This window comes from Canis lupus, chromosome 14 (genome assembly GCF_003254725.2).
Source record: "Canis lupus dingo isolate Sandy chromosome 14, ASM325472v2, whole genome shotgun sequence".
Lineage (NCBI taxonomy): Eukaryota > Metazoa > Chordata > Mammalia > Carnivora > Canidae > Canis > Canis lupus.
The window spans coordinates 56788348-56860436 of record NC_064256.1 but is presented as its reverse complement, the minus strand read 5'-3'; the positions used below and the strand labels follow the sequence as shown (position 1 = coordinate 56860436).

Here is a 72089-nt window from a genome sequence, read left to right as displayed (position 1 = left end):
CATGCTTTCTGTTTTAAGCTTTTTGTTTACTTCTTCTTACTCCATAAGAGCAGATATTTTTGTCTATTTTGTTGCTGCTGTCTCCTCATCACCTAGAATCCTGCCTAGCCATCATAAATGCTTACTAGACACTTTTTTATGAATGCGTACACAGGTATTTTTTGACTCATTATAAACTTACTTTGAAGTGAAACCAGTTCAGCATTTGATCTTAAGGGCATTTGCATGGCCCTTTTAATACAGTAAGAAACAATTGTAATTAATATAACTTGTATATGAATATCAGTAAGCGCACGAAGCAAATATCTTAACAATATATGATCTGGCATGTTCTTGGGTATTGTAACTTCTCAAACTAAGACTTCTCTCTAACTCTGTGTTTTGTTATATTGATGTAGAACACCTTTGCACCTGGCCTGTGCTAATGGATATTCAAATATTGTCTCTCTCTTAATTGAGCAACTGCGCAAAATAAATGTCTGCGATAGTGAAAACCGATCTCCATTGACTAAGGTGTGTTAATTTTTCCTTTTCAGTTGGAATGCATCTGAGTTCTTCTAGTTAACTTTTGTTGGATTTCAGTTTAAAACATAGTATTAAACAGTTTTAATACGTCATATCCTGAGTAATGGGTTGGTTGCTCATCTGTTCTTGTTGTCTTGACAGGCAGTACAGTGTGCTAAGGAGGACTGTGCTACCATTCTTCTAGGACATGGTGCAGACCCGAATCTGGCAGATTTAGACGGCAATACTGCGCTCCATTGTGCCATCTGTGGCCAAAGTGTCTCCTTAGTTGAAAAATTGCTTGAACACAAAGCTAATCTTGAAGATCAAAATAAGTCTATTGAAAATAACATATTTTAGAGAAAGCAATGGAAGAAGGTATTTATTACAGATAATTCATATCTGATGAAACACATGTTGTATGAAGCATGAATTTTCCAAAATGAAATTGGGGAAAAGAAAAAGAAGAATGAGATTATCAAATACTGGTAAGGTTTTCCTTTTTTAAAAGTCTTGGTCCAGGGACTCCTGGGTGGCTCAGTGGTTGAGCGTCTGCCTTCTGCTCAGGCGTGATCCCACGTCCTGGGATCGAGTTCCCCATCGGGGTCCCCACAGGGAGCCTGCTTCTCCCTCTGCCTGTGTCCCTGTTTCTCTCTCTGTGTCTCTCATGAATAAATAAATAACGTCTTAAAAAAAAAAGTCTTGGTCCATTTCATTTCAGACTGTAACACTGAACCCCAAAACAATGCTATACTTAACAATGATAAGTGTTCAAAGGCCTATATCAAATGGGAAATATCTGATTTCCCTATAAGTTGATATCGGTTAAAAACCGTAAGTCTGCATTTTTTCCTGTCTTAACTTAAATACTCACAGATAATGATAATAGGGTTAAATTGGAAAATCACTGTCCTAAAAGGAATCCAACTCTCCTATTGAGATGAGTTGTTGTTATTTTCTTGTTTAAGCGTCCTAACACTTAAGGTCACTGAAATTTTCTCTCTATGACAGCCCAAAACAAATGCCAACCTTGGAGGTCTAAATGCAATTGATGGTTTGTAATACTTGCCTGAAGCGTGTGATGTGTGTTGCTTAAATACTCCAGGCTGCTCTTGTCCACAATTCGAGTTAGGCCTAAAGTAAAAACTTTAATTTTATTTTTGAATGACCCACCTCCAGTTTATTTTCTTAGTCTCTGAAATCATATTTTGTTATGTATCAAAACTTTTTAAAAATTAGAGTGTCTTTTAGATTGAACTTAAATCTAAAAGGCATATAATGTACGTACAGTATTTTAAGTAATCATTTTGAAATCTTTTTTTCAGGATGGGTATACTCCACTGTTACTTGCCATTACTGAAAATAATGCAAAAATGGTAGAGTATCTTCTGAAAAGAGGAGCAGATGTGAATGCTTCAGATAACAATCAAAGGTATAATACACGCCAAATAAGAGCATTTAACAATAGCAAGTTAAATTAAGCTATAACTATAGCTTCCTAACAAGACAATGTGTGTGTGTGTGTTTGTGTATATTTGTAAATATATTTTGTGATATTGATAAAAGATCTGGCCATATATTTCGGCCAAACTACCTAGATTCCCAGGATGTGTTTTTCTGTAAAATCAAACAGTTGGACCAAATTGGTAGGTCATTAATAGTAATAGTAGTATTTATAACCTTAGAATTTGAATCTTACACAGAAAATCTCTAAATCCTACTTGCTATAGTTAAATGGGGCTAGGGGACCCAGAGCCCCAGGTTGCCCCTCCCTAGTATTTTGAGACATCTTGAAAACACCAGGGTTCCAGGGAACAAGGATTGAAAACCATTGAGCGAGCAGCTTCCTAGAGACTCTTCTATTTTTAAACTCCATGATAACCTGTGATTGGTGCACCTTTTTTAGCAAATCTGCCCCACCTTTTAATCCTTGCCCTAACTCTTTCCCCGTTAGAGATTCCACATTTGAATAGTAAATTTAGAAGACTTTTTTTAAAAAGTATAATATATGTCTAAGATCCATAAATACACATTCATGTGTCTCTCTTGCTCCAGAACAGCCCTTATGATTGCTCTAAGTGATGAACCAACAAATTTAGTCGGTCTTCTTCAGCAAGAAGTGGATCTATCTTGCCAAGATATTTATGGATTCACAGCTGAGGAATATGCCTCTTTTAATGGTCTTACTGTGTAGGTGATACTGCATATCTTTTAACAATTGCATGGGATTTGATCATAAGGAAAGAACCATGAGCCTCAAAGTGCAACCACAGCTGAAATAGGCACCACAGTAGGGCGAGCCGTATTATGGATTCTGATCCCATGGGTCCAGGGATCCCTGATTTCACTTGTTTGTAGGGTCCAATCGATATGTACAGATGAATTCCCGGTGGCACTGGAATTTGAAGTATTTCAGGACAGTGATTTCAGCAAATAGTGACATAGTCAATAACAAAACATCCGGGTTAATAGCGTCGGGCTAAAGATGATTTATCTATACAAGACTCTTTCATTTTTATTTTTTACATATTAGTAATGTAAAAATTTTATTCAAATTTTGAATATTGTTATTGTTTTGTTAGCTGTTTTAGTCTGATAAGTTTTCAGAATTCTTAAGTATATTCTTATTAAACTAAATGGCAAAACTTTTCATGTATGAATATGCATTTCTAATTTTAATAGTCAATGAGTAAGTAAGATGCAATGAACAGAAATTTACATTACAGCTAATGAAGTCAAAACAACATAAAAGTATTTTCCTTATAATTTCATTTTAAGGCAAAATTTTAATTATACATAGGTACTTTTCTAGTTTTTTGTTTTCCTATTCTTCTTCCACCTACTTTATTCACATTTTAGTAATATATTTTGATCATTAATTCCATATGAATACTACGGGGTGAGGGAGAGAAAAGAGAAAAGAAGAGAGAGAAATAATTTTTATACATACATTCAGATGTTTATTTTTAAAGTCTAAATTGAACTTTATAAACTAAAGGATTCATAATCCATTAAATATATGAACCATAGTTGAATACAGTATTTTCTTTGCAATACTGGACATATGTACCTTGCTTTATCTTGGTTTAAGCAAACCATGTGTATAAAAATTTAAAGACATAAATTACTGATGAATATCTATGCTCTGAAAGGATCCTCCATTTTATAAAAAAAAGGTCCTGTTCCTTTAAATTTTCTTCATCATTTAAAAAATTTGGATACAGGGGCTCAGTTGGTTAAGCGGCCAATTCTTGATTTTAGCTCAGGTCACAATCTCAGGGTCCTGAGATGGAGCCTCATGCCAGGCTCTGTGCTCAGAGGGAGTCTACTTGAAGATTCTCTCTTTCTCCCTCTCCCTCTGCCCCTCCCCCGACTCTCTCTTTCTCAAATAAATTAATTAATTAAAAAAAAAAGTTTGGGTATATGCAACTAGGAGATACATATATATATGCTTAAAATATCCATTGGTCTAAAAACAACACTGTATATCTAAAATAACTTGTTTACATTTATAAATCTTGTGAAGCTACTTTTGGCTAGTTCGATGGGAAGGAAATCTCACCATCTTCTTTCATCTCCCCCAAATGACTTTTTAGAACATTCTTTTTTGTAGTTTGCTCCATCATTAATTTAAAAAGAAATAGAATCGTGTTGACCATGGACTATTTATCCTCTCAGTATTATTTTAATATTTTCAATATTGAAAATTCTAGGAGCATTACATTTATTTTTTTCAAAGAGGTAAAAGCGAAGAGAGGTAAGTAACTTCCTCACGACCAAGCAATAATACCTTTAGGATGTGGGAACTATGAACATTTAATAAAAATTGCAAATAACTCTAAGCTCAATCTAATTCTTCCTGTTCTCTTTTCTGTTTTTGTCTCTCTTTTGTGATGGGAATGAAGCTTTCTGTAATTGTGACTTTTGTGGCTTGAGTAGCTGTGGCCTATCTACCACATTGAGCACATAGCCTCTGCTTATCAGCACCACTTGTTAGCTCTCTTCTTTGGCGGATGGGTTCTATAGCTTAGTAAAAGTGGGTTTAGTAAATAAAAATATTTATTTACTATATTTTAGTAAATAAAAATGTTTATTTCCACTTATTTAAAAAAATAAGTGGAACTGTGTTAAATGAGAGAACTATATTTAGATATTTTACATTTAGCTTTAACTTGCATATTGCCTCATTCCTCTCACTGAAATTCTGAAACCATTTGTCTATTAATAAGTGATGGGCTCTTTCAGGCATGGGGAAAAGATTTATTCTTTACTGGATATGTTTCAGTCCCTGAGTTACTTGTCTTCACTTTGCCAATTTGCTGTTAGACCCAACTGTTATGAGCCGAATTGTCTCCTATTCCTACCTCCTCAAAACTATATGTCAACATTCTAACCCCCAGTACCTCAGAATTGGGATGATTGTATTTGGAGAGAGGGCTTTGAAAGAGATGTTAAATTAAAATATGCAGTAGAGTAGGTCCTAATCCAGGTTGACTAAGATTAGGACATAGAGACACCAAAGGTGCTTGTTGCCAGAGGGGCAACTTTTAGGTGAAGAGTCAGCAAAGCACTGTCATCTCCTAGCCAGGGAGAGAGCCCTGGAACAGATCCAACCCTTACGGGCCTCAGAGGAAACCAACCCTCTTGGCACCTTGATCTTGGACTTCCAGGTTCCATAACTGTGAGAAAAATAAATGTCTGTTGCTTAAGCCGTGCAGTCTGTGGTATTTTGTTACAGCAACCTTACCAAACTAATATACCAGCGATAACCTAAAGCAACTTTTTCTCCCTCGCTAGTTGTTTATTTGTGATGGCAGGAAGAAAAGCACTGAGAATGGGAGTATGTGAAATGAAAATGGGGTCTGTTAGTGGAATTGGCTTGAAAGGAGGCTTGAGGTCAGCAGCCAGTGTGTGGCAAACTTAGGAAGGTATTAGCTAATGTCTAAGGTTTTGACTTGATGATTATGTGTTGTGACTATAACTATTTGTAATGCTGGAACTTATATACATTTTCTCTTTTTCTCTTTATGGACAGATATCATCCATTAATTGCCACTTATGGAAGAGGGAAGAACGTTGAGCAGATATCTAACTCTGAAGATACAACCTCCAGCTCTACATTTGTTTTTTTTGTTTTTTTTTTTTTAAACGAAAAGTTCTTTTTTTTTTTTATTTTTTTATTTATTTATGATAATCACAGAGAGAGAGAGAGAGAGGCAGAGACACAGGCAGAGGGAGAAGCAGGCTCCATGCACCGGGAGCCTGACGTGGGATTCGATCCCGGGTCTCCAGGATCACGCCCTGGGCTAAAGGCAGGCGCCAAACCGCTGCGCCACCCAGGGATCCCCAGCTCTACATTTGATACAGAAGAACTGCAGGGACGGTAAGAAGATACAAAATTGAACAAGTAGTTTTAATGTTTTTTATTTGTTTGCTTTTTAGGAAGGGACACAGTTTTCTCAAATAATATTTAAATTTGAAATAGAAATTTTTCTCCTATTTGAAATGCTAACTAGTCTTAAGAACTGTTCTTAAGAAAATTTGTATTTAAAATATTCTGACACTGTGTTGACTGAAAATGTAGAGATACTGAATGATTAAGATAATTTTTATCCATAGTCTAGTTGTAAAAAAATGAAATGTGACTAGTTATAATAGTAATGACTCATTATAAAAACAAATTTTAACAATAAATATAAAGCTATTAGTAAATTTTTAATTTTAGTCTAAAAACATTTCAGATAAGTACATTTGATGATTATTAATATAATATATACTTAATCATTATATAAAACTTAAACTTAGTTGCAATTTGTTAATTAAAAATACCATGCACCTATTAGAATAATTTTTGGTATTTATTTTTTTAAAAATACCATATAGTTATTTAGGTCTGTAAAACATAGCTTTTTCTTTTTTGGGGGGGGGGCGGATATGTCTTACATTAACCTTTTTTCATTGGATGACATAAAAATTATTACAGTTATTCTCTGTGAATATACCAGCACCCACACTCCCCCCACACCCTTCAATTATAGTGTAAAAAAGAAGAGAAAGAAAACTTAAGGAAGAGAGGGAACCTGATGGCAATAGATCATATATGACTGTCACAACTATTCAAACACTCTCCATCCCCTCAAATCTATCGTTATGATCCTTAGAACAGTGCTTGGTTCTATGGCCTTTAGGTAAGTGAATTTAAGAGAGAATTTGCCTGAGTTTTCCTTTATAACTTAAGCTTACACACTCAAGAAATTTTGTTTTTTGCACTCTTGTTATTCGTCTTTATATGCTCCTCTCTCTATATGCTCTCATCTCTATAATGTTCATGTCCTATAAGCATAAAGAATTTCTGGGATTTATACTTCACTTCTTCGGGGAAAAAAAAGCAGTAGAAACTTAAAACTACCTCTTTCATATTTTGAGTATCTCCTGAGGCTAAACAAATCAAAAATACCCCCAATCCTTTCACCCATGGCCATACATGTTGCAGCTTCTAGTGAAATGTTTATTTTTGTATATTTTGAAGCATAATAGAAATATTAGGTCAAGAAAATTGTCAAAACACATTGCAAAAGATGGTCAATGTTAAAGGCTGTGTTTTTCTCAGATTCCAAGGGGATCATTTAATTATTCATTTTTTTTAAATGACCATAAAATGTAGAAATATCAATGCTAAATTATAATTGTTTTGTAGCTGAGGCATAGAATTTAAGAAATATACTTAGACATAAAAATATTTGAACATAAATGAAGACATTACAAATATTACTTGTTTTCTAGTCATGTAACCTCATTTCTACAAGTACTTTGCTGCTGCCTACATAGTAAGAAAAATTGAGTATTATAGAAAAGAAAAAAGGAACTAAGAAAATGTATCACTCAGAGTCTCATATCACCCAAGCAAAACATACATTAAATTCCTGGCATGTTTTTGTAATCTTTTAAAATCTGCTTAACTTTTTTCTTTTCCTCAAAGGGAATTTACAATTTTGCATTTTTCTTTTTAAAAACATAATACAGATAGTTTTCACTGTGCTCCTTGCCATACCTTGACCACGTCTAGCATGGTCTAGCTTCGGGACTATTCCCTGGAAGACTCTTCCTTTGGTTGTCTCCTGTCTCCCCTCATATGACACACCAGTGAAGCCTTCTCTGGCTGCCCTGCCATCCTGTCCCTTATGATGCTTTATTGTCTATTCCTCCCCTCCTTGCCTTTTGAATAAGAAGATCCATGAGATTGAACTTTTTGTTCATTGTTAAATCCTCATCGCTTGTAAAATGTCTGATGATACTAAATACTCAATTGCCAAATACGGACATAACTGATTTTACTGCACTTTGCTTCATTGTACTTTGAAGATATTGCTTTTTTCTTTTTTTCACAAATTGAAGGTTTGTGATAACTCTACGTCAAGCAAGCTTATTGGCACCATTTTCCCCACAGCATTTGCTCACTCCATGTCTCTGTATCACATTTTGGCAATTCTCTGAATATTTACAATTTTTTTCATTATTATATTTGTTATGGTGATGTGATCAATGATCTTCGATGTTGTATTATAATTATCTTGTGGGGCCAAGAACCATACCCATGTAGACAACAAGCTTAATCGATATAAGTGTATGTTCTGACTACTGACAACCTGCTGTTCCCCTTTTCTCTCCCTCTCCTCAGGCCTCTTTATTCCCTAAGACACAACAGTTGTGACATTAAGATGATTAATAACTGTACAAAGGACTCTAAATATTCAAGTAAAAGGAAGAGTCTTAAGTCTTTCACTTTAAGTCAAACACTAGAAATGATTATGCTTATGAGGAAGGCATGTTATCAGCTGAGGTAGGCCAAAAACTAGGTCTCTCGTGCTAAAAAGTTAATCAAGTTGTGAAGGCAAAGGAAAAGTTCTGGAAGAAAAATTAAATGTGCTACTCTGGTGAACATATGAATGATAAGGAGCAGAACAGCCTTATTGCTGATGTGGAGACAGTTTTGGTAGTCTGAATAGAAGATCACACACACCACATCCCTTTAAATCAAAGCCTAATCCAGAGCAAGTCTCTAACTCTCTTCAATTCTATAAAGGCTGAGAGAAGGGAGGAAGCCTCAGAAGGTAAGTTTGAAGCTAGCAGAGATTGGCATAAGGCTTAAAGAAAAAAACACAATCTTTATAACATAAAAGTGCAAAATGAAGCAGCGGGTGCTGATATAGGAGCTCCAGCAAGTTATCCAGAAGATCTAGCTAATGATAATAATAATTAAGATAATTAGAGGATCCCTGGTGGCTCAGCTGTTCAGCACCTGCCTTCAGCCCAGGGCATGACCCTGGAGTCCCAGGATCGAGTCCCACATCGGGCTCCCTGCATGAAGCCTGCTTCTCCCTCTGCCTGTGTCTCTGCTTCTCTCTCTCTCTCTCTCTCTCTCTTTCTCTCTCCGTGTCTCTCATGAATAAATAAATAAAATCTTTAAAAAAAAAGATAATTAATGAGGGTGGCTACACTAAACAATAGCTTCTCAATGTCGACAAAATAGTCTTATCCTGGAAGAAGATGGCCATCTGGGATTTCCATAGCTAGAGAGGAGAAGTCAATGTCTTAGCTTCAAAGCTTCAAAAGATAGGCTGACTCTCTTGTTAGGGCTAACGCTGGTAACTTTAGGAGGAAGCCATTGCTCATTTACCATTCCAAAAATTGTAGGGCCCCTAAGAATAATGCTATATCTACTCAGCCCGTGCTCGGAACATGGAACAACAAAGCCTAAATGACAGAACATCTCTTTGCAATGTGGTTCACAAGAAAATTTTAAGACCACTGTTGACACTGACTACTGAGGCAGAAAGATTCCTTTTAAGATAGATTGACTGCTCATTGACGATGCACCTGGTCACCCAAGAGCTCTGGTGGAAATGTGTAAGGAGATTAAGGCCTACTTTCTTTTTTTTTTTTAATTTTAGTTATTTATTCATGAGAGACACACAGAGAGAGGCAGAGACAGAGGCAGAGGAAGAAGCAGGCTCCATGCCAGGAGCCCGATGTGGGACTCGATCCCGGGTCTTCAGGATCACGCCCTGGGCCAAAGGCAGACACTCAACCTCTGAGCCACCCAGACTTCCCTAATGCCTACTTTCATGCTAACAACATCCACTCTGCAGCCCACGGATCAAGGAGTAATCTTGACTTTCAAGTCTTATTATTTAAGAAATATGATTGTTTTTGTACCATTTTGTAAGGCCCAAGCTGCCATTGATAGTGATTCATCTAATGGATCTGAGCAAAGTAAATTGAAACCCTTCCTGAAAAGATTCACCATTTTAGATGCCATTAAAAACGTTCACAATTCATGGGAAGAGGTCAAAATATCAACATTAACAGAAGTTTGATTCCAACCCTCGTGGATGACTTGGGGGAGAAGGAAGAAAGGAAGTAACTGCAGATATGGTGGAAATAGAACTAGAATGAGAAGTGGGGCCTGAAGATATGACTGGCAGCAATCTCATGATAATACTTTAATAGATGAGTTGTTGCTTCATATGGTTGAACCCCTCTATGTGGCAAATTTCATCGCTGTTGTCCTATTTTAAGAAATTGCCATGGTCACCCTATCCTTCAACAACCACTACCCTAGTCAGTCAGGAGCCTTCAACATTAAGGCAAGACCCTCCACCAGCCAAAAGAATGTACTTGCTGAAATCCCAGATGATGGTTTTCATTTTTTTAGCAAGAATGTATTTTTATTTATGTACATTATAATTTTAGATGCAATGCTATTGCACACTTAGTAGACTACAGTACAGTGTAAACCAAACTTTTATACTGAGAAACTAAAAAAATTCATTGAGTTTATTACCGAGTAGAGAATAAATTGCCCAGAAACTAAACATGAAGAGAGCAGAGTTCAGCTCGCTTCTTGCATGGACATTATTATTGACCATATGCCCAATCAATGAAGTGAAGAAAAAGCTCTAGATGCATTTCCATAAACTTCCAAGCCTCCTCTCTTCTGATGATGTCAACATGAGAATAGCTGCTGGTGAATCTTTGGGACTTATGTTTGAATTGGCCAGAGGGATGGAGAGTGACTTTTTTTTATGAAGACATGGAATCTTTGACTCAGATGCTTAGGGCTTTGGCTACAGATGGAAGTAAGCACCGTGCCAAAGTGGACAAGAGAAAGCAGCGGTCAGTGTTCAGAGACATCCTGAGGGCAGTGGAGGAACGGGATTTTCCAACAGAAACTGTTAAATTTGATCCTGAACGAATGTATATTGATTGCTGGGTCAAAAAACACACCTATGACACCTTTAAGGAAGTTCTTGGATCAGGGATGCAGTATCAATGAATTCCTTCGTAATGTATTTGAGCTTGGACCCCCCGTGATGCTTGATGCTGCAACACTTAAAACAATGAAGATCTCTTGTTTTGAAAGGCACCTGTATAACTCTGCAGCCTTCAAAGCTCGAACAAAAGCTCGAAGCAAATGTCGAGATAAGAGAGCAGATGTTGGAGAATTCTTCTAGATTTTCAGCACTTAACGACCACTTTCTAATATATATATATTTTAATTTCTAATGTATTTAAACTAGAGACAGTTTTTATCTTGGGTCAACATAGATAGCTTTTGTAGCAGGGGTTATATTATAATTTAATGTACAATATTGCAAATGGTGAGTTCTGATTATTAAATATTCTCTGTAAATCATAAAACATAAAGTGTAAAAAATTATTTTATAATGAGAAACTAAAAAAATTATTATACTGAGAAACTAAAAAAATTCATTGAGTTTATTACCAAGTAGAGATAAATTGCCCAGAAACTCAACATGAAGAGAGCAAGGTTCAGACCATCATAACTTTCTCTGTTAGCAAGGACTCAATAAGCCCCTGAAAGCAAAGGGGATTGTCTCCATGGAATTTGCACCCAGTTGAAATTGGGATCTGTAGTGGTAGGTGATGTAAATAAATCTTGTTGAGTGATCTAAGAAACCTGTGGAAATAAAGATAATCCAAATGGGGATAAATAGAAGCAGTTCAGAGATTGTTGCAAGGGAGTCAGCCATTATCACTTACATTCGACAGAGACTCCCAAGGAAAGCAGGAAAGTGGAAAAGCTCTAATATTCAAAAAGATGGAAGACTTCATCCTTGAAGTCCGCGGATAGTTGGCATGGGGAAGCTAGAGATTGGTTAATTAGAAGTGTTGCATCTTATGCGATTAATTTGAGGAGCATATTTGCCTTTCTCTGGCTTGTGCTGAGTTGGAAGTAGAAGAAGGGAGGAATGAAATATTGGGAAATTGACAGTCACTGACAAGGTTTTGGTCAAAACCTTCACTCACTGAATTCTGGGCTGATTGCAGAGATTATGAGTTAGAGTTCTTTTTTCATATATGATCTGGCTACTGTCCATTTGTGTATTCACTTTTTCACAAATATTCTAATGTCAATTTCTTTATCTCCTGACTTCTAAGTCTTGACAAAATGTTAGTACTTGATCAACAAGTTATTATTAAGATTTCAAAATAATTTTTCTGCCCTGTATAATCATTATAAGAGAAAAATTTGTCAACTTCTGCACTTCTTGTATATATTTAGGATTTCCACTGATGTTTTAAGTAGCAGAGTGGAAAATACATAGCAGACTCAAATTCCTACCTAGCCACTTAGAAGCAGAAGAATGCTCAAGCTTCTTAACTATAGCCTTGGCTCCTTTAATGTAATATAAAGATGATATGCTAATCGCTTCCCAAGATTGTTCTCATGAGGCAGATCTTTTCTCCTTTATGCCACATTTATACTACTGCAGCATCCTTGGAATCATGTATCTTTGATATAAATTGTATTGATTGGCTATATGACACTCTAATTCACTCAGACATTCCCTTACTGTGAGGTCTTACATTTTTTTTCTCATTTTCCCCCCACTATTAAAGACTGAAAAGCTTGTTTTGCTATCCATGTTTTCTTCTTTGGAATTAATGTCCTTTGGATACAGAGTTCTATGATTAAGATTACTAGTTCACAACATATGAAAGTATGTTTCATAAAATACACCGCCAATATTTCCCCCAGTGTCTTCTAGTGTTTTAAGATCCACTTGAATCAAAAGTTGACTGAAAAAAAAAAAAGATGACTCTATGAAAAAAATGAAAGACCAGAAACCATAAATGACCAAAACCTCTTTCTTATTTGACCATCTCATTATAATTTATAAGAGGGGGAAGAGAGAAACACACTAAATAGATTTATATGAATAAGATTTATTTTGAATAATAGAATTTAAAATGGAAGTCCTTAATGTGAAACCATTTTGCATGTAATTAAGCTAGGTACAAAAGTAGCAGGTTGATGATGTTAACAATTCTTTAAGGCTGTATGAGGAGGAATTTCTTTAAATCTTGTCAGTGTCATTTATTTTTTATTTTAAATTTACTCATGAGAGACACAGAGAGAGAGGCAGAGACACAGGCAGAGGGAGAAGGGGCTCCCTGTAGGGACCCGATGCAGGACTTGATCCCAGGACCCTGAGATCACAACCTGAGCCAAAGGCAGGTGCTCAACCGCTGAGCCACCCAGGCGTCCTTATTCAGATGCTTCTTATCCTCAGAATCGTATGCACTATAGGTTTGGACGAATATATAAGGAAATGCATCCACCACTACAGTATCCTACAGATGAGTTCCATTGCCATGAAAACCATCTGTGTTCTCCTATTCCTTCCACCCTCCCTCCAGTCCTTGACAACCTCTTTTTACTGTTTCCGCAGTTTTGCCTTTGCCAGAATGACATCTAGCTGGAATCGTACAGTATGTAGCCTTTTCACATTGGCTTCTTTCACTTAGTAATGTGCATTTCAGTTTCTTCCATGTCTTTTCATGGTTAATAGCGCATTTCTTTTTAGCACTGAACAATATTCTGTGTGGACGTACCACAGTATCCATTTACCTACTGAAGGACATCTTGGTTGCTCCCAAGTTTTGGCATTTACGGATAAAGCTGCTATAAATGTTCATGTGCAAGATTTTTCATGGACATAAGTTTTCAACTCCTTTACATAAATACCAAGGAGTGTGATTACCGGGTTATATGGTAAGAGTATGTTTAGTTTTGTAAGAAGCTGATAAACTGTCATCCGGAGTGGCTATGCTGCTCTGCCTTCCCACGGGCAATAAATGAGAATTTCTTTTGCTCCACATCCTCACCTGCGTTTGATCTTGTCAGTGTTCTGGGTTTGGTTCTAATAGGTGCTGATCTCTTTATTGTTTTCATCAACATACTTTAGATAGGTAGATAGATAGGTATAAACTATATGCTTTCCTAAGGCATCTAAGAAAAACTCTTGGAGTGGAGAGGTGCTCCATGTTGTCGAACCAAGACTTATTTATCTAAAATGCGTAAACTTTTCTCTTAGTATTTTAGCAATTTCCTGTAGACCAAATCAAAGTATCAGGGTTTAAAAAATTAGAAGTATTCTTGATGCTATTCTGGTAGACTTTTATGATGATATTAAGAAAAGTTTTGAAAAAAGATTAAGAGATCTATACATTTCCACTAATTTTTTTTTTAATGACAGCAGAGTAGATGGACAAATGAATGGAATAGAATAGGAAGTTTAGAAACACATCCAAATATATATGAGAATCAGTATTGAATCATGATGAAAATCCAAATTAGTAGGGAAAGCTCAATTGTCCGTAAGTGCTGGCCCCGATCTTTAGTAGTGAACCATGCCTGGACTCTTAGAGTATGGTTCTTTTAGGGTACAACGAAGTGTTCAGGTATTGTTTCCAAAGCATTCATTTATTTCAGTCAGAACTTTATGTGGAGCTCAGATCATCACCCAGACCTTCATGCTAGATTCCCTTTGGACACCTTTGTTCTTCTTGCTAAGAAATCAGGGCTGTGACTAGGATGAGGGAATTACAACACTTAGGGTGCAAATCCAAGGAGTGCTAATAGGGCCCAGCTGAAGTGATCAGATTCAGATAGTATTGCAAAAAGGCATCAGTCTCTTTCTTTTCTCCTAGATGGTCTCCCAAGACTGAAAATTCCTGTGTCATTTTCCTCCAGGGCAGCGGGGGACTACTACTTCCCTTAGGTCCCCACTACTAAGGTCAGCTACTCAAGTTCTGAGTTTGATAAGTATTAAAAAACCCCAGGTGGCTTCTTGTATCTGTACCTGTTTCAGGAGAGGCTGTCATAATTTTCAAGGTTCAACAGGATTCTCTGAATCTAGAGGACCTAAATCTCTTAGGGAAGGTTCATTCAAACCCACACATGTATCACAATCCAAGAATAAAAGGTGGTTTCCACCTTCCCAAACAATTGGGAGGATCGACCTGGAGATTGAGCATTATTCTCCCAAAGATCACCTGGTTTGGAATGTGAATGGACAGAGTGGGAATAGTTTTCCACATCAGTCTTGACTTCTGTTAGCTGTCTTCCATTAGCATGATGGCCACTGTTAACAGAGACCCTAAAGTTTCTTATATGCAATCACAAATCTATTATCTAATGGCTTATAATATATGTAATTCTAGTTACAAGCAATGTAGTAGTGGAGTGCAATTTGAGAAATGATAAACCAAAGCAATAAGCCATCTAATAAGTAATATTAGGATTTAAACCCTTGTGAAAATCTCACAAAAATATTTGTATATGTTATGTCATTAAATCCCTACGACAACACTTGGGAGTTAGGAAGGTCAGGCAAAAGTCACATCTTACAAAAGCCGAAGAGAAAATACTTGACCAAGAAAAAATAGCTATGTGCCTAGACTAATCTTCAGGACTTCAGGATCTTTCCACCATATCATGTCACCCTGGTTGATTTAATGAAATGTACTGCCCTCAATTCAGGACCACTTGATGACAATTTTTCACTTAAATGCTAATATAAAGCTAGTGTAGCTCAGAAATTTGAAGTCTATAGAAATTATATGCCAATTTTATATACTTATTATTAATAGTTATGAGCTTCTGTCCTGTTATGAGAAATATGAGTGTTATGTATTATGGTTGGTACATTATATCAGTATTAAAATAGCAATGTTATTTATGACATTTTTTCCTATGTGAAAATATCCCATGTGATATCCCAGAAAAAAATAATAAAGAAGACCCAAATATTTATTTCAAACATAGCTATCAGTGAAACTTCTGATTGTTGGTTCTGCCAAAGATCTAGAAAGTAAGATTATAAAAGTTTTCATAATAAAAGAGCTATTTAAAAATCAATATGTAAATTTCATTTGCTTAAAATTCTACAATTTATGATTATGTAAGATGTTCATTGTGAGATTCTGAAATAACAACGTCCGAAGAGAAATTTAGTTTCAGAAGTTCATTAAATCCATATGGTGTCTTTGTATGAATTAGCAAATAAGTAAGTGTTATTTGTTTCTATGTAATTACAAACAGTGGATTTGTTATAAAATGGGTTTGTTATTTTTAAAACAAATTCTTATAATAAATGATATCAATTTATTCATAATAAAAGCATCTGTCTATTTAAACTGAAACTGTAAACAAACACAAAGCAATATGAACTTCAATAAAAAAATGTCAGGATATGAGTATGTGTGTATATATATATATGAAATGCTTCACTTCACGAATTTGCGTGTCATCTTTGCACAGGGGCAAAGCTAATCTCTCCATATCATTCCAATTTTAGTATATGTGCTGCCAAAGCGAGCACTGTCAGGTTACATTTTTAATTTATCTTAAGTTGGAAAAGCAATTCCATATTGAGAATCACAAGTTCTTTTGTATATTGTTACATTAACAATCTATTAACCTTTCTCTTTCATAAATTGGAGAGAATGAGTTGTTTTCATTAGAACAAAATATATGTCTTCCATTTGTTGGCTAATTGTCTTTTTTTTTTTATTATTGGTGTTCAATTTACTAACATACAGAATAACACCCAGTGCCCGTCACCCATTCACTCCCACCCCCCGCCCTCCTCCCCTTCTACCACCCCTAGTTCGTTTCCCAGAGTTAGCAGTCTTTACGTTCTGTCTCCCTTTCTGATATTTCCCACACATTTCTTCTCCCTTCCCTTATTTTCCCTTTCACTATTATTTATATTCCCCAAATGAATGAGAACATATAATGTTTGTCCTTCTCCGACTGACTTACTTCACTCAGCATAATACCCTCCAGTTCCATCCACGTTGAAGCAAATGGTGGGTATTTGTCATTTCTAATAGCTGAGGAATATTCCATTGTATACATAAACCACATCTTCTTTATCCATTCATCTTTCGTTGGACACCGAGGCTCCTTCCACAGTTTGGCTATAGTGGCCATTGCTGCTAGAAACATCGGGGTGCAGGTGTCCCGGCGTTTCATTGCATTTGTATCTTTGGGGTAAATCCCCAACAGTGCAATTGCTGGGTCGTAGGGCAGGTATATTTTTAACTGTTTGAGGAACCTCCACACAGTTTTCCAGAGTGGCTGCACCAGTTCACATTCCCACCAACAGTGCAGGAGGGTTCCCTTTTCTCCGCATCCTCTCCAACATTTGTTGTTTCCTGCCTTGTTAATTTTCCCCATTCTCACTGGTGTGAGGTGGTATCTCATTGTAGTTTTGATTTGTATTTCCCTGATGGCAAGTGATGCAGAGCATTTTCTCATATGCATGTTGGCCATGTCTATGTCTTCCTCTGTGAGATTTCTGTTCATGTCTTTTGCCCATTTCATGATTGGATTGTTTGTTTCTTTGGTGTTGAGTTTAATAAGTTCTTTATAGATCTTGGAAACTAGCCCTTTATCTGATATGTCATTTGCAAATATCTTCTCCCATTCTGTAGGTTGTCTTTGAGTTTTGTTGACTGTATCCTTTGCTGTGCAAAAGCTTCTTATCTTGATGAAGTCCCAATAGTTCATTTTTGCTTTTGTTTCTTTTGCCTTTGTGGATGTATCTTGCAAGAAGTTACTATGGCCGAGTTCAAAAAGGGTGTTGCCTGTGTTCTTCTCTAGGATTTTGATGGAATCTTGTCTCACGTTTAGATCTTTCATCCATTTTGAGTTTATCTTTGTGTATGGTGAAAGAGAGTGGTCTAGTTTCATTCTTCTGCATGTGGATGTCCAATTTTCCCAGCACCATTTATTGAAGAGACTGTCTTTCTCCAATGTGATTCATCATATCAGCAAGAGAAAAACCAAGAACCATATGATCCTCTCATTGGATGCAGAGAAAGCATTTGACAAAATACAGCATCCATTCCTGATTAAAACTCTTCAGAGTGTAGGGATAGAGGGAACATTCCTCGACATCTTAAAAGCCATCTATGAAAAGCCCACAGCAAATATCATTCTCAATGGGGAAGCACTGGGAGCCTTTCCCCTAAGATCAGGAACAAGACAGGGATGTCCACTCTCACCACTGCTATTCAACATAGTACTGGAAGTCCTAGCCTCAGCAATCAGACAACAAAAAGACATTAAAGGCATTCAAATTGGCAAAGAAGAAGTCAAACTCTCTCTCTTCGCCGATGACATGATACTCTACATAGAAAACCCAAAAGTCTCCACCCCAAGATTGCTAGAACTCATACAGCAATTCGGTAGCGTGGCAGGATACAAAATCAATGCCCAGAAGTCAGTGGCATTTCTATACACTAACAATGAGACTGAAGAAAGAGAAATTAAGGAGTCAATCCCATTTACAATTGCACCCAAAAGCATAAGATACCTAGGAATAAACCTCACCAAAGATGTAAAGGATCTATACCCTCAAAACTATAGAATACTTCTGAAAGAAATTGAGGAAGACACAAAGAGATGGAAAAATATTCCATGCTCATGGATTGGCAGAATTAATATTGTGAAAATGTCAATGTTACCCAGGGCAATATACACGTTTAATGCAATCCCTATCAAAATACCATGGACTTTCTTCAGAGAGTTAGAACAAATTATTTTAAGATTTGTGTGGAATCAGAAAAGACCCCGAATAGCCAGGGGAATTTTAAAAAAGAAAACCATATCTGGGGGCATCACAATGCCAGATTTCAGGTTGTACTACAAAGCTGTGGTCATCAAGACAGTGTGGTACTGGCACAAAAACAGACACATAGATCAGTGGAACAGAACAGAGAATCCAGAAGTGGACCCTGAACTTTATGGGCAACTAATATTCGATAAAGGAGGAAAGACTATCCATTGGAAGAAAGACAGTCTCTTCAATAATTGTCTTAATCCTTGGTTTGGTTTCTGTGTCCTCAGATGGCTGAATGAGCTACTAGCTAGATCTCTGGTCTCTTATGGGGCCACTCACTATTCCCATTCATGAGGGTTTCTGTGACTTGATTACCCCCTAAGGGCCCTAACTCCAAATGCCATCACATTGGAATTAGGGACTCAACCTGTCAATTTTGGGGGAGGGGCATGAACATTTAGTTCACAACATTTATTAATGTTGTTAGAAAAAGATATTTTATTACCAGTAGTTAGATTTGTATTTGTTTTTTTTAATATTTATTTATTTATTTATTTATTTATTTATTTATTTATTTATTTTATTTATTTATTTATGATAGTCACAGAGAGAGAGAGAGAGAGAGAGGCAGAGACATAGGCAGAGGGAGAAGCAGGCTCCATGCACCGGGAGCCCAATGTAGGATTCGATCCCGGGTCTCCAGGATCGCGCCCTGGGCCAAAGGCAGGCGCCAAACCGCTGCGCCACCCAGGGATCCCCTAGATTTGTATTTGTAGAATAAATATACAAAACATCCCATCTCTGGACTTGAAGTTTTAACAGAAGTACGAAAATATGTCAAGGAACAAAATTACTGCAATGAAAATTGTACCCTTAGGTGTGGTGACTTGTTCAGTGCAGACCTAAACAACTGTATGAAGCCATCCTAGTTTAGTCTAAATTGGTAGGCATTCTATGAATCTATGACCTATGTCAGAAGGTCAAACATGAAACAGATGTAGTTCTAATCTTCCAGGTAGTCACTATAGAGCAGAATTAATTTCTATAGCTTTTTGAGAATCTTTTCTAAGGAAAACATTGTTTTCCTTCATTCACTTACTCAACAAATAATTGTCCTAAAGGTGTGGTAGTATGTCTCTAATATTGGGGAAGGAAAAGTATTTTTCCTACCTCAATATACATTAAAAATTACTGGCTTTGTGTGTTTCCATATGCTTTTGAGAGTAATATCTATATCGTCTTACTTTGATCTTTATATTCAATTTTCTCAGCTGCTAAGTCATGCAGCTGACCACCTGAATGGGTAAAAAATGAAAATGCCAAGTTAATGGAAAAGGTCTTTCTTGTCCTTTGGTGTAGGGCCTGTTGTAAGAAAATGACATCGCACAACACTAACTCTTTGGACCATCCTGTTATGCAAAAGTTGAGTCTCCAGCACTGAAGGACAGAATCTCAAGAGGTCACCTTAAAAAACTAGAATCACCGACTCTTCCACGACCATCTCTTTACTGGGAAAATATATGTGCAGAAGGGATCTTCTTGAGGGATGATCTGAAAACAGCCCGTACCACACCATATGGCTTGCTTTCTACTAGTTTCTCTGTCATGAAAAGTACTTTGTTTTAAATGACACAGTTTTGGCTTACATGGTATGAACAAGAATCCTCCCAGTAGAGACAGGGACACCTAATGTCACCCTCTGGCAGCTTGGCTGTGTTGATGAAATTGTTATTTACATATCTGGCAGGTTCCATTCTGGAAAAGTTCCACAACCTGCTCAATGGCTGATCGATCGATCTATCTATCATCTATCTATCTATCTATCTATCTATCTATCTATCTATCTATCTATATCTATTTTTTTTTTAAGAAGGCTCCACGTCCAGCATGGAACCCAGTGTGGGGCTCAACTCATGACTCTGAAATCAAGACCTGCCTGAGCTGAGGTAAAGAGTTGACTTAACCAACTGAGCCATCCAGGTGCCCCCAAATGGTTGATCTTAAACTTACTGAGTAGAACCTCCACGTAGTCTAGAGTAGGTAAGTTCTTAGCATTGGACTTTTCCATTTATTCTTCCAAGGAATAGCCCATGTTTGCAGGACTCTCTTCACAGGGTACATAAAATGCCTAGGACTAAATGAGTTTATTGCCATCTCTCTGAGAAGAGGGAGCAAATACACTTGTCTCTTTTGTACTCATCTCCCCTGGCCACTGGAACATTTTTGCAAGGATCATTGTCTCTTACCTGATTTTTAATGTGACAAATCAGTGCCTCTAGACCTTATGATGGGTTCCTCCTGCTGAACTGAACAGTCTCTACCGACGTTCCCTCCTTGAACTGAAGAATCAGCTAAGTAGGTATGCCGTCTCCTTACTGCCCCTAATGGAAGAGGTCTAGAGAAATCGTGCTATTCAAATCTGTTATTCTCTAGCTGTAATACCAATTCTGCTCATAATGCTATTTCTGTTGATTTTATTGGGGTAGGCTAGCATTGTAATTCACTTGTATCATATTTTGATAAATCATATCCTCCCTTGCATATGATTTGTGATGGTGGGGAAGATCGTAATGCATCACTTGCCTACCACGAGTATAATTAATACTTACTCTGGAATATTCTCCAGTTGTGTTCCTTAGGGATACTTTGCAGTGAAGCATAAGAGTATTGTACTCATAATATCATTGCATATTTTTTCTATTGCTGATTCAAATTCATTTTTACTTCTTAGCTATGGACGAGAGTTCTGAAGAAGACTCATTAGCAGGTAGGATTTTTATAGATTTTTATAGATCCACTTATTACCTCTTAAATAGGGGAAAGAAGAGAAATGGAATAGACATTTATTCGGTGTTTTATTCTGGGCTAGATAGGACATTATGTGCTTAACACGTGTTCTCTGTGTAACATCATATTAGCTCTGCAAAGTTGGCATGCTATCATTTTATTAATTACAAAATTGATTTAGAGGGCTTGGTTAATTGACCCATGATTCCATAGCTACTCTGTGCTGAACTATAATTCAACTCCAGTTTTGCCAGACTCCAACCCAATCTCCGCCCCCCACCCCCACCCCCTGGTACCTTTGTACCCACAGTATCAAGAGAAGGGATGCAGTTAAGATCCTGGATCTTCAAGAAATGAGATTTAACTGTGTTTCCTTTGGTTTAATATTTTTCTTTCTTTTTCTGAGAAGCCTGATTAGGCCTAGAGTTTATTTGCTCTAATATGTTTGATAGTTAATGTAGTAACCAAGTTTGTTTTCACCCATCAAGGGTTTGAGGGCAGATCTCAGCTGTGGTCTCAAGACTACAGATTATTAGATTGCTTTCCCTTTTCTCGGATTAAAATCAGCAAGGAACAAGACACTTAGGGTGAAATCCCAGAAAAAAAAAAAAAAAAAAAAAAAAACAGGTATACTCTTCCACTAGTCCTCTCCCAGTGGAGTTGCAGAGAGCACCTAATTTTCCCAGTGATATTTGATGACACAGGCTAAGTCTTGCCAATCAGAGAAGTTCATTCAAGTCTTAGTGCTCGAGGGTTTTTATCAGGGCTCTGTAAACAATGAATAGATATGTAGATGGGTATGTAGCTCCCACAGGACTAGCCTTCCTTACTGCATCTCCAACCCTCAGAAACTGAACAGAAACTGGCATGGCCCAGGGCTTCAGGCATACAAGAGCTCTCTTATCGGGAAGGATATACCAAAGGCTCAGAGGTTATCCTCCAGAAGATACAAGGTCAAGGCTCAGTCTTTTTTTTTTTGGTGGGGGGGGGGGGGGTGGAGGTGTGTGCAGGATCTGAGCCTTTACCGTAGAGATAAATCAGTCTACTACTCAAGGAATTCTTACACATCTTGCTCATTCTTGCCTTTGTTGTCTACCAACGTGGAAAGCCTTCTCAACCATTTGTGCAAAGCCTTACTCTCCTTAAGGACCCAGCACAAATCCGTCTCTGTGAATTCTCCTCCGTGCTCCCTAACATCTCTGCACGTAGAAGCATTGGCAAACTCTGCCGTACACTGGGCACATTTATAATATCGCCTTCAAATGTCACTTTACGGGTCATGTCATCTCTCAGTGAAGGTTCTCATATAGTAAATTCTCAGAAAATGAAGTATTATTGATAAATTGCTTAGATTTATTATTCATTCTTTAATGTAGAATTTTATTTGCCCTAAACTATCCTTCCACTCATTACTTATTTTAATATACAAAATAAAACATGCAAGTTCTTATTCATTCTCAATTTCAGACTTCTAGAATATTTTCATTTCTCATTGATCTTTTCACACTAAAGAGATCTAATCCTTTTAGGACTTCTAATCACTGACTTTAATTGCTTTTCTCTGTACTCTCTCTACCTCTGGCACTTAAAAAAAGTGGTAGTCAAAACTTCACATCACCTTTTGCACAAGGGAAAGATACTCATTTCCAATAAACTTACAGCTCTGTAGAGATTTTACTAATATTTTTCCATCAAAGGGTTTTATCAAGGAATGCTCTTAGTTACTTTTGAGGATTTTTCCTAGGTAACAACAGATAACGTGGAGTCTTTCATTCAGTATTAGAATATATGTTAGCTATTATTAACATTGACACATTACTTTACTCCAGTGTTCTAAGTGTTTATCTTAATCTTCCTAACAACTCACTGAGGGTTGTCTCCCATTTTTGTTGGAGCATCGCAGACATGGAAAGATTCATTTGCTAAAACTACAAGCTGAGTCTGATTCCCTTCATCGCCATGCTACACTGGCCTTGCCAGACTCTAATTTAAAAATTCCTAAAAATCATACCTCCTACTTTAGTATCTCTGGTCCTTTTCTACATAACTACGGTAAAGGTACCCAAATCAGGTTGAAAGATCTAAACACTTTTTTTTTAAGATTTTGTTTATTTATGAAAGACACAGAGAGTGGCAGAGACACAGGCAGAGGGAGAAGCAGAATCCATGCAGGGAGCCCGACTCAGGACTCGATCCCGTGACCCCGGGATCATGCCCTGAGCCACAGGCAGATACTCAACCACTGAGCCACGCATTATTTGATATTTATAAAGCCAGTATATAGGGAAAACAAAAACCAGAGGTTTACAGTATAACTGAAAATCATCCTAATGAGAAGAGAGAAGCTTTAGTTGAAAGAACACTAGGGTAGAAATAATAGGGTGGGATTTGGATTCTAGTGTTAGCAGTACTTGACCTGTGCCACTTTTGACAAGTAACACATCTATAAGATAAAAGGATGTTTGAAAAAAGAAACGTGTACAAAAAGGATGGAAGTAAAGGGTTATAACAAAAAATCAATAAAGATGTTTAAAATTTTTTAATGCTATACCTAGGATCTGAACGGTGTCTCGCAGAATAGTTCTCAACTCTCTATTCACCAGATAACGCCAGTGGGCAGCGGATGGTATTCTATAATCTAATGAGAGAAAACTGCTGGTGAATTCCTCTTTTGCCTTTATCCTTAGTGTTACACAACCTACACAGACTCTGCAATCTTAAAACAGGAAAAAGGTTGGGAAAATGATTAATGCAAATTATATCCACTTAAAAAGCAGTTCTAGTCCTTTAAATGAATCCAAGCCCTAGAAGTTACATCCCTGAGTACTTAAGGAAATTGACAAAATAACTCATGAGCTTGGACAGTAAGCCTTTGAGTCAAGATGATTTGGTTGAGGTGCTAAGGACAGATACATGCCTCACAAGGACAACCTGTTAGTGTCGTTCCCTGGAATATCCACAGTTGCAAGCGTGGTACGTAGTAGACCTTAATGGCTTTACAAACGTCTCTGACAAAATTCCAAAATATACTTTTTTCTTTTGTGGAAACAGAAAAGGAAGCAGTGATCACTAGGAGGCAGCATTGATTCATGAAGAATATGCCCACGTCACGTAATTTCCCTGCTAAACGAGGAATAAAGATCACAGCAAAACATCTGACCAAATTTCACACAAATAATCCCTGCAGACAAGATGGAGAAAAAGGACTATGGATCTTGTAACTAAGCAAATCTGTAGCTGGTTGAATGGGAATACTATCCTATTTAATGGATCACCATCAACCTTGCCTTGTCAACTTTGGTTTTTTCAGTCTTACATGTAAACAAATTTTTTTTACTAAATTTGCCAATGACTTAAAAGCTAAGAATAACAGCTCAAGCTAAAAGAAAAAAAAAAAGCTCCAAATTAGTAAAATAAAATATAAAAGTGAGTGAAAGTAAATTTATAAGGTGAGATCTAGAACATGTAAATTCAGAATGGAGAGATCATAGTTCACAAGTGAAATACCTGTTTTCATTTTTAAAACCCTTAAATCAAGAGTATAGGATTGCTGGAAGACAAATGTAATCATACTGCATGTTTGTTAAATAATGTATACTTCTTACACATTATCTTCCACTTAACCTTAATCCTCATAATTGACATGATCCATCCAGGTCTTTTACAGAGATGTACGGTAGCCAGAGGCACTCTGAAAAATGAAAGTGGCAAGACCCACATCTGCAACTTTTCCACTTTGGCCTTAGAATACCTAGAATAAACTATTTACTGTGAAATCCCATAAATCATCTCAAAATTTTTAAGTGTTGTCTAATTTAATTTGTCACAACATCTAAAATACATGTTGTTATTCATGTCTTGAAGGTAAGGATTCTGAAGCATAGCTAGGGGTCATCCAGCCATATGATCGGTCTTTTAATAATTGTACCACTTTCCTTACTTAGCTATTTGCTGCGTATTCCTTTGTGCCCCATTCCAGGTCTACTGAACCACATCAGCGAGAGAGGGCCCAAGAATGTCTAAAGCAGCTCAGGTAATTATGAAAATGACCCACAACCCAGCTTTGTGAACTGCCTTGGATCATGTAAATATTTCTTTCACTCAGGCTTCTAATAGATATTTGACAGCAGGAATTCGACACTATATTTTCTGATACGCAGTTTTATAAAAATACAAAGACTTGGTCTGATTAGAGCCCTGTTACTCGTGTGACCTCATTAAGGCACTAACCCTGCTGAGCCTCAATTTCCCACGTAAGATGGTCACTGTTGAAAGCATCGAGCATCATGCCTGGCACACGGTATCACTCAATCAATAAATGCTACCTGCTAACTTTCGAAGGTGAAGCCCCCGAACACACTACATTGCGGTTAAGGATTGCTTTAGAATTCCGGCTACTACCCAAGTAGGTTCACAGGAAGGTACTGTATCCTTTCTCATCCACATGGGGACTCCTTTGTTGCATGTCTGAGAAACACAGGGACACAGTCTATATTTACATTAAATGCTAAAGTTTTTATCCTATCTCGTATTAGGTTAAAAATTCTGAATGATTTTATAAAGGTGTTAAGCTGGATACTTAAGTGAAGCAGATTATGGAGATCCCTGGGTGGCTCAGTGGTTTAGCATCTGCCTTCAGCCCAGGGCATGATCATGGAGTCCTGGGATTGAGTCCCACGTCAGGCTTCTGCATGGAGCCTGCTTCTCCCTCTGCCTGTGTCTCTGCTTCTCCCTCTGTCTCTCATGAATAAATAAAATCTTTAAAAACATTTTTTTTAAAAACCGGAGTAAGCAGTAATAAAATTTTTTTTAAAATAAGCAAATATTAATAAGTTTATCTTTAGGTATCTTATTCTTCTGGCATCAAGATTTGTAATATTTAAGCCAAAACCATCAGCACGTAAGGCCACTTGACTTAGCAAAGTGCTTTAGCCTAAAAGCAATGCTTTCACCTCTTTAGAAATGTTTTCTATTTAAGAGAAACAATCGAAGTCCTTTTTGCAGTTAATTGCCCTTTACAAAAAAGTTTAGTGAAAATATCTTGCCCAGAAAAATTTGATTCATTATTAAGCTAGGCTTAGACAGTGCCTGAATCACAGAACATGGAGGTAATTACAGGTTAAAATTGATTTGAAGCTCTTTATAAATAAAAAGTGATTACAGTTAAGTCTCATTAAAGAACCTAAAAAACCTGACACTGTGTGTTAGTCAAGTTACCACTTATAGTTGTTCCTTTTTAATGCTCATGAAAAAAGAAATCCAATTTGAATTGGTTACAAACACAAAAAGCCTACCCTGTGAACCCAGGAATAAAGAACTACGTATACCATTCTGTGTGTTTTCATTCATTTTCCCCTTAGCAACCATTAATAATAAAAACATCCAATTCATATTCGGGGAATGATTTTCCTGACATCAGTCAGGTAAACGCATCATAAGATTTCAGAGGCTACATATTAGAAACTCATTACCACGTGTGGTTGGGGGAGTAGTTTGTCTACTGGTTCATGTGTTCTATCAAGTATGTTGGCAAAATATCTGAGCTGGACTTCATTTGTATTTGAAACATTTCACTTAGCAAATGAATGACCAGTATTCCTTATTTGATTTTCGGAAATAGTTCACCCATTTAAAATACCATTATTTACTTAAATACACTTGGTTTATAGTCCCTGACTAAATTGCCTGTTTGCTTTATTCACCTTGCATTATTTTCATTTTATTACTGATTATAAAACCTTATACTACAGAACCCAAATATTTATGGTCTCCAACACTAAGTAAACTTCGTCTAATCCAGGGGCAGGCCTGAACATCAGAACACTAACCAGGTTATACTAGGTGATGGTGCCTGGTGACCAGTGAAGAAAATTCTCTCAACAGTTCTCTCCTTACAAGTCTTGTTTCTATGAAGGAATTTTCCTCTGGAAAATGTTTTATTTGTGAACCAAAAAAACTATCATATCTAATAGAGTTTTAAATATTTAAAAATATGAATGAAATCTACCTCTAAACTCTGAAAGGGTCTACTCCAGAAGCCTTTTCCAAATTCCATACAAATTAGCCCTCATCTTTTCTTACTGAGCTTGTATTACTTTTAGGCCAAAGGTCAGCCAACCATGGCCTACAGGCCAAATCCAGCCCGCCACCTGTTATTATAAATGAAGTTTATTGGAACACCGCCACAACTATTCATTTATGTATTATCTATGCTTGTTTTCATAGCAGAACAACAGAGTTGAGTAGCTGTGACAGAGACCATATGGCCCTCAAAGCTTAAAATATATACTATCTGCATTTTTTACAAAAAAGCCTGCCAACCCCTATTGCCAAACACTTTCATAAAGAAAAAAAGAAAAAACTATTTAAATTTTGCTTGAATTACAAGATTGCAAAATATCCTTCTATTTTCTACTCACCACAAAGTTACACACTTTGGCCCCCACTGAGTTGATGAGAATTTCTGAGGACTAGTCTGGATATCTCAACATTATTTTTACCATGGTTTCTATGGATTCTTTAAAAAGTCCAAACAACTGTACAAGGGGTTTTAGAAAACAGCCTACTTGTAGATGAGGGACATTATCCACTTAATTGATTCACTCAAGTGATGAACCCATTCTTCTTGATTATTGCTCTGGGAAACCATGTTTATTTCTTTTGAGAACAGGTTTATGAAACTAAGGGGTCATGTGAAGTTGCTGACAATAACAGCAGGCACTGCCTTAATAAAAACAAGATTTACTTACTCATATTTATAAACAACAACAAAAAACTCCTTTAATACTAGAAATTCCCCATTTTTTGAGATTAAAAGCTAAGGTGGCTTTTAAGACTATATGGAATCCATTTTTTCAGATAATATTCAACTTTGTTAGCATTTTTCCTTTTCTCAACCAAACATATTTGTACTTACATTCCTAAGGTGCTGGATAGCAACCAACCACCAGGGCAGTGTGATTAATGGGGATGGTTCAATTTACAAGACTTACCTTCCTTAAGACTTTCTTAAAAATCAGAAAACACGTGTATCCTGCACTATTGACGGTATTTGAATGCTTGACTTACATAGCACACAAATTTCTCTTCTTAACTAGTTTTCCATAAATATTAAAATATGAAATATTTTTTCTAGAAGTTTTCAAAGTAAAAGAGTAGAGATTTTCATACTATTTAAGAGAAAAATAAAACCAAGCTACCAAACCTAGGGTTTAGGGGAAAAAAATGTTTTTCAAGGAAATGTAGAAATATTTTAATTTACATATCATATTACAATGAATCAATATGAAGTCAAAAGTCCAAAATTACATTCATAAAAATTCCATACATCATCCTCAGAATAATCAGTTTCTATACAAAGATTTACAGATGTCCAATGTATGTAATTCTTCCTCAGTGTGCTACAGAGTTTAGAGGTTCTGCTCGAATATTCCCCAAATCAAGCGCAGAATCTGTCTCTTCATCAATTTCTCCAATGACTGCACTGTAGTTATTTAAGGAGAAAAAAAATCAGTTAAAAAAATGCATTTCTAAATAAAACTGAAAGGACACAGTAAAAACTACTTAAGGCGAAAGCAAGTATCACTTTTATGAAGCAGTGAATGTGATTTAAGTCACAAATTACTTCAAGACGTAATTCGAAGGCAACATTCTAAGAGCTGATGTAAAGGACAGATTGCATACAGTGTGATTCTATCAGGAGTCTCTAAAGGAAAAACACACATATCAGATAGATAACCCCACAGCTTCCAATCCTGTAATTTCATCTCAATCCAGGAACTGTGTTACTGTGTTGGGGTTGATCACAAAAGCAAAAAAAAAAAACCACACAAAAGCAGTACTAGATACGAACATGGACTGTCCACTAGTTGAGTAACTTTATTTATATTTATATAGTATTTATATATAGCATCCATTATATATATTATATATTATATTATTATATATTTATATATAATAATTATATATATAATATAGTACAGTATTTATATATAACATCCATTAGTTTCCCTTTTAGGATTTCTCAGTTCATTCCATTTAAACCCAACACCAAAAAGTACAAGAAAATAATAACAATGAGTACTCAGGTGCCCTAACAGATGGTTTTTCAATGTGACTGGCTAGGTTTAAAGCCAGCAAATCTTTCCTTGATTCAACACTACCTAACATTAACCTCATTAAGACTATGTTAGGTACCAAGCCATGGCTCTCCAGCTGGATAGTCATTGTTATATCCAGATCATTATGAAACATTATTCCATAAGAAAGTGGTTGTTTAAATTAGTTTGGCTCTATAGATGAAAACTTGTAATAGAGAATTTGCCCAATTTTGCTTTAAACTATATAAAGCCTTCAGCTCTCTAATAGAAATACCAAGCGCTGGGAAAATATATGATCTTTTCTTAATATAAAGCACCCATCAAAGATCTCAATTCCACCTTAAAAAATTTAGTAACATTTAAAATCCTTATGGAAGACAGTAAGGTGCTGGTACACGTTTTAAAACTAGCTCTCCAAAGGAAAACGGGGAGGCAGCTCTGCAGTGTTTACTCCTATCTGTAGTGCAAATACTCCCACATGGTCAGTTTCAAGCTACACCAACAAGCATCAATTAATTGGCTTGCAAAATTCCTGAAAATATAACAATTAGCTTCCTTGAGCCAGTCAAGCTGGCTCCAGCACACCATTGAATTCATAACAAAGTTTACAATTTTTTAAATTGAAGCTCAAAAACAAAAAGGTTTCTTCTTTCTTCCTTTTCCTTTTCCTTTTCTTTTCTTTCTTTCTTTCTTATCAAAGCAGGAGAAGGCTTCTTAAAATCAATTAGTGTGTGGGGTGTGTGGGGGTGCCTGCGTGACTCAGTTAAGCACCTGCCTTCTGCCAGGTCATGATCCCAGAGGCCTGGGATGGAGTCCTACATCGGGCTCCCTGCTCAGCGGGGAGTCTGCTTCTCCCTCTCTGTGTGCTCTCAAGCTCTCTTAAATAAATAAATATTTTTAAAAAATCAATTATTAGGCAGAGCCCCAATATAATCATTATTATTCTGGTCAGGGGACCTGGTCCCCATTAAATGCTTTGCCTTTCTTGTGTGTGTGTGTGTGTGTGTGTGTGTGTTTCAGCTCACTTTTTAACACCTAAAATTCACCTTTTATAAACCCCCGATTTTTTGATTAATCATCAAATAATTTATCCATCTAAAGGTGATTTTAAGATAAATAATTTAAATGAATAAAATATTCTCTCATTTTCTATATCCTATTTGTCTTCCAAAATAATATGAGATGGGCAGCCCTGGTGGCTCAGCGGTTTAGCGCCGCCTTCGGCCCAGGGTGTGATCCTGGAGACCCGGGATCGAGTCCCACATCGGGCTCCCTGCATGGAGCCTGCTTCTCCCTCTGCCTGTGTCTCTGCCTCTCTCTGTCTCTGTGTCTCTCGTGAATAAATAAATAAAATCTTAAATAATAATAATAATAATAATACGAGATGTGTAATATATCTTTTGCTTCCTTCCAGCTATGTTTGAATTCTATGCTCCCTAGAAAATTGATTCAACAAGCTTCTAATCCAACTACACTAGCCACATGGGACTATTAAAAGTAATTAAATTAAATAAAATTTAATTTCTTAGTCATACCAGTTTAGTACTCAATAGCCACATGTGGCTAGTACCTTACCAGAGTGGACAACGCAGATAGACATTTCCATCATCACCACGAGTTCTAACGGACAGTAGTACTCTCTGCTGTTGCAGACTTCTCTTAAATTGCTACCACTTAAGTGTATCTTCTCAAACTGCCATAATTGGTATGTCACGTTCACTGAGGCTACACCATAAACATGGGGCATCTTAAGTGTTCCAATTACACTAAGAACTTAATAATGGATATTTATAAATTCAATGCACTGAACATGAATTATTTAGAATTGTTCACACAAGAGATTTTGAAGGCATCCTCAAACCCTAGCCTTGGACCCTAGAAGTGTCTTTGCGTTCTCTAAAATCAGGGGGTATTTTGGAAGAACATTTTAAGAAGCCTCTAAGTAGATAAAGACCTCTTTTCCATATAGTAAACAGTATATACCTCTAATATATTTAACCTGCCTTAAAAAAAAAAAAAAAGATATATTTTACTTACACATTGTCACCTCTTACGATGTATAACCCTAGCACCACTTGTTCTACTCCCTGTGAAGAGCTGAACACTCGTTCATGGCTTTCATCCAAAATCAAATTAATGGTCTGGTCAAACCCTTTCAGTGTTCCCTGTAAAGAAAACATTCAGGAGAAAAAGACAAACCTTCTGGTTTACCTCAATGTGTAAATTCAAGGACATAAAAATTTTGTAGTGCCCAGCTGTACCAACAGAGTATTTGTATTTTTAATTAATTTATTATTTTAGAAGTACTTCTTTTAAATATAAATCCACCGTAAAATAGAATACCTCTTTATAACCAACAGTATCCAGGGACACAAAACTTACCTCTTGGTTTTTTAAGACGGGGAAAAAAAGCCCACCACACATCTGACTAGTGGACAGAACTGTTCAGTTACAGAGGACACCTATATCCCAGTGTAAGGAAGTAGCATAGAAGTCCACATAGTCCAGGAGCTAACTTCAGACAAAGACTAAAACAGATGAGATTTAAGGAAAACCATGTAAATATGTGAAGGTGGGAGGCCTACATACCAGCCATAGCAACGTAACAGTATCCCTTCACGCTGCACACTAGCACTAGGACCGCGTGCTATTAAATGCACCGCACACATTATCTCAAATTTTTATCCTTTGAGGCACATACTAGTTACTCTCACTTCAGAGGAGAAAAATTAAGGCCCACAGGAGGTTACATAATCTTTCAAGATTTCAGGAGTATAAAGTAGCAAAGCCAGAAATGGCTAGCTTCAGGGCCAGACCACTGAACCACATTACACTCCTATGAACAAACAAACGAATTTCATCGTTCTTCAGAAATTCACATCAGTCCCATTAAGTATATGCAAACTTTCAGACTTCAACTGGTAGTAACAGCTCACACCTAATGAGGACTTACTAGCGGCCAGTGTTCTATGAGCCTCGCAACATGACCGTTTCTCCCTTGGTCCTACTACCCAGAATCGAGTCCAACCCAACATCATCCCTTGCTGGCATTTTTGCAGTAGCCTTCTAGCCAATATTCCTGGTTCTACTCAGGACTCCCCGCAGCCTACTCTCAACACAGAAACCATGTATTTACTTACTTAATTTTCCCCAAATCCAGTAAGGTAGATACAAATAGGATTGTAATTATTAGAACCAGAACTTGAAGGAAATATTCAGAGGAAATTTTATGGGAGATCTTTGTTCTGAATAAAGGAAGGTATGGGTCTAGCACAACACAGTAGCTCAGATTCTCTTCAAGTTTCTAAAGAAATATCAACCGTGTTAGTTTTGGTTGGTTAATTCTCTCAAGCTCACTTATTAAACGTTTCATGTTTTGAAAATCAAAATATGTAAAGTCAATATGATAAGTCGGTGTAGTTGTTAACACATCTGGTCGCAGCCTCTTGATGTCATTTTACTCGTAAGCCATGTGTCAATAACATACAGGACTACTGAACTTTGGTACTCAAAATGCTCTTTTAAAATATTTTTCTTTCTATAAAATTAAAGTAATTCTCAAAGTTATGATCTATTCTGTTAAAAATAGGAAAATTTAAATTTGAGATTTTCACCAAGTAAAAAACTATTTCTATTTGCAAATGTTTATTAGTATAATAGATGCCTTGAAGAGTTGAGATAAAAACGTTTCAAACTGTCCTTATTTGACAAAACACACTAAGGTGCCTTAAGGGAAAAGACTGTTCTCTTGATTAAGAAGGGAGCAAGGCAACTAGCCTCAGCCTTGGAGTCAAGCTGGATTTAAATCCCAGTTTGGTCCTGCCAGTTATTATCCAGGTGGCTCTAGGAAAGGGACTCACTTTTTCTAAACCTGGTTCCTAACCTCGAATTCAAGGATAATTCTTCAGAGTTGTATCATAGATATTAATACCTGTAAAGTGCCTGGTACATGACTTATATTTATTTTTTTTAAAGATTTTATTTATTCATGAGAAACACAGAGAGAGAGGGAGAGAGAGAGAGACACAGGCAGAGAGAGAAGCAGGCTCCACGCAGGGAGCCCGACCGGGGACTCGATCCGGGGTCTCCAGGATCAGGCCCTGGGCGAAGGGGGCGCTAAACCACGGAGACACCCGGGCTGCCCCATGACTTATTTAAATAAATGGTTAAGGCTAACACTTTAATAATCGTCATGGACCCACTAATAAAAATCACAAGGATTAAAAAAAAAACTGCAGAAAAGGAAAGTAAGAGATTAAAACATATGAATTAGATGCAGTTAGAAAACAGAGAAAATATAACAGCTTTAACTTTTTTGAGGGCAGCCCGGGGGGCTCAGCAGTTTAGCGCCGCCTTCAGCCCAGGGCATGACCCCGGGGTGCCGGGATCAAGTCCCACGTCGGGCTCCCTGCATGGAGCCTGCTTCTCCCTCTGTGTCTCTGCCTCTCTCTCTCTCTCTCTCTCTCTGTGCCTCTTATGAGTAAACAAATAAAATCTTTAAAAAAAGCGGACCATAATTTGTCCTGCAGAAAACAGGTCATACAACCTGCAGGTACTGAAAGTACGTTAACACCATACAAGTCTTAACTGTCCCTTACTGCATACACGTCGTATCGAAATCATAAAGAAGTTTCTAAGAGGCAGACTCAAAATCTAAAAAAAAAAAAAAATCTCTATGATTCCTGTAGTGAATGTCAGCCTGGTTGGGGAAGGAAACAAGACAACGGGAGGGGAAGAGGAGCATGAAACACGGGCAGATGCCGGAACACCAGGCCGGCAGCGGTGAGGGTAGGATCTCCAATTCATCCCGGCTCCCGGAGGCTGCGCAGGTGCCTCGGCTCCTGGAGGCCGCACAGATGCCTCGGCTTCTGGAGGCCGTGCAGATGCCTCGGCTCCTGAAGGCCGTGCAGGTGCCTCGGCTCCTGGAAGCCGTGCAGATGCCTCAACTCCTGGAGGCCGTGCAGGTGCAGCAGGCTCCTGGAGGCCGTACAGGTGCAGCGGGCTCCTGGAGGCCGTACAGGTGCAGCGGGCTCCTGGAGGCCGTGCAGGTGCATTGGGCTCCTGGAGGCCGTGCAGATGCCTCGGCTCCTGAAGGCCGTGCAGGTGCCTCGGGTCCTGGAGGCCGTGCAGGTGCAGCAGGCTCCTGGAGGCCGCGCAGGTGCATTGGGCTCCTGGAGACCGCACAGATGCCTCGACTCCTGGAGGCCGTGCAGATGCCTCGGCTCCTGAAGGCTGTGCAGGTGCCTCGGCTCCTGGAAGCCGTGCAGATGCCTCGGCTCCTGGAGGCCGTGCAGGTGCAGCAGGCTCCTGGAGGCCGTACAGGTGCAGCGGGCTCCTGGAGGCCTTGCAGATGCCTCGGCTCCTGAAGGCCGTGCAGGTGCCTCGGGTCCTGGAGGCCGTGCAGGTGCAGCAGGCTCCTGGAGGCCGCGCAGGTGCATTGGGCTCCTGGAGACCGCACAGATGCCTCGACTCCTGGAGGCCATGCAGATGCCTCGGCTCCTGGAGGCCGCGCAGGTGCATTAGGCTCCTGGAGGCCGCGCATGTGCATTGATTGGCTCCTGGGGGCCGCGCAGCTGCACTGATTGGCTCCTGGAAGCCGCGCAGGTGCAGCAGGTGCAGCAGGCGCCTCGCAGCCCACGTTTCTGGGTGGAAAGCGCGGGTCGGCGGGCGGGCTCCTGTCTACGGGCTGGATGGGAACAGGGCCGCGGCGGAGACCCCGCGGTGCCGGGCCGCGGCGGCCAGGAGCCTGCCCTGCGGACGTACGACCCGAGAGCTTGCGGGGACAGACAGAGCGCCTCGGGACTTACCACGATCATCCTTCCATCGGAAGTGATCACTGCCACGGTTCCTGGGAAACCGAGTCAAGGAAAGCGCGCTCGGAGGACGGAGACCAACACCGGGCAGCCGCCGGCCGGGGGGCTGCGGGGGGCTGCGGGGCCCAGACCCGGGAGCGGCGGGAGGAGGGGGCCGGCCCCGCCCTCGCCCCGGGGACCGCCGCCTGGGGCCGCCCCGCCGCCTCCGGAAGCAAAACCCAAACCGCGGGCAGCGCCGCACGGGTCCCCCCCGGGCGCATCGGGCGTGCTCGCGCCGCAGCCCCCCCCGGCCGAGCGCAGGCCTCCCGCGGCCCCGGGGCCCGCGCGCATCACGGCTGTTGGCGGGGAGGGGGGGGGGGTCAGGTTACTATGAAAAGGCGCCGCGCGGCAGGTCCCAGGCCCGAGCGCCCCGCCCGCCGCCCCCCGCCCCCGCCCGCGGCAGCCGGGCCCCAGGATACGGTTGATGTAGTTCTCCAGGGCGGACGTCATGATGCTCGGGCCGCCGCGCCGCGCCGCACAGCCACCCGGGCGACGCCGCAGCGGGAAAGGCCCGCCAGGCCCCGGCCGCGCCTCCCGCCCACCAGCTATCGCGAGACTGACCGCGCCGGGGCCTGCGCGCGCCGGAACCGGAAGGAGCGCGGCCGACCACGCGGGAGGGGGGGGGCTTAGTGCGCGTGCGCAGCGGGCCTCCGCCGCGTTTCCGGCCGGCGACCAAAGCGAGCGGCGGGCGGAAGGAAGGAAGGAGGCGGCTTCCCGAAGGCGGGGTAGGGAGGAGTCGGTGGGAGAGCGAGGGTCCTAGGGCAGCAACGAGGGAGAAGTCCCTGGCGGAGGACGCGAAGCCGGCTGTTTTCACGCCAAGGAGGGGGAGAGATGCGTGTTGCTGTGAAGCGCGGGTGCGGGGAGGCGGAACGACCCTTGGGGGTCGCCCCCACGGGCCGGGAGGTGATGCTGCGGAAGTGAAGCGGTGGCGAGGGCGCAGCCGCGGGGCCGCCTCCAGCGCACGGGGCCCAGCACGCATGCGCGGCTGCTCCCGGGAGAGGCTCGGGGCCCCAGCACGCATGCGCGGCTGCTCCCGGGAGAGGCCGCGGGGCCGCCTCCAGCGCCCGGGGCCCCAGCACGCATGCGCGGCTGCTCCCGGGAGAGGCCGCGGGGCCGCCTCCAGAGCCCGGGGCCCCAGCACGCATGCGCGGCTGCTCGGGGGAGCCGCTGGGCCGGGTCACGTGGGTGTCCTTGCAGGGGTAGCCTTGGCCCACCTGGGTTCGCCCGCGTGCCCCGGGGAGACCTCGCCCGTCCCACTTGGCCCGCCCTCGGGTGACTTAGAAGAGGGTCCCCGTGCAGAATAGCGGCGGGAGCCTTGGGGTTTACAGGATCCTTTTTATGGTTATTAGTTCGGCTTCTGGTCTCTTAGGTGAGGAACGGTAGGTTTGAAGTAGCCTGCAGGGTCGGCCGTTTCTTTCTTTTCTTTTCTTTTTTTTTTTTTTTAAGATTTTAGTTATTTATTCATGATAGAGACCCAGAGAGAGAGAGAGAGAGGCAGAGACACAGGCAGAGGGAGAAGCAGGCTCCATGCAGGGAGCCTGATGCATGACTCGATCCCGGGACCTCGGTTACGACCTGGGCCAGAGGCAGGCAGACATCTGCTGAGCCCCCCGGGCATCCCAGTAAGGAGTCTTAAAGAAATAATGTGCAATGTTTTTATTTTTTTTTAAGACTTTATTCATTCATTCATGAGAGAGAGAGCGAGGAAGAGACACAGGCAGAGGGAGAAGCAGGCTCCATCCCAGGAGCCGGAGGTGGGACTCGATCCCGGGACTGCGGGTCACACCCTGGGCTGCAGGCGGCACTAAACCCTGAGCCACTCGGGGATCCCCTGTGCAATGTTTTTAAGATGAATAATAGTCCGTGTAGTTTTTCATCCCTTAGACTGCTTTATGTTTCAAAGCGTCTATTGACGTTATATATGTAAACTTAAGGAACTAATTTTATCAGGAATACATCCCAAGTGTATGACCTTGTGTAGTTTCCATTAAACTAACCTGCCAGATAAATAGCAGATGTGTAGTGTTTATGGAGCATCACAAAATCTCTGGTTTGAAATTTTTTTTACGCAAGTCTTAAAGCTGCTATGTTTCCTGCAGTCCCAAAGGATCACAGATGCTGAGAGAAAGTCTCTAGATAAAAGTCCAGTTAGACAAAAAAAATGAGTCCCATACACATAACCTTGGGGGTGCGTGGACATGGAGAGTTCAACACCTCACATAGGAAAATTAAGTTGTAACAGAGGGAGAGGACGTAAGCATCTGACAACTAAAAAACTAGGGGGCACAGTGAGGCCTTTAGTTTCAGTCCAAACCTCTCAAAGTGCTACTCATTTACACGGTCCTCTATTACTGTGAAAGAGTCACCCAGCGGATGCTAGAATAGATACTGCTTTGATCCCATTAGTTCTGAATCTAAACCCTAAGGAGAAAAGTTTTGCTTTCATATTGAGTTCATTAAAGACTAGCCTCATATGGTATCTGTCTCCCAGCCCGATTGCAAGCCTCCCCCTCATTAGTCATCCAGTTGCCAGTATCTAGAAAGACAGTCAAGATTTATCAAGAACAGGACAGAAAAGCTAGAAAGGAGAATCCCTAGACCTTTAACATTCTGGGAATTCCTCTCAGTAGAAATCAGTGTACATAATATGGCCTCTGGATGTACTGCTTAGGAGGATCTTAATGTCCTGAGAAGCAGGACCTACTTGATCCCTTTGTATCCTGTGTTCTTTGGTTAAGCTGAAGAATCAGACTCCTACTAGGGTCTGGAGAGACTGAATTTGTGCTTTCCTATGAATGGCCCATGGAAAATACTACTTTTAGCCCTAATATAATACGGACTTTCATTTTTTTTTTTTTTATTGATTTCCATTCCTACGAGTTCCAAAAGTGTCAACCAGTTGTGTCAACCAGTTAGCAATATGTACTGAATAGCTTTTTCTAGGGTTTTCCAAGTCAGAAAAGGACACATAAATCATGGTCTCTCCTTCCAAGGAAATTCCTGAATAAGTACAGAACTTTAATTATAAATGTGAAACAGTTATTAATGGAAAAACAATAGGCCAAATTATAGGGAAAGATAGTTGATGTGGGAATATTAGCTCATTTAACAGTATAAATTCCAAAATGTTTTTCATTATTTTGATTTTTGTCTTTTAAGGTATTAAGGTAGTCATTTTAAACTCCCATTTGTTAAGGGATGGAAAGAAGAAATACAACTGACTTGGTAATTGAAAAGCAGGATAGAGGGCAGCCCTGGTGGCTCAGTGGTTTAGCGCCACCTTCAGCCCAGGGTATGATCCTGGAGACCTGGGATCCAGTCCCACGTCGGGCTCCCTGCATGGAGCCTGCTTCTCCCTCTGCTTGTGTCTCTGCCTCTCTCTCTGTCTCTCTCATGAATAAATAAATAAAATCTTAAAAAGAAAAAAGAAAGAAAGAAAGAAAGAAAGAAAGAAAGAAAGAAAGAAAGAAAGAAAGAAAGAAAGAAAGAAAGAAAAGAAAGAAAGGAAAGAAGAAAGAAAGAAGAAAGAAGAAGGATAGAGTCATGAATAAGAACACTAACTCCGGAACTAGCAAGCCTGTCTAGATTTGGATTCTGAGGGATTACTTAACCCTCTTGCCTCAGTTTCCCCAACTGTAAAATGAAAATATTGATACCTCATCAAATTGTTGAGGGACCAATAGTAATTTTGCTTAAAGTTTGGCATATAATAAGCACTTAGTAAATGTTAGTTAGGATTACCAAAGGACATTACAGCCCAGGTAATAACCTTTCTCCCAGTCCCAGAGCTTATTCCCCTACAATACTCTGTTCACGGCTTTTTTCCTAATTGGTCAAATTGGATGTTTACACATTTTAAGTGCTAAAGGAAGGGCAAGAGGCATATGTGTTAGAATCTTGGATGGTTTTAGGAGTGGCATAAGCATAAGGACTTGAGGAACCCCTCGGGGGGCTCCATGGTTGAGCGTCTGCCTTCAGCTCAAGTAATAATCCTGGGGTCCTGGGATTGAGTCCCGCATCGGGCTCCCCACAGGGAGCCTGCTTCTCCCTCTGCCTGTGTCTCTGCCTTTTTCTGTGTGTCTCGTGAATGAATAAATAAAATCTTTAAAAAAAAAATTTTGAGGCTTGAGAAAGTACAAATGCACTTCAGGAAAATTAATCTGACATTAAATATTTAGTGGTAGTAGGAACTGGGGATAAGAGGGCTAGCAAGAATGCAGGTGTGAGTTTCTGGTTCACAGCAGTAGGAATGGAAAGCACAAGAAATATGATTCAGAGATCGTGGTTAAGAAAGGCAGTGGGGCAGACAGCACATCATGGGCTGCATAGTGATAGTGGTTGGCCAATTAGGATGGCAAGAGGAGGGAGACCCAGGAGAAGGAAGACCAGACTGCTTGTTGATAAAAGTAGATGGGAGGACGCCTGGGTGGCTCAGCAGTTGAGCATCTGCCTTCAGCCCAGGGCATGATCCTGGAGTCCCGGGATCGAGTCCCACATCGGGCTCCCTGCGTGGAGCCTGCCTCTCCCTCTACGTATGTCTCTGCCTCTCTCGGTCTCTCATAAATAAATAAAATCTTAGGAAAAAAAAAAAAAGTAGATGGGGCCAATGTGTAGAACTGTGCATGTGACACATGTAGCTCACCAGCTCGTGGGGAGGCCATAGAACATACTGGTTACACTTAAAATGGTATTGACTTGGGACACCTGGGTGGCTTAGCAGTTGAGCTTCTGCATTTGGTCCGGTCGTGACCCCAAGTCCTGGGATGGAGCCCTGCATCGGGTTTCCCACATGGAGCCTGCTTCTCCCTCTGCCTGTGCCTCTGCCTCTCTCTGTATCTTCTGTGAATAAGTAAATAAATCTTAAAAAAAAAAAATGACCTTCATTTTACCTTAAAGGTCTGAAAAGCCAGTCTATCTCAGGAGGTCCAGTGGTTCACTTTATAAAGGTAATGCATATTATTATAAATTATCAATAAAATACTTTTATAAGTATTTTATAAAATACTTGGATTGCAGTACACATAAAATATATATACTTCCATTCATCTTTTACATTATTTTTATTTTGGAAACCCTCACAGTGATACAAACATTTTAGCTACAGGTGCTGTGTACATTCCTGTAAATACTACATTTAAAAAAATAGCTCAGTTAAAATAACAGCTGAAGGGAAAAAATAGATCTGGAAGGGACCACTCAAAGCCTGAACTGACCTAGAGTAGTTCTCTGACTTTTCTCTCTTTGAAATCTCTTGGAGGTCTTAGAAAACTGATGCTCTGGTCCCCACCCCCAGATGTTCTGAATTAAATGGTATCAGGAGAGAGGCTGGACATCTCAGAAGCTCCCCAGGGGACTAATGGGAAGCTCAGTGTGGGAACCACTGAACTGCATCCTTAACAGGGACAATCCCAAAGAAACAGAAAAGTTATCGTTACTTAGTCACCTTTAGTAAGAGTCGAAGGTAGCCTGAAAAATGAGTTCACGGGAAAGTTGATACTGCCGAGTGACGGAAGCAAGAGCGGGACATTTCATCAGCCATTGCAGGAGGAGAGAAGCAGTTGCAGACCTTGCACCGAATGTAGAGATGCCGGAGATGGCTCTCTGCTTGATTGTCTGCTACGGCTCTTGCACAAAGATTTAAGAGACCTGCACACTACTCCCTATCAAAGTGGAGCACGGGGCTGAGCTGGGCCAAAGGAAGAATGGGGTGCCTGCCACGCGACGGAAGATGTCATCTGGGGACTGTCTTCCCCCAGGCCTAGTGCAGTCATGTGCTCAGCTGCTTGCCTTACATTCAACTGTTGTTTCTTGGTAGCACAAGACCGGAAGAACTAGAAAAATTAAACCAGCTCGCCTTCCATGTTATTCTAACATCACTCTCCTATTAATTATCACCTGAGCTGATTTGTATTCTACAGAACAGTGCTGTAGGGCAACAGGCTGTCACTATTCCACAGAGAATCTAGGCCTTCTATACAGTTAATCTGCCCCTGTCTACTTCTCTCCTCCTGTGGTCATCCTCAGCACCAGGTTGGTTTTTTGGTTTTGGTTTTGGTTTTGGTTTTTGGCAGGCAGGTCTTCAGTCTCTGTGTCTGCCCTAAGAGGATGCTTGATTTCGTACGGAATGGGGTGGCTTTATTCAAATAACAAGAGGACGTCTAATCCAGATGGAGCACTCAGGCCTGAGCCTTTCGATCTCTTCTAAATAAAAATTATCATGAATGTGTTTCACTATTACAAAGCAAATTAAGAAACATCATTTTAAGCTGAGTGCATTTACTTGTATTTTGTTATTTTTGCTGGCATTTAAAGCTTAGTGTCTAGTGGCTTGGATTATTACACAGGTAAAATTATATTGTCCTTTTCATGGTGATTTTGGCACAACAAAGTGGGAAAATAATCCTGAAGACAAATTACTTTTAAAGAAAAAAGTATATATATATACACACACAAACACACAATGGGATATTACTCAGCTATCAGAAAAGATGAATAGCTACCGTTTATATCGACGTGAATGGAACTGGAAGGTATTATGCTGGGTGAAATGAGTCAGAGATAGACAATTACATGGTTTTACTCATATGTGGAATATAAGAAATACTGAAAGGGACCATAAGGGAAAGTGGGGGAAAATAAGAGACAAATCATGAGAGACTCCTAACTCTGGGAAACAAAGGATTGCAAAAGGGGAGGGAGGTGGGGGGATGGGATGACTGGGTGACGGGCACTTGATAGGTTGAGCACTGGATGTTGTACTGTGTGTTGGCAAATTGAATTTAAATTTAAAAAATAAAGATACTTTTCCTATTAAAAAATTTACTTTGACTAGATCTCTGGACTTCAGCCTAAACTCATTGCTGAATAGTGTAGTCCACACCGAAGAAATAGATTGATTTAGACTTGTGACATTATATTGCAAGAGGGATCAATTTAGAAGTGCCTACCTGACTGTCTGTAGAGCATGTGACGCTTGATCTCAGAGTTGTGAGTTTGAGTCCCACGTTGGATATAAAGATTACTTAAAAATTAAATCTTAAAAAAGAAGAGAGAAAATGTATTGATATCCTTGGGGGAAAATACTGAAGTTAGGCTATGAAGGATGAATAATGTAAGAATGTACAGAAAGATAAATGGAGTGGTAGAGTGAAATATATGAGTTACATTGACAAAAGCTAACCATGAATAACCTTCAGCCACTAATGGAAAGCAAGTGCTGCAATTACATTAAAATATGTTTTGGGTAGGAAAAAATAAAATCAGAGCTTTCTTATTATTTCTGAATAGTTCTTAAAGGTTTGTTGTTCTTTTGTTTCTATACCTAAAATATAATTACTCTCCCACCTCTAGACTCCCTCCTTTTTTTTCAGACCATGGAGCTAGATTTTTGAGATGGAAAGAAGTTTCAGAGTTTCCAAGTCCACATTTCTCATCTTGTGGGTACGGAAACTGAATCCCACAGAAGCTCAGTGACTCTCTTACCAGGTCAGAACACATAGCAGAGCCTTATGGATTCTAAATCAGTAATGTTGACAATAGTAATAAATTGTTTTACTTACAAGATTTGAGTCTATGTATAAATGAGCACATGTCCATAAATATGTCTTTTTATGTAGACCTTTAATTTTTTAAAAAAGATTTTGTTTATTCATGAAAGACACAGAGAGAAGCAGAGACATAGGCAGAGGGAGAAGTAGGCTCCCTGCAGGAAGCCCAATGCGGGACTTGATCCAAGGACCCCGGGATCATGCCCTGAGTCTAAGGCAGAAGCTCAACCACTGAGCCACCCGGGCATCCCTTTACGTGGACTTCCGTTAAAGATCAGAAGGAACTGCTATCCAAGAATACACTCAGGCAGACTGACATTTTTGAGGTATCAGTACCACTGGGAAGACTAGAAGAAGCAAAGATGGTATTGTGTTAGAAAAAATCATCCCCCATCCCACCTCAAAGATGTCCACATCCTAATTTCTGGAACCTATGAGAATGTTACTTTGTATGACAAATGTCTCTTCAGATGTGATTAAGGTTAAGGATCTTGAGATGGGGTGAATCGCCTGGATTATCCAGGTTGGTCCACTCTATTCACTTGAGTCCTTAAAAGTGAAAGAACGAGGTGAAGGGGTGGGTCTGAGAGATGTATGTGAGAAGGACTGGTTCCACTGTTCATGGTTATGAAGTTGGAGAAAGGGGCCCATGATCCAAGGAATGAGGTCGTCTTTAGCTGGGAACAGCCCTTAGTTAAGCCAGCAGGAAAGCAGGGACCTGGTCCCACAGAGGCTAGGGACTGCGATCTGCCAGGAGGCCTGGTGGGAAGGACAGGGATTGTCCCTCAGAGCCTCCAGAAAGGAGCACCTTCCTGCCAACACCTTGATTTTAGTCCAGTCCGCTCCATGCCAGACTTCTGGCCTATAGAACGGTGAATAGCTTTGTTGTTTAAGCCTTTAGGTTTGTGGTAATTATTATATCAGCAGTAGAAACTAATGGAGATAGTCAATGTCTTAATTTATTATCTTCCTGGATGTTGACTAAAGAAAGTCATTTGGAAAATCAACTGTACTGTACCTGAGAAATTGGAGCGTATTTGATTTTGGAGCACGTATACGCAACTTAAGTACTATTGCTCATGGCCTCTGCCTCTGGTACAGAGCCCCCCTAAGTTCTGAGCTTGCCCCCAGAATTTCCTCCACAGTGGAATTAAGTAAAACATGGGTTTTTTCAGCCCAAATTACTGTTTACTTCATGTGTGTGTTTCTGACTCGTCATCCTGTCCTCACGATAAGGTGGAGGGCAAGGAGTGGTACGTGCTCAGCCTTTACTGAAACGTTCAGTGTTCTTGATCAAGCACCCAGTCTTCTCAGGCTCCATGTCTCCTGTGAACATGTTCCATGGTTCCAGTGTCTTTGGGTTTTGTCTCGATCACAGAGCCAGTTTTTGAACCTGGGACGTCAGTCTCCGCTGTACTACACTGCAGTTTTCTTGTTGTCCAAGGAAAATGCCCAAGAGAGTGAAGGAATAAAACTATGGTATAAACAAAAGGTCATTTAAGGTTAATGGCCCAGATGTGGGCACTTGTAACTCTTCAGATTTCTGGTTAGGACACTTTAAAAAAAACTTACTCAATAACAAGTTCCTCTGCTGCATTAATTCTGGTTTTTCTTCTATATTAGGCATCATCTGTATTATTAATATTCAACTTTTCTCACAGTGGTTGGCAAACTGTAGCTCTCAGACCAAATGTTTTTGTAGATAAAGTTTTATAGGAACACAGCCACACCTACTAATTTATATATTGTCTGTGGCTGCTCTTGGGGGACAGTGGCAGAGTTGTGACAGAGGCCGTATGGCCCACAAAGCCCTAAAATATTTACTGTCCGGCTGTTTGCAGAAAGTTTGCAGACCTTTGTTTTCCAGTGTGAACAACTGAGATTCTAAAGTTGTTGGTTGTTTTTTTTTTTTTAAGATTTTATTCTTTATTCATGAGAGACACACAGAGAGAGAGAGAGAGGGGAGAAGCAGGCAGAGAGAGAGAGAGAGAGAGAGAGGCAGACACAGAGGGAGAAGCAGGCTCATGCAGGGAGCCCGATGCAGGTCCTTGATCCCAGGACTCAATCCCGGGACTTCCAGGATCACGCCCTGGGCTGAAGGCAGGCACTAAACTGCTGAGCCACCCAGGGATCCCCTAAAGTTTTTATATCAATATGAACAAATTGTCCTTTATAAAGTTTGCACAACTTCCACCAGGAAAATGGGATAATTCATCATCCTGATAAGCCTTAGGTATTACCATAATGCCCATTTTGACCAGCTTTGGGATATGAGTCTTCCATTTTTCTGAATTTAATAATTTGTACCATGAATAACAAAACACAAAAGATTAGACTTCAGAAGTATGTGTGTTGTCTGCCTGCCTGCCTTCTTTTCTTCCTTCTTTCCAATTGTTGGCATTTTAGTCCAGAATGGCAGAAACGTTTTCCAAGTCATTACCCCCTATGAGCATGACTCACGTAATGGGATTTTTCATGCATAAAAATAATAGAAAATAAATAATTGTCTGCCTTTTAACATACACATCAGAAACTAAAACCCACAGACGTGTCATGATGCAGTAGAATAAAGGAAATCAGCGGAGAGTTTTTTTGGAAACAAAAAGTGGTAATTTGAATTAAACACACTTTGTCAGGGATGTTAATCATTGCTTTCGGCTATTCAACGTCAGAAGGTCTGAGGTAGAGCTCAGTATATCAGGTACTCTTGTTTCCTGGTCTTTCAGGAGGAGAGCACCAGGCTCTGCTTCTAACTGTCAGACTTTGAACTGGGACCTACAGCGAATGCAGTCTTGTCACAGCAAGAGCGAGTCCACAAAGGAGCCACACTACTGATGCTCCTGGTGGCCTCAGCTTGAGGCTCGGTCGGCACCGGGGTCCACAGCATCCTAACTGACCCAGCTTCAGCTTCGCTGTGTGTTCCGGACATGCTGCAGGGCTACGTAACTTCTGACTCCTATTCTCCAGCCTGTCTCACAATTACGGAGCTACTGAATATCCTTTAATAACCCTTTCCCGGTTAAATCAGCTCAAGTGCATTTCTGGTTTCAAACTGACAACTGAGAATGCTAACTGTAGAAATGCTCTAACAGTGAGCTACAGTGATCTTCAGCCTTTTTTTTTTTTTTTTTTTTTTGCTTATTTCTTCTACATTTTTATACATTTTTTTTTTTTTAGTAATGTCTATACCCAAAATAGGGCTTGAACCCATGACCCCGAGTTCAAGAGTCCCATACTCCACCGACTTCGCCAGCTAGGCATCCATCTTCTACATTTTTTCAAACTTAAAAAAAAAAAAAAAAAGTAACAAGCTACCTTATCCAAGCTTACTTTAAAACTCTACATTTTAACATCGTAGATTTATGAATTACAAATAATGTTATTTCTACCATATAGTATTTTGTGTATGTGTTTTAAATATGTTTTCATTAAAAGCTTGACGCTGCAGATTTGACTTGTAAGTTTATGGCAAAGCCATTATCAGACCCATGAGCTGACATTCTTTTCAGTTTAAGGTGTTAGGAATTCTGTGAGAACTGAATTTCCCTGCCCATCCTTTCTAGGTACGTTGTGGATATAAGGCCCCCATCAATCTCATGTCCCTTCTAACTTAATTTCTAGATACATAGGTTCCTTGACAGCCATTTTCCGGTTCTCTCAAAACTATTTCAAGGTGGGCAGCCCAGGTGGCTCAGCGGTTTAGCACTGCCTTTGGCCCAGGGCATGATCCTGGAGAGCCGAGATCCAGTCCCACGTCGGGGTCCCTGCATGGAGCCTGCTTCTCCCTCTGCCTCTGTCTCTGCCTCTCTCTCTCTCTCTCTCTCTCTCTCTCTGCCTCTCATGAATAAAGAAACAAAATCTTAAAAAAAAAAAAAAATTTCAGGGTGCTCCAGTGACTTTCACTTGTTGACATGGGCCTCTCTGGGTTTGAGGGCTTTTTCTGGAACCCTGTCTGTGTAGTGATAGGTTGGAAATGCTAGGAACTTAGCACCCTCAGAGAGCGGTCTTCAGTCAGTGACTGACAAGGTGGGTTTACAAATACCCCCTCATCCAGGTGGGATAATTCAGTTGGGGTCTCTCCAGTTATTCAGTCCTGTGGCCGCATTAATAGTGCACCTTTCATTGGCTGCCTTCCTTTTCTTGTGACACTTCTCTCCCCCTTTAATGGTTTCCCCTAAATAAACTACTTGCACTTGAATTCCTGCCTCAGGATCTGTATCTGGAAAAACCCCAACTGAGAGATCATAAATACTTGGGTCTGCATCTCACTTGAGTTTGAGGATAGCTGCAGCCTAACCACAGCCCTTGTCATCTGATTTCTCCTGATCATCTTGTACATGATGCAAAGGACAGGATGGGGCTTCTAGGCAGGCCCCCTAGGTAAACGACCCCTGCTGCCACCCAAGTTGCTCTGAAGTGGGATATTCACTCAAAAATGAGAGACCTGTGTATGGTACCTTAATGAGGCTGCTGCACTGAAATTTCAGTTAGGCTCAATGACGTAGCAAGAAATGAGTGCAGAAACTACTCCATTGTCTGACTAGGACATAGAAAACTTTATAGAATAGACTCTTGACTTCAGGATGTTCCTTCAAAAGTGAAATGGTAGAAAAGGTGAGAGTGAGCCCACAGTTCAGCGCTGCTCTGACCTGCTGACTCCTTCCTCTGGGAGGGTGAGATCCCCAGACTCCAGATGAGCCTCCTGGTGGCCACAGTGACTGATCTGTGTCCTACCTCCTGTATAGCCTTTGCCCCATTTGCTTACTGCTTCAAAGGCCAAGTGAAAGCACCATTGGATCAATCAGAGTGGCCGTTCTGGCCCATCGGCCTGTGGTCCGGCCTCAGGTAGGTGCCAACAGTAAGCCTGTGCATCTCCCAAACGTCGGGCTCTTCGGGTAGACATTTGGCCAAGTCTGAGCTCACCTTCCTCCTCAATACCACAGCGAAGTAGTTAGGACATCCAGAAGCCCGAGCCAAACTCAGTGCGGTGATCTGGTGGTGGTGGGAATGAAGGTCTGAGCCACCCCGTGCCTCTTTCCCGGAGTAACTGGGTGTAGGGCGTTGAGTTTGCAAAGGCTTCTTCGGTTTTCCTCAAATCATTCTGGTAGGCTCAGGCGGTTAGGCGTCTGACTCTTGATTTTGGCTCAGGTCATGATCTCACGGTCATGAGATCGAGCCCCACGTCTGGTTCTGCACTCACCGTGGAGTCTGCTTGTCTCTCTCCCGCTATTCCTTTCCCTGCTTATGCTCTTTCTCTGTGTGTGTCTCTCTCTCAAATAAATACATAAAATCTGTAAAAATAAATAAAAATCATACTGAGATGGTGACCGTGCACTCCACCTTTCCGTGAGACTGACCTTGTTATATTCCCCCCCTGAGTCCTGGGGTCTCTGCAGACCTTTCTATATAGAAGAATGTCTTCTGCAGTTCTTAGGAAGGGGCTGCCTGGGTTGGGGGCAGCAGGCTCCCAGCTCAGTGTAAGTGAGGGCAAAACCCAGCCAACCCACGGGTAGACAGTATTCTGGAAAAGAGTGCAGGTCTAGCCTCTGGAAGTAAACGCATGTGAAGCCAGGAGAGCGGCCCCCAAAACTATTAAAGCAGTCTTAGGGGACCTGAGTGGAGCCCGGAGTGTCCACTCTAGTAGGTGATTCAAGTTTTTGTTGTCTGTTTAAGTTTTGGGACTATTTGAAGTGGGAAAATATTAGGAGGATCAGAAGATAATTACAGTTTGGCAAAAGAGATTTTAAAAGTACGTTTCTACTTGTTAACGAGTTATACAGCCCCGGAGCACGTTCATTTGCGATCAAGGCGATCTTCTGTTACACCAGGATCCTAAAGAAGAAGAACTTGTAGAGAAAATTATGCACTACATAGAATACATTTTTTCGTGACGTCATTAACAAAGGCTTACATCGTCTGAAACATTTGTTGGCAAACTTGACCATTGGATTGCTCTTTAAAATAATATGTATCCGGGTTTGCCGGGGGTTCTCCTAGCTTGAGGACACAGAGGGACGTCATACCAAGAAGAACTCCGATTTCTCTAGTTCATGCCTAACGTGTCTCATGCAGGATTTGCATCTCCCATTCACAGTCTTCCGGTCATTCTGGGAGTCCGTCTCGGGTGTTTTGCAATAATTCACCAGGGGTCTTGTCTTGTCTTTCAGATTTCTTACTGATCATGGAGGCTGGAGAATTTTCTTCAAGGTGACCCTTTCCACCCGCGACTCATGCCTTCAGTGACAAGTGACAGTGAATGCCTCTGGGAGACTGGGGAAAAGGGGGACTTTTCCCTCAAAACTTCTAGAGCTTCGGAAGAATTGTCACGGTTGCCGAAACGGTAGTCTGTTCTCAATGTCTTTATTGAGCTAAAACTGTATCATATTCAGATTGTAAGCGTTTCTATAGCGTGGCCTGTTACTGGTTTCTGAAGGAGGGCCGCATGGGTACCGAGTCTCAGAGAATCTTTGTGAAAACAGCTGTTTCTAGCTTCCGTTTGTTCCTGCCTCCATGCTCCCAGGGTTTAGACATTACCGTGGGGAAGGGTGAAAAAAAAAAAAAAGATTGTTTTCTTTTTTTCCTCCCATCACACAAAGGAACTTAGGCAAATAGATGATGGCAAATACTTGAGAAATTCTCAGCCTGACCTGATTTCTAGCAGTTGATACAACTTAATCTTAAATGTGTCTTTCCCTGACACCTCTCCAAAGAAACACACACACAACTGAAAACTGTAAAAAGTAATTTTGCAGTGGGATTTAACTCACTTATCTAAAAATCTTTAGTTTGACGTGCCCCCCCCCCCAAAAAAAGAAGAAAAAGTTATTTGATACAGAGTATCGAATGAGTAAGACAGTTTTTTTTTTTTTTTTTAAGAATTTCACCATTCTGGAGGATACGGATGGATGTATAGATATATACACACCTACATACATATCTACAAATGAGGATTAAAGGTTTTTGGTTAAAGAGCCCACTTAAGATCACACAAACACGTGTGATGTTGAACTAAACCAGAACTCCGACCCCTGAGCACAGTACTTTCCTCCAGGGTTCCAAATTAGCTCCTACATTGGCTGAGAGTCTTTTGGTTGCAAATAATGGAAAGTGTGAACCAAAGCGGAGCAGCAAAGGGAAAAAAAAAAAAAGGTAAGGTATTTATAGATTCATGCAACCAAATTGTCCACAGACTGTACTGATTTGAGGCCTTCAGGGGAGTCTTGATTCATGGGTTCGTGATGCTGTCAAGATACCAACTCCCCTCTGATCCCTACAGCTGTCTTACTCCAGGTGCTAGACTGTTTTAGGCTAGCACCCCTTCTGGTAGCATTAATGGGCCTCCCCTTGTTTGAGAGCAGATCCTTGCTCTCCCAGGAGAGCAAGGAAACTTCATAGGAGGAGTCTTTATTAAGTCACATATCATTGGTCGAAATCTGATACATGCCCATCCCTGAGCCAGTCAGTGCAGGATGCTCTGCTGGACTCACCTGGGGGTGGGATCAGTACGCAGACCACACAGCTGCTTTGTGCTGGAATAGGGTGAGTCCTGTGATAGAAAATGTTTGGACAAAAGAGGAAGTGAATCCTGAGGAAGCAGCCAACAGATACCCACTTTTCCCTAAGAGCTGTTTGAAACCAATGCAACAAAGCTCCAAAGCTCTGAGTAGCTCATAAATTCAGTTCTATTGAGCTGAGTCATGTTCCCTATAAGTATGTAATACCTGTAGTATCTAAAATGTTATTAAAATGTCTATTTTTTTCCTTTTGCATTTGCTTGAGGTTTTTAATATAACCAGGAATCTAAGTTTGGAAATAAAGATTTAAACATATATGGCATTTACAATTGCTGTCCTTAGTGAGAAATCCTAAGAATCTTACAGCTTAGTATACAGTTTTTTCCTAGGGACTCATGGTCACAAACTTTCTGGACAGTGAACATAACCTAAGGCTGCTGCTAACTCAGGCTTTTCTTTCTGCGTTGCCTGCACCTAATCAGCTCCCCTATATATTTTCAAGCAACCTCTGAAAATACACTCTCTGTATCTTTCCCAACAAACCCCATAATTCCTTATTCTGTTTTCCTGAATAATTTTCAAACGTTTTTCCATGTCTTAAGAGTGCACAGTGAATGAACCGAGCTGTGCGAAATAAACATTTTGTTGTTAAGTCCAAAAGAACTATACCTAAAAAAAAAAAAAAAAAAAAAAAAAACCAACAAAAAAAAAGAACTATACCTTTATGTCTAAGAAAACACTTCAAAACTTGCCACCTACACAGCAGTAAATCATTTAACGATACAGCCCTTTATTGCACCATTAGAACTCTACTAGAATTCCACGAAAGACTTGCCAGATTATTTCCATGGAAATTAGTCTCATTTTAGAGAGGTTATCCTAAGGAACATTCCACATTGTTAAAAAACAAAAAACAAAAGAAGTTGAACTGAGTAAGCTGTATTGGCTTTATTCCATGATTCATGAATCAGGCCACCGTCCCATCTAGGAATTGCACAAAATGGAAAGTTTTTATAGGTGGGAAGGTGAGACAAGAAAGTCAAAAGAGTGTTTTATTTCAGGAAAAATTACCTTCCCTTTGGGGAAGGCCAGGGGGTCTTATCAGGCTGATTACCTCACTAGTGCTGACCAGGAAATTCCAGACTGCTCTAAAATCCCACTCCTGGAGGAGGCTGAAGCAGCAGTTAGGTTAGATAGTAATGTAAGTTGGTGGGGCTTATTAGCAAGTGACTCTGGGGCTTATTGTTCCTTTTAACAACATAAGCAATTTGTGTTTTCTACAACTTTTTTAAAGTTTTTTAAGAACGTGGAACCAGCATTCACATCAGGGTCTGATGAATCTGAGTAGTGCTGGTGTCCTGTGTGGGCCGACCAGAATGTCCTATTTTAGCAGCTGTGATAACCAGTGGTGGCATATACAGATGGACAGTAGTCGTGAAACAAACTATTGAAGCCTATTATTTCTATTATTCTCTTATTATTTTTCCTTCTGCCAAGGATAGCCTGGGTCGCTAAGTAATGGTAGTTAATATAAAAATATCTTTTACAAATAAATTTAGGTCACAAGGTGAGTTTATTTGAATAAAAATGACCTAACGAAATTCTATGTCCTGTATTATATATTGAGATGTCCTCAGGTTAAGTCACAATCATGAAGATGGTGTAGGCATAACTGGGATTCAGGGAGCGCGGACTTTGCCCTTCAGCATGTGCTAATGGACTCGTAACCGCAAATGAAGTGTTACCTTCTATGGGGAGGTGATCCTAGGCCCCTCCAAGAACTCTGAAAGCTAACCAGTAACAAGTGCAGTGCATGCAGCGCAAAGAAAAGCAGAATAAGCTTACGGAGGTGGTTTTCTATCCCTACATCTCTGCAAGCTGATTTCTCCCGGGCAGAAAGGCATTAACACTGTAAGGAATGGTTGTATGTACCTTAGAAGAAGGGTGTTTAGAAATAAAGGTGCAGAAAAAGGAAATTTGCCAGAAGAGCAGCCTTCACCTAGAGCAAGCAAGGATGTTCCGTGAGGCTGGATTAAGAAGCCACTTGACAGGGATATTGCTATCGTCACATGGAAGCCAAATTTCATTACACATTCCAGTAAACCTAAATCCTCCTTCTTCCTCGTTTCCCAAACTCCCTCGTGATACTTGGGCTCGGTGGTCAGACTGCTATATCTAGACTGCTTGGCACTTACACTCCTTATAAATAAGTAAAGCGGCTCAAACAGCAGTCTGTGATGAGCTTTGTCAGCGTGGATCTGCTTCTTGAGAAGCTAATTGTGTGATGGGATCAAGTCTCTACATCTGAAAGCCTGAAGGCCGCCTCCTGGACTGGGTGATTGCATGAACATAGGTGCTTGCTTTGTGGGAATCTGGGTGAGCTGCACACCTGGAAAACCCCGATGTCTCAAGGCTCCCCTTTTCTTTTCCAACTCTCCTGTTCACGTTATTTGTGGTTTGAACCAAGTTCTTAATGTCCTTTTATGCCACATTAACATGTGAGATGGTTTGCAGGTATTCTCTTAAGGAAAAAAAAAAGATACTTATTTCTGTCTTTTATTTTTGAAAATGTAAGGACTCAATGTTTTGCAAAAAAATGTTGAGTTATTTGAGTACCCACCTGCCTGAAATTGAAGCACCAGACACGTTAAATATTTCTCATTCAAACTGCTGTATTATATCTTTCTCTTTCCTTCCTTGCCAACTTTTTTTGAATGAGCCATTTGCTCTCACTGCCTCCACTTCTTTGGTGCCAAGTCTCCCCTCTCCACCCCCCACCATCTGGCTCCCACCTCCATTATTCTGCTGAAACTCGGGCTTCTGACTGATAATAGAGTTTCTTAATCCTCATTTCACTTGACTTGTCTCTAGAGTTGGATGGCCTGTCTTACGTGGTTCTTTTGAAAACATATCTCCTTCCTTTTCTGATGTCCAGGACCTACTGTCTCCTCTTAATTTTTCTCCTGGCAATGCACACACGCCTTTCTCTGTTTTGGTGTATTTTACTGCAAGCTTTCTTCGAAAAAGAAATATAACATAGCAAATAAAGCTAATCTCCTATTCTTTCCCTCCAATTGATTCTCCTGTTCTGAAGTTGTATTATCATTGATCTACTTTTCCGCATTTTATATCCATATACAGTGTGTTATTCTATGTTTTAAAATTTCACATTTATGGAATCATAGCATTCTTTGTAGCTTGCCTTTACTGTACATTATTTGAGATTTACCTGTTTTGATATATCTAGATTCAGCTAATCGATGTTAACTTCTCTCTAATCTTTTGTGTATAATGACAGTTTTAACTACCTTTTAAATACAGACTCTTAGAATTAAAACTTGATTGTTTAGCACCGTTTTAGGTTCACAGCAAAGCTAAGGGGAGCGTACAGAGATCTCCCATATACTCTCCACTCCCACACTTGTATAACCTCCCTCATTCTCAACGTCCCCACCAGAGCATACATTTGTTACAATTGATGAACCTAATTGACACATCATAATCACCCCAAATCCATAGCTTACATTACAAGTTCATTTCTGATGCTGTTTGTGCTGTGAGTTCGGACAGACGTATACAGACTTGTATCTACCACACGGTATCATATAGAATATTTCCACAGCCCTAAAAGCCCTCTGTGTTCTGTTTATTCCTTCCTCTCCCACCACCCCCTACCAACCATGAACCTTTTTATTGCCTCCATAGATTTGTCCTTGCTGGGATGTTATAGTTGGAGTCATATGGTGGTGTAGCCTTTCCAGACTGGCTTCTTTCACTCAGTAATGTATATTTAAGGTTCCTCCATGTCTCTGTTGGTTTAACATCTCATTCTGATTTAGTGCTGAATAATATTCACCATTTTCATGGTGTACCACTAGTTTATCATTTTCACTTACTGAAGGGCATACTGCTCACAAGTGTTGGCAGTTATAAATAAACCTGCTATAAACATCTGTGTGCAAGTTTTTGTGTGGACCTAAGTTTTCAGTTCCTGAATACAAGCTTTTAAGAGACTTTTGTTGTTATTTTTTTTCCAAAGTGATTTCATCAATTGCCATTGTACCAGCTACCAGTTATAGACCAGTGACCTCCATAACTCCATTAGCCTTCGAGATCAGATTGGGGATAATTTCGGCAAGCTCTATGTATATATTTTTTGTAGGTATTGAACTTGTCTAAATTGACCATTGTTATTTCTCCTGGAAACTTTCATTTCTCTTGCCTCTTTTCACCACAGTTGAAAACACTACCACTGTCCCCATCACTGAAAATAGAAAATATGGGTTCACTTTTTTTAACCTCTTTCTGTCTTAATTTATCCCCTGTTTATCTAATCCTGATTCTACACACAAAATGTCTGTCTCTTTTTTCTTTTCTATGTCCACGTCCATTGGCCTACACCAAGTCTTTTTCATTCTTACTGAACTGACACAATTTCCTTCCAAATATTTGCCATGCACCTAATCACCCCCCCCCCATTACTATTTATTCTTCATCCCACTGCCAGAGTTATCCTTCTAGAAAGGAGCTGGTAAATTCTCTAGAGAAGCATAGTAAATATTTTAGGCTTTGTGGGTTATATGGTCTCTGTGGCAACTGGCAACTATTCAGCTGTGCCATTGTCATATGATGGTCACAGACAAGAACACAAATGACTAGATAGGACTGTGTTCGAGCTGAACTCTACTTATAGAAATAGTGGCCTAAAAAAAAAAAAAAATAGAAATAGTGGCCTAGATTTGGCCCACGGCTATAGTTTGCTGACCCCTAACCTACAACATAACTTGGATCATGTATCACCCCACCAAAGCCTTTCCATTTTGTACAGATCAGAAGTTCACCATCCTCCTAACTGGCATTACTAACTTATCCCTTACAGCCAATTGCCTCAAACTCTGAAATTTCCATCCATAGTTTGATATGTTCCTTGATCTCTCCTAGTTTAATGGTGATGGGAAAGATGATGGTTCAGTGGCAGGTGGACTTGGGGGTTTAGTTATGGGAGGATGAGAATATGTCCTTCTGATAGTTCAGTATTCTCAGTAAGTTATTAGCAAGGATGCCTGCTGAGAGATAAAGGTGGAAGAAGTGGAGAAGAAGATCAGTGGAAGAGGATCCAGATCAATATGATCATCCTGAAGAGCAGAAAAGCAAAATTATTAGAGAAATATAGCAAGATTTCTGGTTCATAGCAAGATTCAAATTGTGGCCTGAGATTATGAGAGCGAAACTAGTTACGTGATGATGTGATCTGTGGTCACTAACACTACTGTGTAAACCAGGAGAAAGTCTGCAACAAGAGGATTTCATACATGGATTGGGGTTTTGTAGCGTGAGCTCAGCTGAGGGAGAGACGGAACTGAGAGTTGGAAGTATTTGCAAAGAGGCAGCATGTTGATGGTAACGGAATCTGCCAAACAAGATGGGAAGTGATGACAGGAGGGGACTGGTGGATAATAAGAAAGTGGGAGGAGGAGAGGATCAGATGTCCCCACATCACTGAAGAGCTGTGTGGTCGTAGGGAAGTAATTGTGCCCACTGAACACATAGGAAGCTGCCATAGTTGAGTTAAATGCCTCAATAGGAAATTTCCAAAAAGATTTGTATTTTTTAAGAGATGTAAAAGTTGAGGGTGTGACTGTAAAATAATTGACTGAAGTAGACCAAAATGGCAATGGAATACAGAAATCAAGAAATTGAGGAAGCTGGGGTTTTTTGATGGGGCATCCACTTAGGTATTGAAATCACCAGGGATAAAGAAAAGAAATCAGAATGGAAGACTGCTGGGAACAGAAGACTAGTGAAAGCGGAAGTATGACCAGGAGGTTGGGAAAAGAGTGTAAGTAGGTGTAGGAAACAGTCATCTATCCAAATGACATTAGTGTTAAAAGAACTGATTTTTTTTTTTTTTCAGGAGGGAAGGAGTGAGATAATTTGGATGTATCAAGGAGGAGCAAGGAGTACACTTACCTCCATCAACTCAATATAATTGACTCTTGGCCCTAATGTTTGTTCAGGGCTCAGGTAGGTTTCAAGTAAGCCAAGGAGGTGAAGGGAATAAATATTTGAAGAAACAGGAATTGCTTATTCAGATTAGGGTTACAGGAGACACACTGGAAGGGTTTGTTTGGCAAGAGAGGGGAGTGGAGAGGATATACAGTTTGTGGATTAAGAGTTTGTTACAAAAAGAACGACGTAGGCTGGGACTCCTGCAAATTAGTGATGCATCATGGCATCGGTCCTGAGAGGCTTACCTTGTAATTCTCTTCATGGTGTGTTGGCCTTGGGGCTAGTGGTTATTCTTTCAGAAACTGGGAGTTCTAGATTAATCTGCTACAATTAGCTCAGTTAGTTTGGCGGAGGCTCAGAGCCTCCCCAAACCTCAGTTTTTCCATCTATACAGTGAAGAATGGTCTAAGTAATCTCGTGAACTTTGGACATTTAAAATATATCTGAGAGGAAAGAGATAGGGTCATGCCACACATGAGTTTGCAATACTGGAAATATTTTATCTTGCAAATCAATGATGTATCAAGGGTTAATATTAGGAATAAAGAGATTATCTGAGAGTTTATACATATGCCTCATTGGCTTCAAAGTATGTTAGTGATTTCAACAAAATAGAGATACGTGACAAAACAATCCAGCATAGTTTAGAGATATTTGATAATGCCTTCCTGCTAAAGCAAAGACACTTTGTTAACTCGCAAATATGAAATAGTAATAGGTTTATGATATCTTAAATATTAAGTAATAATTAAAGTTGAAACTGAATTGCCAACCCTTATCCCTCATCCTCTTTCCATTCTTATTCTCCTTCCCATTCAGTCTGTGTTATTAGTTAACTGTATTATTGTTACTATAACAGTAGAATAATGCATAAAGGAGACACTTGAAAGTATCCAATCATAATTGGTGAAGGCAAGGAGTTAGGAGGTTCATTCAATCAAGAATGAAAATGCTTCTTCACAATAAAATGTTAAATATTTTAATATTTAGACTAATTTTCTACCAACTTACTTAGTTGAATTGATGGATTGATTCAGTCAACCCTGTAACCAAACTAATAATCTACTGGTTAAAAACTTTATTTCAATCCAAATTGTGGAACAGCTTTGGGTCCCATCAGATGATGGATCTTATCAGCTGATAAGGAATTTGTCCTGATGTCTTGATTTTAGCCAACTTTGGTGTCCTGGTAGGTGTTTTGTTGAATGGCTTAGACTCTTCTTCAAAGAGAGAGATGTCTAAGAGAAAAAGCAGGAATTTGAGCTTTGTTGGGAAAGAATATTGCATAAAATCAAAGCAGGGTAATGTGGACATTACAGATTCCTTATTTGCAAATAAAAATTATACATATGTAATATATATAATTATATATATAACTATATATGTAATATAAATATAAAAATATTAAAAATATAGTATATAAAATAATATAAAATTACGTATGTATAATTTAGCTCCAATATATATTATATATATATACAATATATTGGAGCTAAAACCTTATACATGTGAATTAATTTCACTAACTTAGAGCAAAAAATTAAAAATTGGAAAATTTTATTAGTTTAAAAGTGTATATGTGTAAAAGTAGTTTAGAAATTTCTTTATCTTAACAATATCGAATGGAATTTAAATGTTTGAGAAACCCCGCATATCGGTTTATTTCATACTAGGTATTTCAACTACAGTTTGGGTAATTGGCCACTAGGTGGCAGGACTGTGATGTGCATGTAGGTCAGAAGACCCCGTAAAGGGACACTGTAGGCATAGATCATTTAAAAAGTCGGTACCTGGAATTCCTTGCAATACAGTTTAAATGCACAAGTTAAGCAAATACTTATATGATAGGGTTTTTTGTAAACGCTGGAGACACAAAATGAATGTTATATAACCTATGTCACCAAACAGATGATAGTTGGAGATAGGTGTGTGGGGGTTTTTTGTTTTTGTCTTTGAAGGCCCTAATAGAATGTGGTAAACACTATGACAGGTTTTTTATTTCAAAATATAATGGGACCATAGGGACTAAAGAAATTAGTTCTGCCGGTGGTGATGATGTTGAAACAAGGAGTTCTTGGAAAGTTACAGAGAATGTAACTTGTCTTCTGAAAAGCAAAACAAAAAACAATCTAAAACAAAAAGCACAAAAATAAATTATCTTTTGTTATGGGTAAAGTGGCAGTGTAAAACTTTAAATAAAATTTAAAGAAACGAAACTAATTCCTAGTGTAATCTTTACTTCTAATACAGTGGTTCACAACCAGGGACAGTTTTGCCTCCCACAGCACATTTGGCAATGTTTGGAGATGGGTTTTTTTGTTTTTTTTTTTTTTAAAAAAAAACAAACACACACATCACTTTATTTTTAACTTCTCTCTACACCCAGTGAACGGCTTGAACTCACAACCTCAATACCAAGAGTCACACACTCTACCACCTGAGCCCGCCAGGTGCCCCGAAGTGGAGATATTTTTGGTTGTCACAGTTGGGGAGAGGGTGCTAATGGCATCATAAGTACATAAAGGTCAGGGATGCTCCTAAACAGCCAGCTATGCACAGGACCAGCCTCCACAAGAAAAAAAATTACCTGGCCCCAAATGTCAACAGCACCAAGGTATTATAAAGATGGATGAATGAATCTAGAGGTTTAAAATTGGACAGGAGAACACAGGTAAAATTCAGCATTTGGAACATGACAACTATAACTTTTGTCTCAAGTTTAGGAGCAGATGAGGTCTGGTGTTTGGGGGGGAAGAAAGGCCAGAAACAGCACCTTAGATTAAAGCTATTTGGGCAAGCCCACTCAGCGGCATTCAAATATGTACAGTTGGAGCCAGGACAAGGCAAGCTTGATTTTGGCTTGGCTAGTAAGGGCTAGAGGGCGGAGTGGCCAGAGTCAGCACTGTGGAACACGCAGACCAGGGTTTGGATCTCAGCTTTGGCGTTTGTTAGCTGGGTGACTCATTTTACCTTCTAAGTTTCCATTCCTTTAGAATGAGGAAACTTGTGGAAAGGATTAGAGATGTACGCTAATACCTAGGACGTTAAAAGGTGCTGCATAGATGGTATTTAACATTACTGAGATACTGCTAAGCCTCCAGTTATATCTCTCCCTCCACGGTTGTCTTCGCCCCTTTTGGGAAATTAGTCACAATACAACTGTATTTCATAACATCGAAAACAGAAAAACATATGAATTGTGGGATGGGAAGAAGAAAAGTAAGTGACAAAAACACAAAACTTTTGCAAGACATCATTGGGAGAAGTATTGAAAGCTGAGTCAGAATCACCAAGCCCTCTGAACAGTATCTGTTAGGGAGAAAATAGCTAATATTTCCATGAGGAGGCAAGGGGGGTGGGGGTGGGGGTGGGGGGTGATGACGCTGCGATTAGCCAAACACACCCTGGCTAAATCCAACTCTGCTGTTCCTGCACCTCCGCAGCGGAAGGGAAGGGAAGCCCACGACCAGCGCCGACTGTTCCCACTTGCCGTCACTACCACTGCTCCTAAAGTAGGTGACATTGTCCCGCTGCGACAATACTGTATATCCCCAAACCGTCCTTTCCTTGGTGACTACTTCATACTTTCTGAACCTCAAGCCTCCAAGGAAGGCCTTCTCTACCATAATCACTCTTAGCTGATGATCTTGGTTCCTATGTCATTAGCAAAATAGAAGCCTTCAGAGGACTTTGATGGACTCTCCCACCTCATCTACTCACCTCATGCACATGGCTCCATGCGCCCTACTGGCTTTCTCTCTAAGGATGCACTTGAACGTCCGGCCGTACTCTTCGCTGAGGCCAGCCTCTCACTGATACACTGCCTTTCATCCCTTTTCACCACTAAAAGCATGATACCAGCAGTCCTCACCCATTCTCTTGGATCATAACTATTCCCTCTCTTTTGGATCATTCCCATCACCATACCAACTACTACTATTTCGCCCATTAATTTTCTTTTTTTAACTGCGCTGGCCTCATTTTGCTTCTTTTATAAAACAAAACTTTTTATAATTCTCTAGGTTGACTTTCTCTGCTTCCATTTTCTCTTGAACTCCATCCATTAGGTCTCTACCGTCACTGCTCCACGAAAACTATGATTTTTACCAGTGCAATTCATATTGCTAAATTCAATAACCATCTCTCCTGCCTCATCTTCCGTGAACTCTTGGCAGTATTTGATAGGGTCAGTTACATTTTCCTCCTTGGAACATTGTCTTGGTTTCCTAGCTCCCCTGCACCTTGCTGGGTTGCTTTTAGCTTTGCTTGTTCCTTCTCAATCTCTTGCTTTCCCTCTACATGCTCCCTCTCCCAACCTCTATATTTTGGAATGCCCTGTAGTTAGTCTTAAGAACACTTCCTTTTCTATCTATATGCAGTTTCTTCATAATTTTTTTATCCAATGTCACCCTATGCTGATGACTCCCATATTTATATCTCTGGCTTAAACCTCTATCCTGAATTCCAGGCTTGTTGCCTAAAATTCCTCAACCTCTTTAGTTCCCTCTCAAAATTAATGTGTCTAACACTAAACTCTATATACAAACTCTCACACTTCCTTGTCTCAGTCAATGGAAATTAAGTCTTCATTTGCCAAGCCCAAAACTTTGGAGTAATGCTTCATACCCCTCTCTTGTATTAAAAACATCTCACATTTGAAGTGTCGGCAAATTCTGTTGTCTGACTCGCTTTTCAATAATAGCCCAAATCTGTCTAATCGATCCATTTCTCACCCCTCATGCTATTACCAGTCTGGAATATGTCCACCTCCTCTCAGCTGGATTTGGCGTGATGGGTCGGTTGGTTTTCTTGAGTCTTCTTGGGTCCTCTTTCCCATTCTACTTTTTTTTTTTTTTTCCATTCTACTTTTAATACAGAAGCCAGAATAATCCTCTGGAATTTAGATCATATCCATCCTCTGCTCAATTTCTCCACTGACTTCCGAAAGATTCTATGTGTTCCAGGCCTGCATTAACTCCTAGACCTTCTTCACTACTATTCTCTTGCTCATCCAGCTCCAGCCACAATGACCTCAGTGACTGTTTCTTGCATACTTGAGGAACAGTCTCATCTCAGGTTTGTACTTGCTGTTCTCTCTGCTTTTCCCCTGGATTCCCTTGTGGTTCCCTCTTCCTAAGGGCTTTTGCTCAAGTGCCACCATCTCAGTGAGGCCGCCTTTTGGTCACTCAATCTAAAATTTTAACACCTATTTTTAAACATTTTCTCTATTCTCCTTTCTTCCTTCAGTTTTTTTCAACACTTAACTCTATCTAGATATTATATATTTATATTCCGTGTATTAATTCTCATTGTCAATCTTCCCCTCTCCAAGAGGATAGGGATCTTTGTCTGTTTTGTCCATTATTATAATAGCAGTGCCTCCAACAGGGCTTGCCACACAGTAAGTATTCAATAAATATTTGTTCTGTGAATTTTATTTACTTTTTATTATTTTTTAAAGATTTTATTTATTCATGAGAGACACACAGAGAGAGAGGCAGAGACACAGGCAGAGGGAGAAGCAGGCTCCATGCAGGGAGCCCCATGTGGGACTCAATCCCGGGACCCCAGGGTCATGACCTGAGCCAAAGGCAGACGCTCAACCATTGAGCCACCCAGGAATCCCAGTTCAGTGGATTTTAAACGACTATTTTGTTGAGTGAGCATCACATAAATCTGGTAACCCCATAACCAATCACACTGGGAAGGAAGCTTAGAGTAGACATGAAGATTTCTCACACTATATTACTCAGCAATATAATTTGGCAAAAGATATCAAAAACATTTCCTGTCAGCAGCATTAGAATGACTTGAAATCCTTTAGAGCCATGACCAATGGTCAGGGATATGATAGGGTTGCCATGTGGCTTGGTGAGGAGTAGGCAAAGCTGGGAAAATTCAGTTCTCTTATGGATATGTCATGGAAAACAAAGCTCTCCCTCTTAGGGACTTTGACAACCCTATTTGTTTTAAGGTTTCTTGACTGGTATCTTAATTGTTGATTGCTGTGAACAAAGTAAGTAACCCAAAATGTTAGAACATAAAATAATTTTGTGTGTGTGGCTTCTAATTCCGTGGCTTCACTGGGTAGTTCTTCCCAACATGGTGTTGTCCAGGCTCACTGGGACAGCCTCAGTAATCTGCAGGCTTGACCAGGAGCTCAGCCAGACCTCTCAGCCAGGTATCAGTTCTTGCCACATGGTCCTTACATTGAGCTCTTTAAGTTATTGTGACTGCGTTCCAGAAAGTAGGAAGCAGAAGCTGCTGGGTCGTTTGAGGGCTAGTCCCAGAACAAGCATAGTATCAGCTCTGTTTTAGTCTAACAGAGGAGTCATAAGCTCAGCCCAAAGACTGTGGAAGGGGGACTGCACAAGAAGTGTGGTTCCTTTGGGTAGTTTTATTAGATACCTCCAGAACACTCCAGAACACATTCCTCTGGTTTCAGCTGAAGCCAAAGTGTATACTTCTGTCCAAACTGAGGCTGACTTTGCACTTCTCATTTCAAGTGAGAGCCAGATTTTTCATCTTTCTGCCTGAAATCCTTCTCTCATACCAGGGAACCCAAAAATACAGGTGAGTTCACTTCTAGGACAACCTTACATTGATGGGAGGTGGAAGCTCCAGCCCCCTGTCCCTTGGGAAAATAATTCTGGGAAGCATGATCTATGCATGATGCTTCCCAGGACTCAATATGTCCTGATGAATTGAGCTCCTCTTGCTCATGGAGAGAACTTTGGTTATGAACACTTACACTGGATTTTTCTGCTTTTTGAACTCACATGCCTTGGTCCCTCGTTCCTATGTCCTAGGATCTCCACCCAAATAAGCTGCCTGCATTCAAGATCATTCTTTCTGACTCTTCTTTCTTGGGGAAACAAAGTTAGGTATTTTATCTAATAATGAGAAAAATCCTTTCATGTTTCATTTAAAGAACAAAGTTGGGACTTGTGAAAATGGTTGAACCTGTGCCCATAAGTTCCAATCTTACCATTTCAGTGAGAAGAGTTTATAATCTAAGAGCGGAAAATGTGTTTCCGTGTATAAAGCTAATTGAAGTGATGAGGAAAGTTTAGTCCTTTGTTAAATGGAAACCAACTGGAGAGGATGACTCATTCTGTCTTGGCCATTCCTGCAAAGAAGTTGGATATCCCTGGATTTAGAAATAGTGCATTTAAAATGCTCATGCAACTTTCTTTTTTTCAAGATAGATTAAACCTTACTGGCAAGGTGATACTGTCTCCTTAGGAAAGGTGACTGTTGCAAAATTTTCCTGTTTTCGGAAAAGAAAATATTCAGTGCAAAGGCTTTAAACGTGGTTTTTAAGTTAAGAGCTGGCACCTTCATCGGTAGTAATTCAGTTGTTCAGTGGAAAGAAATTTTTACGCAAACTTTGGAAGTTTCAGTAGGTCTATGTGAGTATTTACACTACTAATTGAATTTATATTTGAAGATATATATTTGAAGCAATGTACTTAAATTATATTTCTTTTACCATTTATTTGTGTATCATCTTCAAAAAAAGGATTGATAGCTACTTGCAATGATACATAAATGTGACCGTGTAGAATGTACTGGAATTTAAATAAAAGAAGAAAGAGCACAGAACAAATATACATCCAGATATATGTGCTCCTATGCTGGCCTTTGTCATCTTTGCTCCACTTGAGGTGAATATAGAAAAATACCTGCAGAAGTTTGAAGTTCTCCCCAAAATATAATTTTGGATCGATTCTAGCATACAGATGAACATAGAATGGAATCCAAAAGTTCTGCTCTGTGTAGCATGGCAACGATTGATTGAGCTTCAAAACAATGTCAAGCAGTTAGAATCAGATACTCGCTTCAGGTGAAAAACCACAAAAACAGTTCTTAAAAACCCTCCTTTTCGCACCTATAGAATACCTGACCTTGAAGAGCTGTTTCCTCACACATCTTCCAGGTTGCTGTTTCTCCCTTTTATCTGCTCAGCCCTACCCCCAAGCCCCCAACGCTGTCGTTCCAACTCTAAAACCTTGGCCTTTCTCCAGGGTATGTCGTTGTACTAACAGTGTCTTTAGCTAAATCACTTAACCTTTCCAGGTCTCATGCCTCCGCTGAAAGCACCTACCTCATGGGGTTGTGGTGATTAAATGAGTTAATGTACACAAGCTGTAGGGGAGGGGGAAAAATTATTTTTTCTTCTGTTCTCCTAGGCCCTCTGGCTGGGGCCTGTGAATTGGCAGACAGGAAGATTAACTTGAAAACAGTCTCTCAGCACGTCCATCGCATACACATGGAGCACCCTGAGATGAGGAACTCAAAGGAGTGGTTAGAATTTGAGGTCTCTGCACTCAACTGAGCAGGGAAAGGATGGGAAAGGGTGTGTGTGGAAGAACAAACGGCTTTTTGGAAAGATAAATGGGTCCTTGGAGGCATATATGGGAGATAGATAGTTTGGGACGATGTGTGTCTGGGTGTGGTGCCGACTTCTTGTCTCCCAGAAGCTATTAAAGTGGCTCCTGGGAGGGGATTTGTGACAATTGAGTTCTTTTGGGAGGCCCTGCATTTAGGCAGATAAGGGATTTCAAGAAGTCAAATGCCTTTAGCTCAAAATAATCCTGTCAAAGAGGCATATTTTGGGATGGCATATCCCGATCCCCTTCAGCGTGTAAGACCCTGTAATACTCTTAGGACATTCCTGACGAATAGCGAACACTCTCTGAATGCGTGTTGTGTCACCGTGATGACTGCTGTGATGGAATTCTGTTTGGCCATCCGGAAGTGAAGATTTGGGTTGAAAAAAAAAAAAAAAAGATTTGGGTTGAGCTTTGCTTGTACCAGAGTCCACAGAGTTAAAGGTGAGGAAGGTCTAGGGGCACCTGGGTGGCTTAGTCAGCTATGTGTCCCACTCGTGGTTTCAGGTCAGGTCATGATCTCAGGGTTGCGGATCGTGCCCCGCATGGGACCCCGTGCTCCATGAGGAGTCCGCTGGAGGTTCTTTCCATCTCCCTCTGCCCCTCCCCCCTGCTCACACACTCTCTCTAAAATAAATAAATCCTAAAAAAAAAAAAAAAAAAAAAAGAGTTGAGCAGGATCAAATCCCTCACTTCTCCTCCTTCCGTCAAGATTCTGAACCAGTTGAAAACAGGAGACAGTAGTGCCGGATGGCACAGAGACAGCGTGGAGGGAAGCAGACCTCTGGGCCCCTGGGGGTGCCCGCGTGGTGGGCGCTCGGGGCAGCACCCGCCTGCCAGGAGCCAGGAACTGCGCGGGGCTGGTGCCTCTCTGAGGGTGCAGATGTCTGCTTCACATTCTAAAAATTAAAGCCAAACGTGCTCCCGCTGCCAGTGTGGAAGCTGGGCTTTCTCTTCCTGCTGACAATTAGAGTTCTTCTCTCCTTTGGCTAAGGAAAAACTGGGTGTGAGCTGGTTGGACTTTGTTAACATGCTACTACTCCCCTTTTTTACTAATTTTTTTTAAAGATTCTTTTATTTATTCATGAGATACAGAGAGAGAGAGGTAGAGACCCAGGCAGAGGGAGAAGCAGGCTCCATGCAGGGAGCCCGACGTGGGACTCGACCCCGGGACCCAGGGGTCATGGCCTGGGCTGAAAGCAAACGCTCAACTGCTGAGCCCCCCAGGCGTCCCCCCATTTTTCCTGATTGTATATGAGCTAAATGACATTACAGAAATACATGTGACAGAACTGTCCTATGAAGTTGTGTTTCCTCTTTGTTTCCTCTTTGGCTTTAAGGTCAGATCTGAAGGCGAGTTGCTTAGCCCGGCCGGGCCAGGGCGGGTGGGGGCCGCAGAGCTGCCAGCGGTGGGGGGTGTCCGCCGGCGGCCCCACCAGGGCTCAGGGCTTCAGCTGAGACACCCACAGAGCGAGCCCGTGTCCTGCACCGTCGCTCTCCTGGGCGCTCTGTGGTCGATCGTGCATTTCTCACGCGCTCCGTGGCCTCCTGGGCTGCGCTCAGCTGCTGGCCCGGGGCTAATGCAGCCAAGCACGGCGGCTTCCCCAGCAGATGGCACTGGCTCAGGGCAGGCCAGTCGTTGTTCTTACTGCCCTGACCCACGGGGAAGCGCGGCCACCTGCCCCCCCCAGCCTGCCCCACCAGGTCAGGCGCTCCTCCTTGCACGAGAAGTTGCTGGTGATTGAGATCCGCCGAGAATGGAAGATCTTTTTTCCCCTTGGCATTTCTGAGAAGGCAGAAATGTTTGTCAAAGTCTCCAACACTTTGCTTAGAGAAAGGAAATGTTGATGGAAGTTCCTGCGTTTTGAGCCAAGACAGAGACACGCGGTGCGGATAATGAAGTTTCTATTTATAACGTGGATTCATACAGATTTCTCCACTGCAGGAACGCAGGCAGTTGGGCCACAGATCCCACATGTGCCCAAATATACTTGGTGTGACTTAGCGAGTCTCAAGGCTCCCTTGGCCTGCAAACACAAGCAGATGGTCCTGGCAGGGGTGACACCGCAGCCCGTTTGCCGAAAGCGTCCTCTGGAAGCTTCCTTTGGGGGAGGGAATGTGCACGCTCAGCGGGTGACCGTGAGCGTGCATCTGGTTTGTCTAGACTGTCCAGGGTTCTTCTGTTGTGCTGGCGTCTCGAGCGGTTTAGCATTTGTCACTCTCAAAAACACGTTCCAGTTTAGGTGATAAATCATATGCTTACTTCAACACGAAGACACATCAGATATTCAGCTTGCCGGGGAACAAGCGCAAAAATCACAGAAGAAGATTTCTTTCCTAATGCATTAGACAATTTTCAACAGAAGCCATAAAACTGATAGCGGTCAGGATGATGGATCTAGCTGCATCTCCCTAGGAAACGGCTAGAGAATTAAAAGCCCCAAAAGACTAAACATAGAGAAATTGTTAATGAAAAATCCAGAATCCTAGCTGGCAACGGACATTAAAAGCCCCCAATATTCTGTAGACGTTACTGTCGGGGTCCCAACCAGCCTAAATGCAGACGAGGATTTCTGGAAAATGCAGGCCGTACGCCAGGACCACCCCCACTCACTGGTGGTGCTGCGTAGCTCTGGCCCCCGGGTGCTAGGGTGCCATTTCCTGCAGAGAGGTCCACTCCATATCCGGCCAGTTGAGTCAAGATTGGGGATGAGTCTGTAGGATTTCTGACTGACCGTTAGTCCCCACTGGGTTAGGGGGTTGCTGGTGAAATGGCTGGAATCAGGCAGTGGGTGAGACCCTCTATCTGGAGAAAGCTACGTTCCCTCCCACTTTCTGAGTCTTTGCAGTATGTTCAAGATGGCAGCGTGTGAGAGGTAGGGAGAAGACAGGAAGACTATTTAATAACTGAGCAAGAATCCTTTCAAGGGGGATATCATTCTCTCAGCTTGACAAAGCTGTCAAGGCAGTTTGGGGCAAAAAAAGGGGAATTGTCAGAGTTACCAGTGTGGCTTAGATGCATATTTGATAAAGTATTCTTTGAGGGATTCTAGTTTTTTGCAGAATAGCATCCTATACTCTTTAGGGACAAAGAAAAAAGCCTAGAAAAGCCCAGCCCAGCCATATCCCTGTACTCTCAGAATTTGGAAGAATGAGGGGTTTGGGGACAGGATGAGAGATGTAGATGTAGACAAAGACCATCATCAGAGAGTGTGAAAAAAGATACAAAGTATATAAATATCCTATAACACACAAAACTATATATTGTTAGTAGGCACACGTAATAAAATTATACAAACATGCATGGGATTGTCTGCATCCACTACAGGGAAACAGTTATCCTGGGGAGAAAAAGGAGGGGACAAAGATGGGCCACTGCCTAGGTTTTAGTTGTCTGTCATTATTCTCCCCAAAGTATATTGGAGGTGAATACATTGAAAGCAGTGACAGGACTCTGATTTCCAGATTCCTGGATTCTTGTGGGACCCCTGAGAGCCCCATTACTGTTGGCTTCCCACAAGGGTCAGGCCAGAACTTCATGTTTTTGGGTATGAGGTTCCCTTGTCTTCTCTCCTACAATGCAATTGCCAAGATTTCCTTAAAACCAATTATTATATATTTTGGTTACCATGGATACTGAGTTACATATTTTCTCTAAAGGAGAATGGTGTGATGTATTTTTTTTGGATATGATATTTTAATAAGCAAACTTTTCGGCCAATCAATGACCCATACCCAGAGGGGGGAGGCTATTGGCCTTGGAAAAAGTTCATATTGAGCAGGGACTAGAAATGTATTGGAGAAAATCCAGTGAAGCATGCGAGTGCATGGCAAAAATGGGCTAGGATGCAGGGGAAGGGTTTTTCCTGATTATAATAAGGACTCTATCCCCTATTCTTACTTTTCCAGACCAGTGGTTCTCAAAATGTGATCACCAACTCATAGCATTAGCATCATCTGGGTCCCACACCATACAGGCCCGCTGAACTAGAAACTTTGGGGCTGGTGCCATCAATCTGTGTTTTACAAGCCCTCTAGGTGATTCTAAGACACACTAAAGTTTGGTAACCACTTCTGTAGACTCACTTCTTGTTGCCCATAATGAAGACAGGTCATTAAAAATCACCACTATTGACTTTAATCAAAAAGAAGAAACGGGAGGACAAAGAGGGTCAACGAAACCCAAATGAAGGATAGTCCTAAGTACTCGAAGTAAACTACTAGAGAATGCTAACAGTAGACAAAATTAAATACAATGACTTAAGAAATTAAGAAAAAGATCTAAGATAATGCCAACATTAAGTGTAATAAAATAAGCTAAAAGTTAAAAATGAAAGAAGGAAAATAAGCAAAACTTATGATAAAAATAACATCTGCCACATATATTCTTCATATCAGGCACTGTCCTAAGAAAGGTGACTCTTCTATCTCATTTAATTCTCTCAGTAACACAATGAGTGAGGACCATTGCTATTTCCATTTTATAGCAAGGAGAGGCAGGCACAGAAGGAGTAGGTAACTTGCCCAAAGTCACACAGCTTGTTAGGTAAAATGAGCAGAAATCCAGCTAGGAGGGCAATAAAAAGCATACCTATTAAGAGAGACCAGATTAAAAATAAAATTAGAGAAACGCCTGGGTGGCTCAGTGGTTGAGCATCTGCCTTCGGCTCAGGTCCTGGCCCCGGGGTCCTGGGATCGAGTCCCACTTCAGGCTCCCTGCAGGGAACCTGCTTCTCCCTCTGCCTGTGTCTCTGTCTCTCTTTCTCCATGTCTCTCATGTATCAATAAATAAAATCTTTAAAAAATAACAAAAATAAATAAAAACAGCCCGTGAGGTTAACGAATTTAAAATGAAAGGTCAAGGGGCTCCTGGGTGGCTCAGTTGGTTAAGTGTCTGACTCTTGACTTGAGCCCCGAGGCGGGCTCTGCACTCATTCAGCATGGAGTCTGCTTGTCCCTCTCCCTCTGCTCCTCCACCACTCGTTCTCTCTCTCTTTGAAATAAATAAATAAATAAGCAAACAAACAAATAAATAAATAAAATCTTAAAATAAAATGGAAGGTCAAGGACTAGAAGAGGAAAAATATACTGGTGGGGTGGGAAACAGCAAAGAGGCAAAGAGGAACAGGGCCCCTAACTGAGTGCGGAGATGGTTGCACATTCCCGGCGCCAAGGCAGAGGGCTGTGAAGAAGTGGAGGCTGGAGGCCTGGCACCCCCCGTGGCTCCCCGTCGCCCCGTCTCAGGATCTCTCAGCTCTCCACCCAGCTGGAAGCAGATCTCAGACCAACAGACCTCCCTCCAGCACAAGTGCCATACCTGTTATTGCACGAGGGCCTCATTTGGTTCTTTTTTTTAGCAAAGGTGGAAAATCTTTGGTTTGTCCTGGCTGATTGGGAGTTAATTTGCTTTGTCTCAGTCGAAAATGTTTGTTTTGTCATGTCTGAGTGTCGGATGTGATGGCTTCAGCACGTCTGAAGATGCACAATTTCCACTCGCCACCCAGCAGAGATAAGAACCCGAAGCTCATTGAAAACTACACTGATTATTTGGGTTTCAGGACGATTATAATGGCTTTTTCTATGTTAAGTTTTGTCAAGTGTGTCTCCCCCTCCTCATTCCTTATTCTGACACTTCAGTGAAGAGGAACTATTGGGATGGTCCAAGGATGAGGACAGAGTATCAGAGGGCAGCTCACGTCCCAGCAAGCTGCCTATCTTGGAGGTGAAGAGAGAACAAGAATATTCTAGATGTGTCCTGGGTACAAACCTAGGGCGAACGGCCTAACGTAATAGCTAATGAGAAATAGTTGGCTCGGGAGATGGTGGGAAGTCTCAGGGTTTACTCTCCTCTAGGAGAAGACCAAAGAGAGGTGGATTCCTTCCTCAGCACAGGTGATCGAAACTGGGTGAAATGTGCAGTCAAAATGGAAGTGAAACTGTGAGAGGGGGAAGCTGTCTCTATGGGGTATAAAACTGATATTTGTACTACTTTTTTTAAAGATTTATTTATTTATTTATGATAGAGAGAGAGAGAGAGAGAGAGAGAGGCAGAAACACAGGAGGAGGGAGAAGCAGGCTCCATGCTGGGAGCCCGACGTGGGACTCGATCCTGGATCTCCAGGATCAGGCCCTGGGCCAAAGGCAGGCGCCCAACCGCTGAGCCACCCAGGGATCCCCTTGTACTACTTTTGAAAGAATGTTTGGAATTAATGTTCTCTTCTACTAAAATGGGGAAAAAAATATTGGGAATAATAAAACTGAAGAGGAAAGATTAATTGTGCAATGTTCATATCATTCAGAGTGCATACATTTTAGTTAATAACACTCTGATTCAGTAATATTTATATATAGTACAAAGAATTTTAAGCTACCAACAAATATACTGTTAAGAGCAATTTTCCCTTTCCTTCCTATTCTCTGGTTCTCTGGTTTTTTCTACTCAGGAGGCAACCAAATATACATTGTTGAATTTTGTTCAAAGCTTTTTGTAAAAATGTATATTTTAACTTTATTTATTTATGGATTTAGTACTCTCTACCTTTAGTAAACTCATGAACCTGAAATCAAGAGTCACATGCTCTTCCAGCTAAGCCAGCCAGGTGCCCCCTAGTTCAAAGATTTTTAGACGTTTTGAGTCGTTGATCAATTATTTCATATTTAACTTTATTTTCACAGAAGGGCTGCCTTCTTGTGGGTCACCTTATGACAAATTTCCTGGACATTCCGCATCTACTTTACTTGGCAAATGCCAACAAACAAACAGCCTTTCCTCTGCATTAGCACCGAAGAAACAATATTTCTTCTGAAATAGAATTTTCTAGATCTTGGGATAAGCATATGGGTGGGATCTGGAACGTCTTTTTCTGTTAAACATAGCACAACAAACGGATTTTTAATGAAATATATTGGAGGATACTGTAGGAGCAGTCTTAAAAACAATGAGAGCGGGAATAATAATAATAATAATAATAATAATGTGTCCCTACTGTGTGCTTGGTCCTTCAGTGCATTGCTTCAAATCTTGAAGCCGGTAGATTCATGGCAACTCTGAAAGGTAAACGTTCTCATGCCTGCTTATAGATCCAGTAACTCACCCGAAGCTCTACAATCGGTAACAGAACTAAACTCAGACATTTCTGGTTCCAGCTTCTCTTTTACCAAATTCTCATACTGGTCCGTGCTACTTCTTAGAAGGGGATGGCATATGGAACAGCTAAGATCAAAAGAAAGGAGAAAAAAATACGGAGACCAGGGTAGGAAAACATCGAAGGAGAAATCATGGCATTCAAAGAAGCCAGGGACTCTTTGAAGAGTTAAAAAGAACTATTCCAAAAAATTAAAAATTAACGAAAATTTTTAAAAAGAACTATTCCATGATTTATACAGCATCACAAACTAATACTTCCTGTTTGCTAGAGTTATTTTTCTCAGGTATTTATTAGGAT

At 40.6% G+C, this 72089-nt stretch overlaps 1 protein-coding gene, 2 long non-coding RNA genes, 1 other non-coding gene and 1 pseudogene across 5 annotated transcripts; 3 read left to right on the top strand and 2 right to left on the bottom strand.

The window, feature by feature from the left end:
• Window positions 1-10365: 10365 nt before the first annotated feature.
• On the top strand, window positions 10366-11173 carry LOC125752499 (interferon-related developmental regulator 1-like; annotated as a pseudogene).
• A 4917-nt stretch (window positions 11174-16090) lies between these two features.
• Window positions 16091-16196, bottom strand: LOC112670924 (U6 spliceosomal RNA). Its single transcript, XR_003143302.3, has one exon. It is a non-coding gene; the product is annotated as a U6 spliceosomal RNA (small nuclear RNA).
• A 12261-nt stretch (window positions 16197-28457) lies between these two features.
• Window positions 28458-36185, bottom strand: LSM8 (LSM8 homolog, U6 small nuclear RNA associated). Of its 2 annotated transcripts, XM_025464766.3 has the most exons (4): window positions 35601-35751; window positions 35137-35177; window positions 31367-31494; window positions 28458-28713 (listed from the first exon to the last, which is right to left on the bottom strand). In XM_025464766.3, the coding sequence occupies exons 1-4, from the start codon at window positions 35629-35631 to the stop codon at window positions 28623-28625; spliced, it is 291 nt and encodes a 96-aa protein (XP_025320551.1). In that variant the 5' UTR covers window positions 35632-35751; the 3' UTR covers window positions 28458-28622. The 2 variants fall into 2 exon arrangements, with proteins under 2 accessions (XP_025320551.1, XP_048949808.1); XM_049093851.1 differs by lacking the exon at window positions 28458-28713 and having other exon boundaries at window positions 31361-31494; window positions 35601-36185.
• Window positions 35795-58471, top strand: LOC112670810 (uncharacterized). The gene is made up of 4 exons (XR_007402142.1): window positions 35795-35906; window positions 48896-49068; window positions 54282-54387; window positions 56157-58471. It is a non-coding gene; the product is annotated as an uncharacterized LOC112670810 (long non-coding RNA).
• Window positions 40142-46038, top strand: LOC125752500 (uncharacterized). Its single transcript, XR_007402143.1, has 2 exons — window positions 40142-42666; window positions 45455-46038. It is a non-coding gene; the product is annotated as an uncharacterized LOC125752500 (long non-coding RNA).
• Window positions 58472-72089: the final 13618 nt, after the last annotated feature.

Bases quoted from the DNA above. Each gene is read 5' to 3' on its own strand.
- LSM8 (XM_049093851.1), bottom strand. From the start codon at position 36,160: ATGCGTGCTGGGCCCCGTGCGCTGGAGGCGGCCCCGCGGCTGCGCCCT. The intron at 35,178-35,600 runs GTATCCTGGGGC...TCGGTTTCCCAG, and splicing joins CCTGGAGAACTACATCAACC to GAACCGTGGCAGTGATCACT. The intron at 31,495-35,136 runs GTAAGTCCCGAG...TTTTCTTTACAG, and splicing joins CCGATGGAAGGATGATCGTG to GGAACACTGAAAGGGTTTGA.